The sequence below is a fragment of the Triticum urartu genome, chromosome 2A (assembly GCF_056163025.1).
Source record: "Triticum urartu cultivar PI428250 chromosome 2A, HENAU_Tu73, whole genome shotgun sequence".
NCBI lineage: Eukaryota > Viridiplantae > Streptophyta > Magnoliopsida > Poales > Poaceae > Triticum > Triticum urartu.
Window position 1 is genome coordinate 575,086,408 of NC_141874.1, and position 72,089 is coordinate 575,158,496.

The 72,089-nt window shown below is 44.1% G+C and overlaps 1 long non-coding RNA gene and 2 pseudogenes across 1 annotated transcript; 1 reads left to right on the forward strand and 2 right to left on the reverse strand.

Annotated features, from left to right (window-relative positions):
- Positions 1 to 3,571: 3,571 nt before the first annotated feature.
- On the reverse strand, positions 3,572 to 17,379 carry LOC147985990 (uncharacterized). The gene is made up of 2 exons (XR_015616970.1): positions 9,790 to 17,379; positions 3,572 to 8,979 (listed from the first exon to the last, which is right to left on the reverse strand). It is a non-coding gene; the product is annotated as an uncharacterized LOC147985990 (long non-coding RNA).
- Positions 17,380 to 23,469: 6,090 nt separating this feature from the next.
- LOC125537355 (protein BIIDXI pseudogene) lies at positions 23,470 to 39,643 on the reverse strand (annotated as a pseudogene).
- Positions 39,644 to 43,444: 3,801 nt separating this feature from the next.
- LOC147985991 (uncharacterized) lies at positions 43,445 to 44,292 on the forward strand (annotated as a pseudogene).
- Positions 44,293 to 72,089: the final 27,797 nt, after the last annotated feature.

The following is a 72,089-nucleotide window of genomic DNA, read 5'->3' on the forward strand; positions in this document are numbered from 1 at the left end:
TTGGAACACCACGCGCATCAGGTTGGAAGCCTCTGAGCTCTCTCGACAGTCTCCGTGTGCCCCCACCACCGCTGCCGCATCCCTCTGCTGCTCTTGCAAACCGCGTGGCTCCGCCCCGTCTGGGCCGGGGCTGGGATACCTCTGCTCAGCGCCCCCTGCTGCAGTCCAACGCAACGGCTGCCGTGATGCAGCGCATGGGCGACGCCGCGCTAAGGCCAGAGGAGGACTTCATCATTGTTCCGGCGACACCTGAGATGCAGGCGGAGGCAGTCGTCCTCACCTCCAACTGTGCTGTGGCCTGGCTGGAGGGGGCCAGGCAGGACATCCCCTGCCACCAGGTGGCTGCCGAGCTCGCGACGGCCCTGGGCGCGAGACCGGCCGACGTCGAGGTTGTCAAGCACTACCCCGAGCAATTTTTGGTGCGCTTCATGCATCAACACCACTGCGTCGACGCCGTGTCTCGTGGTGATCTTCGTGGCAATGGCCACCACATATTCATGCGTGAGTGGAGGCCCGAGGCTCATGCTGACAACGAAGACCAACTCCATCATGTCCGTCTTTGCTTGGAAGGCGTCCCCCTGCACGGCTGGAACCACTACATCGCCACCTTCCTCATCGGCCGAGGTTGCTCCCTCGACTACATTGAGCCTCGTTCGCTCCGCAAAGAGGACACAAGGGACATGGCGCTTTGGGCTTGGACGTCCAACCCCGGTGCCATCCCCAAGGTCAAATGGCTCACTCTCCCGGACCGTGGTCACTGCCGCCGCGGACGCTGAGGTCTCCGTCACCGCGTGCTCTTCCACCTCGACCTCCACGAGGACCACTCCAAGGCCGGGGACGACGACGACAACCCGCCGCCACCGGATGTCCACGAGTTCACTTGGTACAGGAAGAAGGTGGATGGCACGTACACGCCAAGGGAGCGCGGGCCTACCCAGGGATGTGCGGAACAACGCGGTGGCAGGCGTGAAGACGAGGGCGACCGTGACGGCAGGCGTGGTCGTGATGAGGGTCGCGCACGAGAGGGCTGGGGTGCCAGGGTCCGGCGCTCGCTCTCCCGAAACGCTCGGGACCGGCATCAAGGGGAGGTCCAGAACCGTTCAAGGGACCGCTCCGGTGGCCGCCGGCACGCTGGCAACAGCCAGGCTGCTTCGCCCGCGCCTATGGAGGGGCCTGGTGCTGCTCTGGTTCTCAGGGGCTCGGGCTCGACCAGTGATGCGCCTGCTCGCGCCCTCAAGCTGGTGGTTGTCCGTGGGCGCAGCCCGACGCGTCCGACATCACCCCGCTCCTCCAGGCGCCCCTCGCAAGATGAAAGGACCCCCCCCCCCCGGCGTCCCCTCCGCTCTCTCTGACAACCGTTCTGCCGCCAAGCCCGGTCTCCAAACGCACTGAGGCCGCGGCTTCCCGTCTTGCGAGCCCTGCGCCCAGCCAGGCCATGTTGGAGCTTTGCGCGCCCGCTTCGCTTGTGCTGCCTCTGCGGTCGCCCTCTAGGCCGCCGGGGTTTCAGTCATCCCCCACGCCGCCCCTGTCTAGCGCTGGCGCCCTACAGCGCACGCCTTCTCCTGCTCGAGGCCTTGCTGCAACCGACTCTTGTCATGCCATGGAGCCTATCTTTGTGCGGCGCCAGGGGGCATTCTTGCTATGCCCGACTCCCCCCTCCCAGGCCTCCTACGGCTCGTCGGAAGACTATTGCTGGAGTGAGGATTTCCAACAAGGGGGGGCTCTCTCTACAGAAAGTGAAGCGTGGGGGTCCCTGGGTTGCGGTTCCGGCAGCCAAGGCAGCGGAAAAGCTTGTCAGCCGGTCCCTGGGAATTACCAGGGATGGAGAGGACGTCACAGAGGCCACGCTTGCTGATTTCACAGCCAAGTTCAAAGAGCAGCTGGCACCGGAAGTGATCATTGCCATGAGAGATTTCTTCCACCTTGACGATGCTGCTGTCGATGGCGTGGAGGATGCGCTGATCGAGCACGGCGGCGAAGGAACACTGGAGTTGATCCAAGAGGAAGGTGTGGCCCATCAGAGCATGGGAACACAGTAGGAAGCGACTAGTTTGCCTAGTTCGTCGTCTTAGTGCAATTTTAGTTGTCATGTTAGCTCTCCACTTCCCTGTTGTGTGTGTTAGCCTGCTGGCTGTAGGAGGTTTTACTTTGGGTCTGTTTAGTGGCGCCTGGCTTGGCTTTGTGTTGTACCACTTCCAGTATGGGTGTGTCCCAGTGGGGCTTGTATCTCCCTTCATTTTAGTCGTATTGTTGCTGCTAGCTGTTTCGCATCGTCAACTCTGGATTGGCCAATGTGTTTACCCTTGTGCTCAATGACATCACAACCAATAAATACCCTAAGCTGGAACGTGCGTGGGCTGAACTGGCCGACTAGAAGAGCTACAATCAGTTCTACGATTGCTGACTCCTCTTGCCAAATTGTGTGTTTGCAAGAGACAAAGCTTGAGAACGTTGATACATATGTGGCAGCCTTCCTTGGTGGTAACCGGCTGAGAAGTTTTGCGCAGCGCCCGGCTACAGGTACGAGGGGTGGCATCCTCTTGCTATGGGACGACAATACTATTGAGGTGTCCAACATTTCTACTTTGGCCTTTTGCCTCTCCGCCAAGGTTCACATCCGGTCGACCAATGTGTGCTTCAAGTTAACATCTATCTATGGACCCACCAATCACACTGATGTCTACTACACAACCTTCTTCTTGTAGACGTTGTTGGGCCTCCAAGTGCAGAGGTTTGTAGGACAGTACAAATTTCCCTCAAGTGGATGACCTAAGGTTTATCAATCCGTAGGAGGCGTAGGATGAAGATGGTCTCTCTCAAGCAACCCTGCAACCAAATAACAAAGAGTCTCTTGTGTCCCCAACACACCCAATACAATGGTAAATTGTATAGGTGCACTAGTTCGGCGAAGAGATGGTGATACAAGTGGTATATGGATGGTAGATAATAGTATTTGTAATCTGAAAATACAAAAACAGCAAGGTAACTAATGATAAAAGTGGGTGTAAATGGTGTTGCAATGCGTGGAAATAAGGCCTAGGGTTCATACTTTCGCTAGTGTAAGTTCCCTCAACAATACTAACATAATTGGATCATAAAACTATCCCTCAACATGCAACAAAGAGTCACTCCAAAGTCATTAATAGCGGAGAACAAACGAAGAGATTATGGTAGGGTACGAAACCACCTCAAAGTTATTCTTTCCAATCAATCCGTTGGGCTATTCCTATAAGTGTCACAAACAACCCTAGAGTTCGTAGTAGAATAACACCTTAAGACACAAATCAACCAAAACCCTAATGTCACCTAGATACTCCAATGTCACCTCAAGTATCCGTGGGTATGATTATACGATATGCATCACACAATCTCAGATTCATCTATTCAACCAACACAAAGGATCTCAAAGAGTGCCCCAAAGTTCTACCGAAGAATCACGACGAAAACGTGTGCCAACCCCTATGCATAGGTTCATGGGCGAACCCGCAAGTTGATCACCAAAACATACATCAAGTGAATCACGTGATATCCCATTGTCACCACAGATATCCACGGCAAGACATACATCAAGTGTTCTCAAATCTTTAAAGACTCAAACCGATAAGATTACTTCAAAGGGGAAACTCAATTCATTACAAGAGAGAAGAGGGGGGAAGAAACATCATAGGATCCAAATATAATAGCGAAGCTCGCGATACATCAAGATCGTATCACCTCAAGAACACGAGAGAGAGATCAAACACATAGCTACTGATACATACCCTAAGCCCCGAGGGAGAACTACTCCCTCCTCGTCATGAAGAGCACCGGGATGATGAAGATGGACACCGGAGAAGGATTGCCCCCTCTGACAGGGTGCCGGAACGGGTCTAGATTGGTTTTCGGTGGCTACGGAGGCTTCTGGCGGCGGAACTCCCGATCTATTGTGCGTTCTGAAAGTTTTAGGGTATATGGAGTTATATAGGCAGAAGAAGCACGTCAGGGGAGCCACGGGGGCCCCACGAGGCAGGGGGGCGCGCCCCCCACCCTGTGGGCAGCTCCCGTATCTTCTGACATGGGGTCCAAGTCTATCAGGTGTGTTTCCTTCCAAAAATAACTTCTCCAGTTGATTTCGTTCCGTTTCGACTCCGTCTGATATTCCTTTTCTTCAAAACACTGAAATAGGCATAAAACAGCAAATCTGGGCTGGGCCTCCGGTTAATAGGTTAGTCCCAAAAATAATATAAAAGTGGATAATAAAGCCCAATATTGCCCAAAATAGTAGATAATATAGCATGGAGCAATCAAAAATTATAGATACGTTGGAGATGTATCAAGCATCCCCAAGCTTAATTCCTGCTCATCCTCGAGTAGGTAAATGATAAAAATAATTTTTGATGTGGAATGCTAGTTGGCATAATTTCATTGTGATTCTTCTTAATTGTGGTATGAATATTCAGATCTATGAGATTCAAGACAAAAGTTCATATTGACATAAAAATGATAATACTTCAAGCATACTAACTAAGCAATTATGTCTTCTCAAAATAACATGGCCAAAGAAAGCTATCCCTACAAAATCATATAGTCTGGCTATGCTCTATCTTCACCACACAAAATATTTAAATCATGCACAACCCCGATGAGAAGCCAGGCAATTGTTTCATACTTTTGACATTCTCAAAACTTTTTCAATCTTCACGCAATACATGAGCGTGAGCCATGGATATAGCACTATAGGTGGAATAGAGTGGTGGTTGTGAGAAGACAAAAAGGAGAAGATAGTCTCACATCAACTGGGCGTATCAACGGGCTATGGAGATGCCCATGAATAGATATCAATGTGAGTGAGTAGGGATTGCCATGCAACGGATGCACTAGAGCTATAAGTATATGAAAGCTTAAAAAGAAACTAAGTGGGTGTGCATCCAACTTGCTTGCTCATGAAGACCTAGGGCAATTTGAGGAAGCCCATCATTGGAATATACAAGCCAAGTTCTATAATGAAAAATTCCCACTAGTATATGAAAGTAATAACATGAGAGACTCTCTACTATGAAGATCATGGTGCTACTTTGAAGCACAAGTGTGGTAAAAGGATAGTAACATTGTCCCTTCTCTCTTTTTCTCTCATATTTTTTATTTTTTTATTTGGGCCTTTTCTCTTTTTTATGGCCTCTTTTATTTTTTATTTGGGCTTATTTGGCCTCTTTTCTTTCTTTCTTTTTTATTTGGGCTTCTTTGGCCTCTTTTATTTATTTTTCGTCCGGAGTCTCATCCCGACTTGTGGGGGAATCATAGTCTCCATCATCCTTTCCTCACTGGGACAATGCTCTAATAATGATGATCATCACACTTTTATTTACTTACAACTCAAGAGTTGCAACTCGATACTTAGAACAAGATATGACTCTATATGAATGCCTCCGGTGGTGTACCGGGATGTGCAATGACTCATGGGTGACATGTATGGAAGAATTATGAACGGTGGCTTTGCCACAAATACGATGTCAACTACATGATCATGCTAAGCAATATGACAATGATGAAGCGTGTCATAATAAACGGAACGGTGGAAAGTTGCATGGCAATATATCTCGGAATGGTTATGGAAATGCCATAATAGGTAGGTATGGTGGCTGTTTTGAGGAAGATATATGGTGGGTGTATGATACCGGGGAAAGGTGCGCGGTATTAGAGAGGCTAGTAATGGTGGTAGGGTGAGAGTGCGTATAATCCATGGACCCTACAATAGTCATAAAGAACTCACATACTTATTGCAAAAATCTATTAGTTATCGAAACAAAGTATTACGCGCATGCTCCTAGGGGAATATATTGGTAGGAAAAGACCATCGCTCGTTCCCGACCGCCACTCATAAGGAGGACAATCAATAAACACCTCATGCTCCGACTTCGTTACATAACGGTTCACAATACGTACATGCTACGGGAATCACAAACTTCAACACAAGTATCTCTCAAATTCACAACTACTCAACTAGCATGACTCTAATATCACCATCTTCATATCTCAAAACAATTATCAAGTATCAAATTTCTCATAGTATTCAACACACTCATAAGAGAATTTTATTATTCTTGAATACCTAACATATTAAGATTTTAAGCAAATTACCATGCTATTTAAGACTCTCAAAATAATCTAAGTGAAGCATGAGAGTTCATCTATTTCTTCAAAATAAAACTACCACCATGCTCTAAAAGATATAAGTGAAGCACTAGAGCAAATGACAAACTACTCCGAAGGATATAAGTGAAGATCAATGAGTAGTTGAATAATTATGCAACTATGTGAAGACTCTCTAACATTTAATAATTTCAGATCTTGGTAATTTATTCAAACAGCAAGCAAAGCAAAATAAAATGACATCTAAGAATAGCAAACATCATATGAAGAAGCAAAAACTTAGGATCAACCGATACTAACTGATAATTATTGAAGAAGAAAAGATGGGATGCCAACCGGGCATCCCCAAGCTTAGACGCTTGAGACTTCTTAAATATTATCTTGTGGTGCCTTGGGAATCCCCAAGCTTCAGCTTTTGTGTCTCCTTAATTCCTCTCATATCACGGTCTCCCTAAATCTCAAAAGTTTCATCCACACAAAACTCAACAAAGACTCGTGAGATAAGTTAGTATAAACCATTGCAAAAACCTTATCATACTCTACTGTAGCAAACCACTAAAATTATTATTTAATACTGAATACTAAATGCCTCTGCATATTTAATAGTCCTATCCTCAAATATAATCATTAAAGAAGCAAACATATGCAAACAATGCAAACATAACAGCAATCTGCCTAAACAGGATAGTCTGTAAAGAATGCTGCAACATCCATACTTCACTAGCTCCAAAAATTATGATATAAAATTCCCACTGTAGTAAATTTATCAGAGCTTAATATTCAAAAGGTTTCAACATTTTATCACATTCTGACTTTTCTAGGGAATTATTGCAACATCGGTAAATTTTCTGTTTTCAAACAGCAACATGTATACTTGTAACATAGGCATAGTAAAGGCTATCAATGCCACTTTTATTGAAATAAAAGATGCAAAACATTATTCTAAATAACATCAAGCAAATGCAAACAAAATAAATTGACGCTCCAAGCAAAACACATATCATGTGGTGAATAAAAATATAGCTCCAAGTAAAGTTACCGATGAACGAAGACGAAAGAGGGATGCCTTCCGGGGCATCCCCAAGCTTAGACTCTTGGCTATCCTTGAATATTACCTTGGGGTGCCTTGGGCATCCCCAAGATGAGGCTCTTGCCACTCCTTATTCCATAGTCCATCGAATCCTTACCCAAAACTTGAAAACTTCACAACACAAAACTTAACAGAAAACTCGTAAGCTCCGTTAGTATAAGAAAGTAAATCACCACTTCAAGGTACTGTAATGAACTTATTCTTTATTTATATTGGTGTTAAATCTACTGTATTCCAACTTCTCTATGGTTTATAAACTATTTTACTAGCCATAGATTCATCAAAATAAGCAAACAACACACGAAAAACAGAATCTGTCAAAAACAGAACAGTCTGTAGTAATCTGGATCAAACGTATACTTCTGGAACTCATAAAATTCTCAAATAAATTACTGGACCTGAGGAATTTATCTAGTAATCATCTTAAAAAAGAATTAACTAAATAGCACTCTCCAAATAAAAATTGCAGCAATTCTCGTGAGCGTTAAAGTTTCTGTTTTTTAGAGCATGATCAACAAGACTTTCCCTAAGTCTTCCCAAAGGTTCTACTTGGCACAGGAACTAATTAAAAGCATAAAACAACATCTAAACAGAGGCTAAATGAATTATTTATTACTAAATAGGAACAAAAGGCAAGAAACTAAAATAAAATTGGGTTGCCTCCCAACAAGCGCTATCGTTTAACGCCCCTAGCTAGGCATGATGATGTCAATGATGCTCACATAAAAGATAAGAATTGTAACATAAGAAGAGCACCATGAAGAATATGACTAGCACATTTAAATCTAACATACTTCCTATGCATAGGGATTTTGTGATTAAACAACTTATGAGAATAAGAATCAACTTGCATAGGAAGGTAAAACAAGCATAACTTCAAAACTTTAAGCACATAGAAAGGAAACTTGATATTATAGCAATTCCTACAAGCATATATTCCTCCCTCATAATAATTTTTAGTAGCATCATGAATGAATTCAACAATATAACCAACACCTAAAGCATTCTTTTCATGATCTACAAGCATAGAAATTTTATTACTCTCCACATAAGCAAAATTCTTCCCATTCGGAATAGTGGGAGTATCATAAGAGACTTGAATACAATAAATTGTTTTCACATTAAAAGAGTAATGTTCAGAAAATGGGTAACCACAATCATGACAAGTTTTATAAATATAATCATTACTACTTTTATAGCATATGTATTATCACAATAATTATCATAAGTAGGAAGCATGCTATCATCATAACAACTTTGCATATCAAAACTTGAGAGGCTAAAGGTGTCATCTTCATTAAACATAGCATCCCCAAGCTTGGGACAAACATTAATTGCAGCAAATATATTCTCAAATATGTCATCCTCATCAAACATAGCTTCCCCAAGCTTGAGCCTTTTCATATCATAAGCATAATCACTCTCATCATTAATAGTATGGATAGCACCAATAGTGTAGCAATTATTATATCCTTCCAAGCAAGTGCCAAAAAGATTTTCAAGATCATAAGAAGTATCATTATCTTCCCAATCATAATCATCACAACAAGCAATAGGCATAACGAGATCATCATCAAGTGTATCATCTTCATTTTCATGAGGCACAACAATAATAGAAGCAACTTTATTTGGGAGAGATACCTTTTTACCTCTCTTCCTTTTTCTTTTCTTCCTCTTTACCATATCATGTGGGGGTTCAATCCTCTTTTTGGAGCTCCTTATTAATGAGATTGGTTGAGTAGAAGGCTCCTCCTCGTTACCTGATTCATCATAAGAAATAATAGGAGAATATTGGGAAGTCTCTTCCCTTTCATTAGTATTCTCTTCATCCTCTATTTGTTTTCTTTTCTTTATGTAATTGGCAATATAAGCATTTTCAATACAATTCACCACACAATACATATAAATTTCTTCTAGATCAAAGTCAAGAAGTTTGTAACGGGCAAATTCTGGAAGATCGTTAGTTAAACGTTTCATTTCTTCATAACCCATAAGCAAACTAAGTTCATTACAATGTGCAAGGGAAATCAAGTCATCACAATTTTTGGACACGATTAGATCGTGAAACAATTTGCATCGGATAGCTAAATGACCACTTTCATTGCAAAGTCCACAAGTATGGCCAAGATAATTTAAATTTTCAGCATATTCATCTACCTCTTCTTGCAACAATTTGGTTTCTAAGTACTTATGCTTTTTGCAATATCTATCTTCCCTATTTGGTGTGTACTTACAAACCCAATGCACTCCACAAAAATTGACATGTTTATAGAAGACATTTTCATCATAACTAGTGCAATCATCATTATCATCATGGATATTCAAAGAATTCGTACTAACAACATTGCAATCATGCTCATCATTCAAAGATTTAGTGCCAAACATTTTATAGATTTCTTCTTCTAGCACTTGAGCACAATTTTCCTTTCCATCATACGCACGAAAGATATTAAAAAGATGAAGCGTATGAGACAAAATCAATTCCAATTTTTTTGTAGTTTTCTTTTATAAACTAAACTAGTGATAAAACAAAAAACTAAAAGACTCGATTACAAGATCTAAAGATATACCTTCAAGCGCTAACCTCCCCGGCAACGGCGCCAGAAAAGAGTTTGATGTCTACTACACAACCTTCTTCTTATAGACGTTGTTGGGCCTCCAAGTGCAGAGGTTTGTAGGATAGTATAAATTTCCCTCAAGTGGATGACCTAAGGTTTATCAATCCGTAGGAGGCGTAGGATGAAGATGGTCTCTCTCAAGCAACCCTGCAACCAAATAACAAAGAGTCTCTTGTGTCCCCAACATACCCAATACAATGGTAAATTGTATAGGTGCACTAGTTCGGCGAAGAGATGGTGATACAAGTGGTATATGGATGGTAGATAATAATATTTATAATCTGAAAATTAAAAAACAGCAAGGTAACTAATGATAAAAGTGAGCGTAAATTGTATTGCAATGCGTGAAAATAAGGCCTAGGGTTCATACTTTCCCTAGTGTAAGTCCTCTCAACAATGATAACATAATTGGATCATAAAACTATCCCTCAACATGCAACAAAGAGTCACTCCAAAGTCACTAATAGCGGAGAACGAACGAAGAGATTATGGTAGGGTACGAAACCACCTCAAAGTTATTCTTTCCAATCAATCCGTTGGGCTATTCCTATAAGTGTCACAAACAGCCCTAGAGTTCGTACTAGAATAACACCTTAAGATACAAATCAACCAAAACCCTAATGTCACCTAGATACTCCAATATCACCACAAGTATCTGTGGGTATGATTATACGATATGCATCACACAATCTCAGATTCATCTATTCAACCAACACAAAGGATCTCAAAGAGTGCCCCAAAGTTTCTACCAGAGAATCACAACGAAAACGTGCGCCGACCCCTATGCATAGGTTCATGGGCGGAACCCGCAAGTTGATCACCAAAACATACATCAAGTGAATCACGTGATATCCCATTGTCACCACAGATATCCACGGCAAGACATACATCAAGTGTTCTCAAATATTAAAGACTCAATCCGATAAGATTACTTCAAAGGGGAAACTCAATTCATTATAAGAAAGAAGAGGGGGGAAGAAACATCATAGGATCCAAATATAATAGCAAAGCTCGCGATACATCAAGATCGTATCATCTCAAGAACGAGAGAGAGAGAGAGAGAGATCAAACACATAGCTACTGGTACATACCCTCAGCCCCGAGGGAGAACTACTCCCTCCTCGTCTTGGAGAGCACCGGGATGATGAAGATGGCCACCGGAGAAGGATTGCCCCCTCCGGCAGGGTGCCGGAATGGGTCTAGATTGGTTTTCGGTGGCTACGAAGGCTTCTGGTGGCGGAACTCCCGATCTATTGTGCGTTCTGAAAGTTTTAGGGTATATGGAGTTATATAGGCAGAAGAAGCACGTCAGGGGAGCCATGGGGGCCCCACGAGGCAGGGGGCGCGCCCTAGGGGGGTGGGCGTGCCCCCCACCCTCGTGGGCAGCTCCCGTATCTTCTGGCATGGGGTCCAAGTCTATCAGGTGTGTTTCCTTCCAAAAATAACTTCTTCAGTTGATTTCGTTTCGTTTCGACTCCGTCTGATATTCCTTTTCTTCAAAACACTGAAATAGGCATAAAACAGCAAATTTGGGCTGGGCCTCCGGTTAATAGGTTAGTCCCAAAAATAATATAAAAGTGGATAATAAAGCCCAATATTGCCCAAAACAGTAGATAATATAGTATAGAGCAATCAAAAATTATAGATACGTTGGAGACGTATCACACACCAGCAAAGATTCCTTCTTCGTCGAGCTTGTCTCCCACAAACCTTTACCGGGTGATGCTTGGTTGGCCCTTGGGGATTTTAATCAAATATACCGCGCAAGAGATAAAAACAAGAGAAGGATAAACCAAAGTAGGATCAATCGTTTCCGTGCTGCACTGCAATCTTGCGAGCTCAAAGAGATTCGTCTCCAAAACAGGCGCTTCACTTGGAGCAACGAGAGGGGAAACCCCACCCTTTGCAAGCTCGACTCCTTTTTTGCAATGCGGAGTGGGACATGGCTTTCAACACACACGTGTTACATGCTTTATCATCTTCCCTCTCGGATCATTGCCCCCTTCTGCTCGCTGACGATAAGGGGCCTAGACGGCCACGTTCTTTCAAATTCAAAAATTTCTGGGTATCTTTGCCTGGTTTCGGCGACGTGGTTCAGAAGGCGTAGGATGAGCGTGTCAACCATATAGAGCCTTTCCAAATACTTCATCACAGGCTAAAGAAAACCGCGATTCGGCTTACTGAGTGGAGCAAGAAATTTTTCTCCAAGGCCAAGATCCAACTTCATGCGGCTCATCTTGTGATCCTCCATTTGGATATTGCACATGAGAGTAGGACCCTTTCCCCGGAGGAACGGGACCTACGTGCTAGACTCAAGCGAAGAGTGGTTAGCTTGGCGGTCCTTGAGCGGACTCGAAAACACCAGTGTGCTAGGTTGACAAATCTGAGGGAGGGCGATGCCAACACCAAATTCTTCCACCGTCGCATTCACCGGTTAAAGCATGCACAAGCTTGGGTGACCGAGCACAAGGAAAAGGAGAAGATCATCCACAACCACTTCTCCGAGGTCATGGGTCGGCCAAGCACGAGCAACAACGACTTCAACTGGGAGGAGCTGGGCATCGAGAGCCATGCTTTGCAAGACCTCAACTCTGCCATCACCGAGGAGGAGGTTTGGGAGGCTATAAAGGAGATGCCAAATGATAAGGCGCCGGGTCCGGATGGATTCACGGGGATGTTCTTCAAGAAGTGTTGGGGAATCATCAAGCATTCGATCATGAGGGTCATCCAATGCTTCGATTCATTGCACACCTCCAACCTTCAGTGGCTAAATTCTGCCAATGTGGTTCTACTGCCGAAAAAGGATGGCGCGGAAGACATCTCTGATTATAGACCCATTAGTCTCATCCACGCCGTCGCTAAAATCATTGCCAAGATTCTCTCACTTCGACTTGCCCCCCACATGGATGACCTTGTTTCCAACGCCCAGAGTGCATTCATCAAAAGGCGAAGTATCCACAACAACTTCATGTATGTTCAAAATTTCGCCCGACGTCTACACAAATGCAAAACGCCCGCTCTCCTCTTCAAGCTTGATATAAAGCAGGCATTCGACTTAGTCAAGTGGGGATACTACTTCGAGATTCTCCAACGGTTGGGATTCCCCCAAAAATTTCGGGCTTGGATTGCCGCGTTGTTATCATCTTCATCCTCCCGGATTATGTTAAATGGGTTGCCCGGCCCACCGGTCAAGCATGGTCGCGGATTCCGTCAGGGAGACCCCATTTCCCCCCTCCTCTTCATCCTTGCGACTGACCCCTTGCATAAGATCCTTGACTTGGCGACGAGGAAAGGTCTCCTCCACAAGATCCGTGGTCGTGGGTCCATGGTGCGTACCTCCCTCTATGCGGACGATGCAGCGGTGTTTGTGGCTCCCATCAAACAGGACATTGACAATCTCGCCTCTATCCTGAGAGGTTTTGGGGACGTGACGGGCCTTTGCTCCAATTTCCAAAAAAGCTCGGTTGTGCCTATTCGTTGCAACCACCTTGACCTTGAGCAAATCCTTTAGAGCATGCCGGCAACACGGGCCACTTTTCCGATCAAATACCTAGGCCTCCCACTTTCAGTTTGGCAACTTAAGAAGATGGATTTCCAATACCTTGAGGATAAGGCGGCCAGAAAATTGGTTTCCTGGGAGGGCCAAAACATCACTACCATCGGTTGTACGACTCTTGTTAGGTCGGTCATCTCCTCCCAAGCGGTGTTCTCCATCACGCGCCTCGTCGTGCCTCAGGGCTGCCTCGATAGCCTTAACAAAATCGAGAGGGCTTTCCTTTGGTCTGGTGCGGACAAGGCAACGGGAGCCAAATGCAAGGTCAACTGGAAGGTGGTTTATAGACCAAAAGAATGCGGTGGCCTGGGGGTGCTCAACACCGACAAATTTGCACGTGCTTTGCGGCTTCGATGGTTGTGGTATGAATGGAATGAGCCCCGCAAATTATGGGTTGGCCTGGGAAACCCCTGCACCGTCGAGGACTTCGAGTTTTTCTATGCTTCTACGACTATCTTGGTGGGAGATGGTGCCAAAACGCCTTTTTGGACTCCCCGTGGCTCCTTGGTCGCAAACCTAAGGATATTGCACCGCTCATCTTCGAGGCCTCGAAAAGAAAGAGTTGGAAGGTCCGTGAGGCCCTCAAGGGGAACGCTTGGATACTCAAGATCAACCAAGTCGTGGTTGTAACCGCAGCCCACATTCGGGAATTTTTCATTCTTTGGATGCTCCTGAATGATGTCCACCCTCATGAACAAACTGAAGATACCATCATATGGAAGCACGCAAACGACGGGATATACACGGCGGCCACTGCGTACAAGGCTCAATTCCTAGGCTTGACTCTTTCCCCCTTGAACCGTATGGTTTGGAAGGCATGGGCACCTCCAAAGGTTAAATTTTTTGCGTGGTTGGCAATACAAGATAGGATTTGGACAGCCGATCGTTTACAGCGACGAGGTTGGCCAAATTGTGGCCTCTGCAAACTTTGCAATAGGGAGCAAGAAACGGGTGCCCACATTTTCTTCAAGTGCCGTTTTACAATTCGGATATGGAAGTCTCTCATTGAGATGCTTGGTCTCGCGCACATAGATACATCCGAGTGGCACACGGATGAATCCATCTACGAATGGTGGGACAAGAGAACCGACAATCGCAACCCCAACCGGCAAGCTTTGGCCTCTCTCACCATGCTTGTCTCTTGAACCATTTGGAATGAAAGAAATGCATGGGTGTCTCGTCATAAGAGTGCGCCAACGACCATTCTTCTCACTGCCATTGTCCACGAGGCCAAGCTTTGGATGACCGCGGGCGCAAAGAAATTAGGAGATATTTTTATGGGCGAGTAATTGCCATGACGTATTTGTGGGTGTTGTAAAACTCTAAACTCTATTCTCTTCTTATTTAAGGACGTCGATAACTACCGAATGTTTGGTCTGGGACACTTCAAGGCCGAACGAGTCGTTCGGTACCGGGTGCTCTATCGATCGAACGATTCTGTTCGGATTGAGAGACTCCCAGCCCGAACCCTGTGAAACTACGGGCCTTTTAAATGGGCCCCCTTCAACCAAACGTCATCAGTAATCCAAAAAGATAAAAAAGACATAAAAAGACCAAAACTTTCTCCTAGCTACTATGAAGCCTTAAACTTAGAATTTGGAGCTGATTTTGAATACAAAAACGAAATTAAAAATTTATCATAATTTGTGATAAACTGCCATCATGTTCAAATGGATCAGAACTTGATGAAAAAAGATATTTGGCATCTGATGTTTATGTAAAATTGCCATGCTAAAAACAATTAACATGCTTTATTCAACAAATTTGCCGTGTTTCAATAATGATGTACAAAAGAAACAAAATTTATTAGGGCGGTATATATGAGATAAAAAGTTTGCTTGTTGTGTACAAAGTTAAATTTGCCATGGTCGAAATCATAAAATTTGCTATGATTCAGACAATAACTTTGACATGTTGAAAAAATATAGTTGTGATGCCGTGAAGAAAAATGTAGAATGCAAAGAAAGAAGTGTATCATGTGTATTTTAGTAGTATTACCATGTTTCATTAAAAAAATTGCCATGGCCCCACATGGAAAGCAGGAATTCCCACGAATGATGAATGTAAAAGTTGGCATGGATGTGAAGTAAATTTTGCCATGGCAAATAAGAAGGAAATTTGCCATGGTCCATCAACTAAATTTGCCATGGCGAAAAAAGTATAATTTGCGATGAGCAATCAAAGTAAAATTTGCCATGTATTTAAAAGTAAAATTGCCATGGCAACTAGGGGTCATTTTTTTGCCATGGCAAATAAAAAGGAAATTTGCCATGGTCCATAAAGTAAATTTGCCATAGTCCATAAACTAAATTTGCCATGGCAAAAAAATTACAATTTGCCATGAGTGATCAAAGTAAAATTTGCGTTGTATGTTAAAGTAAATTTGCCATGTATTTAAAAGTAAAATTGCCATGGCAATTAGTGGTCATTTTTTGCCATGGCAAAAAAAATAAAATAAAGGTAAATTTGACATGGAAAAGTTAATGTAAAAAAATTGAATGGCAATGTAAGTAAAATTGCCATTGGCAATAAAGTAAAATTTGCCAAGCTACAAAGAAAAAACTTCCATGATATTAAAAAGTAAACTTGTTATTAAGATCAAATTTCCATGGCAAGAAAGCTTATTAAATTTGCCATGTTATTTTTTAAATGGCCGTGGATTTTGTAATAAAAATTGCAATGTAAGTAAGAAAACTAGCCATGTTCCATGTCAACATATTAAGATTTATGTATCCATGGGTGTAGACTTTGTTTCATGTACATTTGCGAAAAATGTGAGATTTTTTTTACAAAATCAACTTTGAAGAAAGATTGGCAACTACTCCAGAAATATGCCACGTCAACTTCTCCAACATGTTGCCATGACAACTTCTCATAGCGATTCTATCAATTGCAATTACTTGTAACAGTTATGTCATGGCACCTAAATACAGAATTTTTCCGTGGCAACTACTCCAACATTTTGCCATGGAAACTACTCATATCGGTTCTACTCGGATATTACATGGTAATTTGAGAAAAATGAACAAATCAAAAAATGCCATGGAAATTATTTATGAAAACAAAAGATGGTAGCTATCCAAGATATGTAAAATTGCCATGTCAAATTGATGATAATTTGCCATAGAAAATGATGTTGCCATGGGTAGTTGGGAGAAAAATCGGTTTGTTGCCATGTAGCCCTCGGAAAAAGCATGCTGCCATCCTTAGAAATCTACTACAAAATTGCCATGAAGGTAAGAATCAGTATAGGTTTGTTGCCATGCGGGCATGAATAAAACCTGAAAAAGCATGCTCCCAAGGTCATGGGAGGTCGACATCGGGTCGGGGGCGTGGCGTTGGCCCCGTGTTTGCTGCCCAGATGAGAAGATGGCGTCGGGATCCACCGGAGGCCATCGGACGTCAGATCTGGCGCGCGTCCTCCCCTGCCGAGCAGCACCGCTCGCCCGCTCACGCCTCTGTCGGCCGCCGCCCTTCGCGGAGGCTGCACCCTGGTGCCCCCCATGGCCGCAGCCATCCCGCAAGGCCGCAACCTTCTTCAAATCCGGCGAGGCGCAGGGCCACAACCGCCGCTCCCACCGACGGAGTCCTTCGTCGATGTCCCCGCCTGCCCAACGCCGGTCGTCCCCTCCTTCAAATCCAAGCGACGCGCAAGGCCGCCGCCTGGTGCCCAGCCAACGCCGCATCCCTCCTGCATCTCTCGCCACCATCTGCGCACCCCTTATGAGCCGCCTTCGCCATCTCCGCCTCCGCCCAGACGTGGCCCCGCGTCCGACGGAAAGCAGCTGCCACCATCCCTCGCTCCGGCCGCCGGACGCCTTCGCCGCCGTCCCCGCCTGCCCAGCGCTGACATCCGGTGGTGTGTGGTGTGCTGTGTGGATAAGAGTGGGGGGAACGGGGGGAGGAGAGCGAGGGAGTGGTTCGGTGACTATTGGCTTCGCCCCGAACGCGCTCGCTGGTGATGACGTGGCAAGTGTAGACCGTCAAGATTCGTGCGACGATAAGGAGGGGGTTCGGGACGAGAGGCAAAAAGACCGGACGTTCGGGAGTTTTCGATTCCGTTATTTAATTGACGAGGCAAATCTTATGCCTCCGTTTCGAAAAAAAAAGAACTGCGTCTGGATGGTGGCGTCGTTTACCTAGACACAAGGCGTTGGCTCCCTCGGGCACCGCCATGAGCCCATGATCATGTCCTCCTGCTTGTGCCCCGACTCAATGTATTCAATGAACCCTGAAGTCTCCCAGTATGGCACCGAGTAGCTTCCCGTCACCACCGTGTCGTTCTTCAACTGTGACTTGTCTGGTCCTTTTTTGAAGTTTCAATTGGGTAGCAGGCCTACGCATTAAAGATGCATGGTTATTTTTGCCAAACATATTATGCAGTTAATAAATCTCTTAAACGACGTATACATACAGTTAAATAATTGGATTATCAGGGTGCAAATGAACAAGTTTGTAAAAAAAAGATGGGCACCAAAAGTTCAATCCAATAAATCAAACGGGATCTTGAGAAAAATCATATGGAATATAAATATATAATCCTCTAAGATTACTATGGATTTTCTTTGAATCAAATTTGCCTTGACAGCAGTTCTTAAGGATACTGCACATGAGCTCTTGATGTCCAGCTAACAATCAGCACTAGGTATTGAATCTTCAACGATTTCGATCATACATTGATACGTCGATACATTATCATGTAGACCGCCAACAATAACTTGTCACATGATATTTCGTCAAGAAAGATCACTGACATGGCTAGTCTGATGCACTCCAGTTAGCTCGAATGTGAACAGATAATATTCTGAAGAAACAAATCAGTTGGGCGCCCAGGAAAAATTGTCTCCGATGACATTTTGTGAAAAGCACCTCCCCTTTCTTCCGACAAACTACGCAGCCCTCTCTTGTTCACACACAAGTAGAAGAAGTGCAAAGTTCCTTTTCTCTTGTTCTCACTAGTACATACGCACACATATACTCATGCACAAACACTTAATTGATGTCGCAGTCAAAACCAGTCAACGTGACCCATTTCAATCAAAACAGGGTCCAAGTTACAGTAAACCCACCTTAAGCGTTATGAGGGATGAAAAGTATCTGGTTTGAATTGTTGAAGGACGAAAAGTATCCGGTTTAAATAGTTCAGGGACTGACTTTTGATGGTTTTGAAGTTGAGGGACCATTTCTCAACTTTGAAAGAATTCGAGGACGAAAAATATACTTATCCCATTGAAAAAAGTTAAAAATAGACAGCCCCCCTCCAGACATCAGTTTGTGCGCTCTTTGTGCAAAAGGTCACTGACAACAATAAAGGGCAAAAAAAAGTGGAAAAATTCCACCATGCATAAATGCAAGATAGGGGAAAAAGAACATCTACATCTACTAACCGAAAAATCAGGTTCGAGCACTTCCCGCCACAACATGTACTTATTGACAGATTGTGAGCCCACATCAATCTGATGAAACCTCCTTAAAGCAAGTGCAGCTACCTCGTGATCAAGTGGATGCGCCCCGAGCATCTGCTGGTGAACACATACAACATTCACCTTCAGAAACCTCGAATGTGCGTGAATAAACCATACACTGCACAAGACCAAAAAAGAAAAACAACCACAATTCAGATATTGGTGTCGCCAAAATAGAAAAATGTATCATGCACCCAATGCCAGCTGCCTTGCTGTAACATTAACATGTAAAATAATTGAGACACTCCCTCTTAATAAATATGTTTTTTCAAAGCAGCATCAAACATGTTTTCTCACAAACAAATATTGTGACCTCTATGATTAGCTTCACTAGTTTCAATACCTGTCCATGTCAAAATCATTGTCTCCAGATATCCATGTGTGGAACCTATTCACCAATGGGATTGGTGAGGGCTGCGGGAGGCAACCACTTAACCATGGGTTGCCAGCGAAACTTATTGACATGACATACTTTCTTTTAGGCAACTTAGCCTACAACATTTGGCTCTGGATCGCCATTGTCATACAGACAACAGACGGTGTCAAGCACTGCTTGGCCGTAAACTGTAATTCTGTCCAACATAATGTTGTTGTCCTCAATGGCCACGTTTTGGATTGTTAGACACAGGGGCCGCATCATCAGGATTTAATGTCTCCAAATTAGAATCTGCATGAAAAAAGATTTTGCAAAACCGCTAGGCTGCCCTTGATTCGGTTCTGTGCTCTCGTGCTAGACTGAACTTTTTTACATCATTCAGTCCCGTGTTTGAAAAAAAGGGAGGCCAACAAAAAGGACACAAAAACACACCTCTCATGCCAGATTGAACAACACGAGGCCTCTTCCCTGGATTCTGGTTGCTACAATCCTTCGTATAGCTACCACCTGCATCACACAAGGTTCGCATCATAAACTACAAAAAGAAAAACTGTACACTTTCAGCTCCCTATGATATCCACACATTTTACTATGAGCGATTTACATAGCAACAATACCTTGGTCATCAGACATAACAAGACGACGGGCCACCATGGGCATAGTCCTCTGTTGTGCACCTTGCCCCCTGCATCACACAAAAAACACACGAAAACATGACAAAAAAACACAAAATCAGAGCACAAAAAAAAGGGATGCATGACTGACAACCTACATGACTAAAAAGGGATGCATGACTGTCACCCAGCTGGCCACGCCTTAGACACCATCCCACCATTTAATTAGCCTAATTACCGATTACTTTTTGCCTGGCCATTAATTGGATTAACTAGAGAATATCCTGCGCGTTGCTGCGGGAATCGATTGCAATATATTCCAGTGATTGATTGTATGAAGCTTACATAGTTGAATTAATAATATATGAACTAAAGCTAAAAATAAATAGTATATATTGTACGCCCTCCGTCTCAAAATAAGTGCCTCAACTTTATACGAACTTTAGTACAAAGTTGTATTAAGATTGAGACACTTATTTTGGGACAAAGTTCGTATAAAGTTGAAGCACTTATTTTGAAATGGAGGGAGTATTTGATTATTGTGTAGTCAGAAAATATTTTGAATATAAGTGGCATAACATAATGGAAAATCTTTTTCATGCATTTTGAGTGGACCTTTGATGAGGTGGCATGTGTGGTGAGGTGAAAGGTGTGCATGAGATCAACTAATAATGAAAAACTTTTTCTCATGCATGTAGTGGTGGGCCTTTGATGAGGTGGCATGTGTGCATGTTGAGATAAATAGGATAATGGGGATCAACTTCTTATGTATATAGGATTTGACAAATACATCTTGCCTCCAAACACCTGACGATTCTGTTTTTTTAATATTTTTTTAAGATGGACATCAAATTTAACCTTTGCTTTTCATACATACTAAGCCAACAAACACACTTTCATACAAATATTAGTTGCGCAAACCAAGGGTACAACACACACTTAACTTGGTCGCTACAAAAGGTACGCCATTAGGCTAGTCATAGTGGGAGTAACTTAGGTAGTAACATAGCACACTTCAAGAATTTTTTGCTTATGTGACATATATTTAATGAGGAGAGAGATGTTTAGAGTAACATAATATGTTACTGTAACAAAGCGCTTCCCGAGAAAGAATGAGTCTATAAGCTAATAAATGAAGTCATCTATGACACTACTACTATGTTACTTTGCACTATGAAAATAGTAATTTAGACTAGTGTCATATGCATGACACTAGTATAAGTTACTCCCCACTATGACCAGCCTCAGCAAACACCCACTCCAGCTGCATGCACACGATTTCATACTTGACAGCTAACCTAGGATTCCCTTCATTGCAGCTAATGCGAAGCAAGCACACGCATGACCACATCGGCCGCCACCAACACAAGGATTGCAATGCCAATGACAAGGTTCGCCACAGAGACCACCAAACTGACGGATGCAGCGCCGACACCAGCGGTCCCCTGGCGCCCAGCAGGAGGGAGCGCGGCGGGAATGTATCCTGCAACTGCGCTGACTGAAGAAACGAACTGCATGCCCTTCGGCACACCATTCTGCTGGCCATGTGGTGCGTGCGGCAGTTGTATATCTTGAACTCCCGGTCCTTATCCGCCTGTGGCTGGATTAGCGTCAATGGTGGTGCGCCAGGGCCAAGCGAAGCGAGATGGTCGGCGTAGCCTTGGTGCCACCGGTAGAAATCACATCCCCCGCGTGACGGCTGAATTTGACCGGCGAAAAAACCTAAGAAATGAGATATTCAACGGGATCAGACGAGAACGATGCAGAAACTAGATGCTTACGTTGTGATTCCAGGCAAGGCGCGATTGGCAGGGGCGCGGGGTTACCACCTTGATTCGCATCTGCCATCTCCTCTCGCACTGCTGTACCTTGCTCCCGATTTGGGGATCTGTCGCATATGCGCTTAGGGTTTGCTCTTCGATTTGGGGATCGATTGGTCTAGGCTGACCCTCGTGGTAGATGGTAGCATTCTTAAATTGGGGGTGCCGGAGCGACCCCGAGCTGTTTTCAGTTCAACGCCTCGCGTATTACGAGCTCCGGCGTCCGTGCTGCGCCGGCGTGGTACCTGCAGTGACGCCGCAGATCCAAAGCTACCCCCGGTGTCCACCTTGGACCGCTTCAAGGCAATGCGGAGGGCTAGCTCCTCGTCGAAGTCGAGGTCGGAGCTGGAGTGGCTACCAGCGCTCGACATTGTGGATCGGAATGAGGGAGGGAAGATGATAGGACGGAGCAAGAGACACGAGCGGAGTGAGCTAGGGTTCGTAAATACTGTGCCAACTGCCATGGATAATGCCACCATCTCAAAAGAGGTGCCTAGAAGTTTCCTCAATGCACTCATGGCAAAACACATAATCATAACAGTCCAGGTGAAATAGTTTTCTTTTTAGCAAATTCCTCGTATTAACTCTATCATGGAGTAGAAGCTAGAAAAATAACATGCCTCAATCTGCAAGCACTCTTCCATAGCCATTTAAAAATTGGCGTTCCTCCTATTGTGAACAGAGATGGTGGTACATTATGATTGAAGAATACTTGCTCTTTGAACCCTTGCATGTCCATCTATCACGCACTTGAGAATTACTTTGATTCTGAAGAATACTCTGCACCCGAGTGAATTGATTGTAGGCTTGTGTTGAAAAGTTGGGTTGGGTCTTCAGTCTGATTCCAGATATCCACATATTGAATATCCGTCTTTGTATAGGAATGCATCTCTGGGTGCTTGTGTTTGAGTGGTTGATCTAACCAAAATCCATGCCAGAGGAGGATTGATTTGCCATTTCCTAACGCAATTGGAGTTCCCCTTATATTCTTGTAGCAGTTTTAGATGATTTCCCACCAACTTGACCCTTCCATCTTAAATCCAGGTAGAGAATCAGAATAGTATTTCTCCCAAATAAGAGACACCTAGGTCAATGGATCTTTGTTGAGAATTTTTTGAATATTCATCATCATCAATGCTTTGGTATGCGCAGGGACACATCTATAATCCCCAACCCTCCTGATCTTTGGGTTTACACACATTGTCTGAGGCAATTAGGGTAGGTCCAGCAATTTGTTGCCCAAACTTTCTTCATAAGAAATTCCCGAGATACCTATTTATCTTGCTGATAATGGAAGCATGTAGTGTTAGGGTGCTCATGAAGAATATTGCAAGGGCTGAAAAAACTGACTTAACTAGAAGAAACCTTCCATCATATGAAATCATAGTTGAGCACCCAGACAGTCTTCTAATTTGTTGCAAGTGAGGATAAAATCTATGTTGGCACTGAGAGCTAACCCTAAATATGTGAATGGGAAGTTCCCTCCTTTGCATCCGAGAGCATTGAGGAGCTGTGTGGAAATCACTTCTTGCACATAACAGGGATCATGACTGATTTGTCATAATTTATTTTCAATTCAGTTTGAGCTGCATAGTGTTCAATAAATTATTCATTTGTTCCACTTGGCTTTGAATGACAGGGATTAACATGGCACATTCAAGTCCTGATTTTCAAGTAATACAATACAAAGATGCGATTTTAGTTTATTTCATGTCATCCTTACTTATTCCAAAGATAGTCAATACATTCCGCAGATACAAAATAAACACACGCAAGCACACCAACAGTCTAAAGTGTGAGCTAGCTACAGAAGCAGCCGGCGAGCAGTGTGTGCATGCGCAGCGACGAGCGAGATGTCGTCAAACACAAGACCGCAGAGCGTGGCTTCAGACGTCATGTGGTGGTTCCAGCGTTGGAACACCACGCGCATCAGGTTGGAGATCGCCGTGAAGTGGAGCTCGGCGAGCTTGGACCCGCCCGTGCCCTGGGACTCGTACGACACCTTCAAGGTCTCCTGCCCTGCGTACTGTTGGGTTTCGTAGTAATTTAAAAAAAATCCTACGCTCACGCAAGATCATAGTGATGCATAGCAACGAAATGAGGAGAGTGTGATCTATGTACCCTTGTAGATCGACAACGGAAGCGTTTGGTTGATGTAGTCGTACGTCTCCACGACCCGACCGATCAAGCACCGAAACTACGGCACCTTCGAGTTCTAGCACACGTTCAGCTCGATGACGATCCCCGGACTCCGATCCAGCAAAGTGTCGGGGAAGAGTTCCGTCAGCACGACGGCGTGGTGACGATCTTGATGTACTACCATCGCAGGGCTTCTCCTAAGCACTGCTACAATATTATCGAGGACTATGGTGGAAGGGGGCACCGCACACGGCTAAGAATATGATCACGTGGATCAACTTGTGTCTCTAGGGGTGCCCCTGCCTCCGTATATAAAGGTTCAAGGGAGGGGGGCCGGCCGGCCAAGGTGTGGCGTGCCAGGAGGAGTCCTACTCCCAGAAGGAGTAGGACTCCCCCCCTTTCCTAGTTGGAATAGGATTCGTGGAGTGGGAAAAGAGAGAGAGAGAGAGAAGGAGGGGGGCGCCAGCCCCCTCTCTCCTTGTCCTGTTTGGACTAGGGGTGGAGGGGCGCGCGGCCCAGCCCTGGCTGCCTCTTCTCTTCTTCCACTAAGGCCCACTAAGGCCCATATACCTCCCGGGGGGTTCCGGTAACCTCCCGGTACTCCGGTAAAATCCCGATTTCACCCGAAACACTTCCGATATCCAAACATAGGCTTCCAATATATCAATCTTTATGTCTCGACCATTTCGAGACTCCTCGTCATGTCCGTGATCACATCCGGGACACCGAACAACCTTCGGTACATCAAAATGCATAAACTCATAATATAACTGTCATCGTAACCTTAAGCGTGCGGACCCTATGGGTTCGAGAACAATGTAGACATGACCGAGACACGTCTCCGGTCAATAACCAATAGCGGAACCTGGATGCTCATATTGGCTCCTACATATTCTACGAAGATCTTTTATCGATCAGACCGCATAACAACATACGTTGTTCCCTTTGTCATCGGTATGTTACTTGCCCGAGATTCGATCGTCGGTATCCCATACCTAGTTCAATCTCGTTACCGGCAAGTCTCTTTACTCGTTCCGTAATACATCATCCCGCAACTAACTCATTAGTTGCAATGCTTGCAAGGCTTAAGTGATGTGCATTACCGAGAGGGCCCAGAGATACCTCTCCGACAATCGGAGTGACAAATCCTAATCTCGAAATACGCCAACCCAACATGTACCTTTGGAGACACCTGTAGAGCTCCTTTATAATCACCCAGTTACGTTGTGACGTTTGGTAGCACACAAAGTGTTCCTCCGGCAAACGGGAGTTGCATAATCTCATAGTCATAGGAACATGTATAAGTCATGAAGAAAGCAATAGCAACATACTAAACGATCGGGTGCTAAGCTAATGGAATGGGTCATGTCAATCAGATCATTCAACTAATGATGTGATCCCGTTAATCAAATGACAACTCTTTGTCCATGGTTAGGAAACATAACTATCTTTGATTAACGAGCTAGTCAAGTAGAGGCATACTAGTGACACTCTGTTTGTCTATGTATTCACACATGTATTATGTTTCCGGTTAATACAATTCTAGCATGAATAATAAACTTTTATCATGATATAAGGAAATAAATAATAACTTTATTATTGCCTATAGGGCATATTTCTTTCAGTCTCCCACTTGCACTAGAGTCAATAATCTAGATTACATCACCATGTGATTAACATCGATAGTTCACATCATCATGTGTTTAAAACCCATAGTTCACATCGCCATGTGACCAACACCCAAAGGGTTTACTAGATTCAGTAATCTAGTTCACATCGCTATGTGATTAACACCCAAAGAGAACTAAGGTGTGATCATGTTTTGCTTGTGAGAGAATTTTAGTCAACGGGCCTGCCATATTCAGATCCGTATGTATTTTGCAAATATCTATGTCAACAATGCTCTGCACAGAGCTACTCTAGCTAATTGCTCCCACTTTCAATATGTATCCAGATTGAGACTTAAAGTTATCTAGATCAGTGTCAAAACTTGCATCGATGTAACTCTTTACGACGAACCTTTTTTCACCTCCATAATCGAGAAACATATCCTTATTCCACTAAGGATAATTTTGACCGCTGTCCAGTGATCTACTCCTAGATCACTATTGTACTCCCTTGCCAAAATCAGTGTAGGGTATACAATAGATCTGGTACACAGCATGGCATACTTTATAGAACCTATGGCTGAGGCATAGGGAATGACTTTCATTCTCTTTCTATCTTATGCCGTGGTCGGGCTTTGAGTCTTACTCAATTTCATACCTTGTAACACAGGTAAGAACCCTTTCTATGACTGTTCCATTTTGAACTACTTCAAAATCTTGTCAAGGTATGTACTCATTGAAAAAACTTATCAAGCGTCTTGATCTATCTCTATAGATCTTGATGCTCAATATGTAAGCAGCTTTACCGAGGTCTTTCTTTGAAAAACTCCTTTCAAATATTCCTTTATGCTTTCCAGAAAATTATACATTATTTCCGATCAACAATATGTTGTTCACATATACTTATCAGAAATGTTGTAGTGCTCCCACTCACTTTCTTGTAAATACATGCTTCACCGTAAGTCTGTATAAAACTATATGCTTTGATCAACTTATCAAAGCGTATATTCCAACTCCGAGATGCTTGCACCAGTCCATAGATGGATCGTTGGAGCTTGCATATTTTGTTAACACCTTTAGGATTGACAAAACCTTCTGGTTGCATCATATACAACTCTTTTTTAAGAAATCCATTAAGGAATGCAGTTTTGTTTATCCATTTGCCAAATTTCATAAAATGCGGCAATTGCTAACATGATTCGGACAGACTTAAGCATATATACGAGTGAGAAAATCTCATCGTAGTCAACACCTTGAACTTGTCGAAAACCTTTTGCGACAATTCTAGCTTTGTAGATAGTAACACTACTATCAGCGTCCGTCTTCCTCTTGAAGATCCATTTATTTTCTATGGCTTGCCGATCATCGGGCAAATCCATCAAAGTCCATACTTTGTTCTCATACTTGGATCATATCTCAGATTTTATGGCCGCAAGTTCGTCATGGTCTAGTAACATGACTTCTAGAACAGGATTGATGTACCACTCTGGTGCGGATCTCACTCTAGTTTACCTACGAGATTGGGTAGTAACTTGATCTGAAGTTACATGATCATCATCATTAGCTTCCTCACTAATTGGTGTAGTAGTCACAGGAACAGATTTCTGTGATGAACTACTTTCCAATAAGGAAGCAGGTACAGTTACCACATCAAGTTCTACTTTCCTCCCACTCACTTCTTTCGAGAGAAACTCCTTCTCTAGAAAAACTCCGAATTTAGCAACAAAAGTCTTGCCTTTGGATTTGTGATAGAAGGTGTACCCAACAGTCTCCTTTGGGTATCCTATGAAGACATATTTCTCCGATTTGGGTTTGAGCTTATCAGGATGAAACTTTTTCATATAAGCATCACAATCCCAAACTTTAAGAAACTACAACTTTGGTTTCTTACCAAACCATAGTTCAAATTGTGTCGTCTCAACGGACTTAGATGGTGCCCTTTTAAACGTGAATGCAGCTGTCTTTAATGCATAACCCCAAAACGATAGTGGTAGATCGATAAGAGACATCATAGATCGCACCATATCTAATAAAGTACCGTTATAATGTTCGGACACACCATTATGCTGTGGTGTTCCAGGTGGCGTGAGTAGTAAAACTATTTCACATTGTTTTAACTGAAGGCCAAACTCGTAACTCAAATATTTTACCTCTGCGATCATATTGTAGAAACTTTTTTTTGTTACGATGATTCTCCACTTCACTCTGAAATTCTTTGAACTTTTCAAATATTTCAGACTTGTGTTTCATTAAGTAGATATACCCATATCTGCTCAAATCATCTGTGAAGGTCAGAAAATAATGATACCCGCCGCGAGCCTTAACACTCATCGGATCTCATACATCAGTATGTATTATTTCCAATAAGTCAGTTGCTTGCTCCATAGTTCCGGAGAACGGCGTTTTAGTCATCTTGCCCATGAGGCATGGTTCACAAGCATCAACTGATTCATAATCAAGTGATTCCAAAAACCCATTAGCATGGAGTTTCTTCATGCGCTTTACACCAATATGACCTAAACAGCAGTGCCACAAATAAGTTGCACTATCATTATTAACTTTGCATCTTTTGGTTTCAATATTATGATTATGTGTATCACTACGATCGAGATCCAACGAACTATTTTCATTGGGTGTGTAACCATATAAGGTTTTATTCATGTAAACAGAACAATGATTTATTCTCTTACTTAAATGAATAACCGTATTACAATAAACATGATCAAATCATATTCATGCTCAACGCAAACACCAAATAACACTTATTCAGGTTCAACACTAATCCCGAAAGTATAGGGAGTGTGCGATGATGATCATATCAATCTTGGAACCACTTCCAACACACATCGTCACTTCACCCTTAACTAGTCTCTGTTTATTCTGCAACTCCCGTTTCGTGTTACTAATCTTAGCAACTGAACTAGTATCAAATACTGAGGGGTTGCTATAAACACTAGTAAAGTACACATCAACAACATGTATATCAAATATACTTATGTTTACTTTGCCATCCTTCTTATCTGCCAATCACTTGGGGTAGTTCCGCTTCCAGTGACCAGTCCCTTTGCAGTAGAAGCACTCAGTTTCAGGCTTAGGTCCAGGTTTGGGTTTCTTCTCTTGAGTAGCAACTTGCTTGCTGTTCTTTTTGAAGTTCCCCTTCTTCTTCCCTTTGCCCTTTTTCTTGAAACTAGTGGTCTTGTTGACCATCAACACTTGATGTTTTTCTCGATTTCTACCTTCGTCAATTTCCACATTACGAAGAGCTTGGGAATCGTTTCCGTTATCCCTTGCATATCATAGTTCATCACGAAGTTCTACTAACTTGGTGATGGTGACTAGAGAATTCTGTCAATCACTATCTTATCTGGAAGATTAACTCCCACTTGATTCAAGCGATTGTAGTACTCAGACAATCTGAGCACATGCTCACTAGTTGAGCAATTCTCCTCCATCTTTTAGCTATAGAACTTGTTGGAGACTTCATATCTCTCAACTCGGGTATTTGCTTGAAATATTAACTTCAACTCCTGGAACATCTCATATGCTCCATGACGTTCAAAACGTCTTTGAAGTCCCGATTCTAAGCCATTAAGCATGGTGCACTAAACTATCAAGTAGTCATCATATTGAGCTAGCCAAACGTTCATAACGTCTGCATCTGCTCCTGCAATAGGTCCGTCACCTAGCGGTGCACCAAGGACATAATTCTTCTGTGCAGCAATGAGGATAAACCTCAGATCATGGATCCAATCCGCATCATTGCTACTAACATCTTTCAACACAATTTTCTCTAGGAACATATCAAAATAAACACAGGGAAGCAACAACGCGAGCTATTGATCTACAACATAATTTGCAAAATACTACCAGGACTAAGTTCATGATAAATTTAAGTTCAATTAATCATATTACTTAAGAACTCCCACTTAGATAGACATCCCTCTAATCCTCTAAGTGATTACGTGATCCAAATCAACTAAACCATGTCCGATCATCACGTGAGATGGAGTAGTTTCGTTGGTGAACATCACTATGTTGATCATATCTACTATATGATTCACGCTCGACCTTTCGGTCTCCGTGTTCCGAGGCCATATCTATATATGCTTGGCTCGTCAAGTATAACCTGAGTATTCCGCGTGTGCAACTGTTTTGCACCCGTTGTATTTGAACGTAGAGCCTATCACACCCGATCATCACGTGGTGTCTCAGCACGAAGAACTTTCGCAACGGTGCATACTCAGGGAGAACACTTCTTGATAATTTAGTGAGAGATCATCTTATAATGCTACCGTCAATCAAAGCAAGATAAGATGCATAAAAGATAAACATCACATGCAATCAATATAAGTGATATGATATGGCCATCATCATCTTGTGCTTGTGATCTCCATCTTTGAAGCACCGTCATGATCACCATCGTCACCGGCGCGACACCTTGATCTCCATCGTAGCATCGTTGTCGTCTCGCCAATCTTATGCTTCCACGACTATCGCTACCGCTTAGTGATAAAGTAAAGCATTACAGCGCGATTGCATTGCATACAATAAAGCGACAACCCTATGGCTCTTGCCGGTTGCCGATAACTCGGTTCCAAAACATGATCATCTCATACAATAAAATTTAGCATCATGTCTTGACCATATCACATCACAACATGCCCTGCAAAAACAAGTTAGACGTCCTCTACTTTGTTGTTGCATGTTTTACGTGGCTGCTACGGGCTTAAGCAAGAACCAATCTTACCTACGCATCAAAACCACAACGATAGTTTGTCAAGTTGGTGCTATTTTAACCTTCGCAAGGACCGGGCGTAGCCACACTCGGTTCAACTAAAGTTGGAGAAACTGTCACCCGCAAGCCACCTATGTGCAAAGCACGTCGGGAGAACCGGTCTCGCGTAAGCGTACGCGTAATGTCGGTCTGGGCCGCTTCGTCCAACAATACCGCCGAACCAAAGTATGACATGCTGGTAAGCAGTATGACTTATATCGCCCACAACTCACTTGTGTTCTACTCGTGCATATAACATCAACATATAAAACCTAGGCTCGGATGCCACTGTTGGGTTTCGTAGTAATTTCAAAAAAATTCCTACGCTCAGGCAAGATCATAGTGATGCATAGCAAGGAGATGGGGAGAGTGTGATCTACGTACCCTTGTAGATCGACAACGGAAGCGTTTGGTTGATGTAGTCATACGTCTCCACTGCCCGACCGATCAAGCACCGAAACTACGGCACCTCCGAGTTCTAGCACACGTTCAGCTCGATGACGATCCCCGGACTCCGATCCAGCAAAGTGTCGGGGAAGAGTTCCGTCAGCACGACGGCGTGGTGACGATCTTGATGTACTACCGTCGCAGGGCTTCGCCTAAGCACTGCTACAATATTATCGAGGACTATGGTGGAAGGGGGCACCGCACACGGCTAGGAATATGATCATGTGGATCAACTTGTGTCTCTAGGGGTGCCCCTGCCTCCGTATATAAAGGTTCAAGGGAGGGGGGCCGGCCGGCCAAGGTGTGGCGCGCCAGGAGGAGTCCTACTCCTTCTGGGAGTAGGTCTCCCCCCTTTCCTAGTTGGAATAGGATTCGTGGAGTGGGAATAGAGAGAGAGAGAAGGAGGGGAGCGCCAGCCCCCTCTCTCCTTGTCCTGTTCGGACTAGGGGTGGAGGGGCGCGCGGCCCAGCCCTGGCTGCCTCTTCTCTTCTTCCACTAAGGCCCACTAAGGCCCATATACCTCCCGGGGGGTTCCGGTAACCTCCCGGTACTCCGGTAAAATCCCGATTTCACCCGGAACACTTCCGATATCCAAACATAGGCTTCCAATATATCAATCTTTATGTCTCGACCATTTCGAGACTCCTCGTCATGTCCGTGATCACATCCGGGACACCGAACAACCTTCGGTACATCAAAATGCATAAACTCATAATATAACTGTCATCGTAACCTTAAGCGTGCGGACCCTACGGGTTCGAGAACAATGTAGACATGACCGAGACACGTCTCCGGTCAATAACCAATAGTGGAACCTGGATGCTCATATTGGCTCCTACATATTCTACGAAGATCTTTTATCGATCAGACCGCATAACAACATACGTTGTTCCCTTTGTCATCGATATGTTACTTGCCCGAGATTCGATCGTCGGTATCCCATACCTAGTTCAATCTCATTACCGGCAAGTCTCTTTACTCGTTCCGTAATACATCATCCCGCAACTAACTCATTAGTTGCAATGCTTGCAAGGCTTAAGTGATGTGCATTACCGAGAGGGCCCAGAGATACCTCTCCGACAATCGGAGTGACAAATCCTAATCTCGAAATACGCCAACCCAACATGTACCTTTGGAGACACCTGTAGAGCTCCTTTATAATCACCTAGTTACGTTGTGATGTTTGGTAGCACACAAAGTGTTCCTCCGGCAAATGGGAGTTGCATAATCTCATAGTCATAGGAACATGTATAAGTCATGAAGAAAGCAATAGCAACATACTAAATGATCGGGTGCTAAGCTAATGGAATGGGTCATGTCAATCAGATCATTCAACTAATGATGTGATCCCGTTAATCAAATGACAACTCTTTGTCCATGGTTAGGAAACATAACCATCTTTGATTAACGAGCTAGTCAAGTAGAGGCATACTAGTGACACTCTGTTTGTCTATGTATTCACACATGTATTATGTTTCCGGTTAATACAATTCTAGCATGAATAATAAACTTTTATCATGATATAAGGAAATAAATAATAACTTTATTATTGCCTCTAGGGCATATTTCCTTCACGTACGCGCCCACGACCAGGGACCCGCTGCACCCGTTGCCCGTGTCACCGTCGGAGAATGAGAGCATGTATGACCGTCCAGGCACAATGCTCACCTCCTGCAGCAGCGTGCACTCCAGACCGGCCACCAGCTCCACGGCGCGCGTGCCGTGCGGAACAACATGGTGCGGCATGTCGACGTACTTGACAACCTTCGATCCCGACATGATCATCCACCCTAGAAGAGGAGAATGCTCGTCGTCGCGCTCGGGTTCTCCTCAATGCCGATGTTGTGGATGGACATGCATACATCACTATGCTTTGCCTTGAAGGCCCAGGAGTAGGAGTCCCAGCCGGTGTTGGTGTACACGGTCTGGATGGGAAGCATGCTGGAGTTGGGGGCGACCGACACGTTGAGCTTCTCTTCCTGGGCGCACAACCGAGCGGCGATCAAGGTGACGGAGTAGTACATGTGACGGGTGACATCGAACTGCGTCCGGATGATGGCGTCGTTTACCCAGACGCAAGGCGTTGGCTCCCTCGGGCACCGCCATGAGCCCATGATCATGTCCTCCTGCTTGTGCCCCGACTCAATGTACTCGATGAACCCTGAAGTCTCCCAGTATGGCACCGAGTAGCTTCCCGTCACCACCGTGTCGTTCTTCAACTATGACTTGTCCAGTCCTTTTTTGAAGTTTCAATTGGGTAGCAGGCCTACACATTAAAGATGCATGGTTATTTTTGCCAAACATATTATGCAGTTAATAAATCTCTTAAATGACGTATACATACAGTTAAATAATTGGATTATCAGGGTGCAAATGAACAAATTTGTAAAAAAAAAGATGGGCACCAAAAGTTCAATCCAATAAATCAAACGGGATCTTGAGAAAAATCATATGGAATATAAATATATAATCCTCTAAGATTACTATGGATTTTCTTTGAATCAAATATGCATTGACAGCAGTTCTTAAGGATACTGCACATGAGCTCCTGATGTCTAGCTAACAATCAGCACTAGGTATTGAATCTTCAACGATTTCGATCATACACTGATACGTCGATACATTATCATGTAGACCACCAACAATAACTTGTCACATGATATTTCGTCAAGAAAGATCACTGACATGGCTAGTCTGATGCACTCCAGTTAGCTCGAATATGAACAGATAATATTCTGAAGAAACAGATCAGTTGGCCATGTTCATGTACATGTGTTAAACTACTGGACATCCCTCCTTTCACCAACATTAGACGGTTGTACGTCAATGCGGGTTACTATACATGAACTGCCCGACCTGACATGGATCCGTTCCCCACTGGCCTGCTGAACACATTGTTCGCTACTGTTGGAGGCCTGCTGTCCCTTTTCCCGGTGCACGCCGAAAGGAGGGATGGAGAAGACTTGCTTGGCGGCGCAATGATCTGGAACGGTGGTGAGGAACCATATGAAGCGGCGGCAGCTAGGGTAGACGTCTGCCTGACTATATAGTGCGGGCCGGGTAGGTTGTGGGAGGAAACCCCATGTTCGAGTCGTCACGATCCAAAAGAATCGAAAACGGTTCATTAATTAACACGTCCGTTAATTATTAATTAATGACTCATTAATTTTTCCTGAGCAGCAAAAATATAGACAACACGCATAGCTATGTCCTCTGCTCGGCTCAATCCCGCAACCCGCAACTTCCGGGGTGGGACTAAAATTTAGCCTCACTCACTCCACTCACATGTGTGCATGAATGAGCCAAGAGAATTTCAGAATTTTAGTTGGGCTTTGGGCCAAAGGCCTAGTAGCAAAATTCCAACAATCCCCCACAAAGTCTCATTGGCACATCTCATCATTTAGTTCCAAAACATTGTTTATATACCGGAGCTTAGTGAAGACTGTGAAGTTGAACTTCCACTTAGAGATTTATGCTACACTAGATCACAACTTGAATAGTGGACTATGCCTTGAACTACAAGTTTTCTGCGAGACTAGTTTCACACAAATTCTTGACCGATACTGGGCTACCGCAAGGCTTCCCCGCGGGTGGAGCGTATACGTCATACTCCAGGGCCTTTTCATGAATTTATTAGAGAACACTCAATTCTCACAGACTGCGACATTAACAGTCAAATTCATATAGGTGTGTTCCTCAAAAGATGTTCTGCAGGACAACATCTCAGCTTACCCGAATAAGCCACTTGGAACACATTAAGATAAGTATCAACCTGCCATGCAGATCAGGAGAGTATTGCATCTTCATGGAGTGGGATAGGTAATATAGGGATACTCTCCTCCCAGCTGACCAACAACTTGTCTCCCACTTCTACTTCACGGGATCTCCGATCACATAGAGTGGGTTACCACTATGGACAACTCATGTGGTGGGTCTCAGACCCCTCTCCATCGATGCATTATCTATCACATTGCGTGATAGACCCTTTGTGAAGGGATCTGCCAAATTTTTCGATGTTTGGATATAATCCAACGTAATAACTCCGGAGTTTCTCAATTTTCTGACAGATTTCAGTCTCCTCTTCACATGCCTTGAGGACTTCATATTGTCCTTTGAACTGTTTATTTTGACGATCACAGTTTGATTATCACAGTTCATCAGGATAGGGGGTATTGGTTTTTCAACCATAGGTAAGTCCATCAAGAGTTCACGAAGCCACTCTGCTTCAATAGTGGCAGTGTCTAATGCTGTGAGTTCTGCTTCCATAGTTGACCTCGTTAAGATGGTCTGCTTGCAAGACTTCTAGGAAACAACGCCACCACCAAGTGTGAAAACATAACCACTTGTGGCCTTAATCTCATCAGCATCAGATATCCAGTTTGAGTCACTATAACCCTCCCGTACCCTTGGATACCCGGTGTAGTGAATCTCATAGCTCGCGGTGCCTTTCAAATAGCGCATAACTCTCTCAAGCGCATGCCAATGATCATCTCCCGGTTTTGACACAAACCGACTCAGCTTGCTCACAGCAAAAGAGATGTCAAGCCTCGTGGCACTCGCCAAATACATAAGCGAGCCAATAATCTGAGAATACCTCAGTTGATCTCTAGCAATCTGTCGATTCTTTCGAAGCAACACACTAGCATCATATGGAGTTGGAGAAGGCGTGCAGTCCAAAACGACTCAAGACCTTTTCCACATAGTGAGACTGAAGCAGTGTGATCCCACCATTCTCATCTCTCAACAGCTTGATGTTTAAGATAACATCAGCTACTCCTAGATCCTTCATCTCAAAACAACGAGATAAGAAATCCTTAACCTCCTTGATTAAATCAAGTTTGGTTCCAAAGATCAGTATGTCGTCGACATACAGACAAAGAATAACTCCTTCACCCCCACCATAGCGATAGTACACACACTTGTCACCATTGTTTACTACAAAGCCGACAGCAGTTAATGTTTCGAACTTCTCATGCCACTCCTTAGGAGCTTGTTTAAGGCCATATAAAGACTTTAGTAACTTGCACACCTTTTCTTCCTGACCAGGTACTACAAAACCATCTGGCTGATCCATGTAAATTTCCTCCTTCAACTCTCCATTGAGGAAAGCTGTCTTAACGTCCATTTGATGAACGAGAAGACCATGTGAGGCAGCCAGTGATAGTAGCACCCGAATTGTGGTCAGTCTAGCCACGGGTGAGTAAGTGTCAAAGAAGTCTTCACCTTCTTTCTGGGTATAACTCTTGGCCACAAGCCGTGCCTTGTACTTTTCAATCGTACCATCAAGTCTAAGCTTCTTCTTGAACACCCACTTACATCCTACAGGTTTGCACCCATAAGGACGGTCGGTGATCTCCCAGGTACCGTTAGCTAAGATGGAATCCATCTCGCTACGTACAGCTTCCTTCCAGTAGTCAGCATCAGGAGATGCATAGGCTTCTGAAATAGTCCTGGGTGTGTCATCCACTAGGTACACAATGAAATCATCACCAAAGGACTTTGCAGTCCTCTGTCTCTTACTCCTCACAGGAGTTCCATTGTCACCCTCAACAGGATTCTCAACGTGTTCCATCGCAATGGTGGGTTCAGGAATTACAGTGAATTCCTCACTAGATGGAGTAGGTATCTCCTGATTTGATGAACTCGACATATCCTTCATAGGAAATATGTCCTCAAAGAAAGTTGCATCATTCGACTCCATAATCGTAACAACATGCATGTCGGATACCTCAAATTTTATTATCAAAAATCTATAGCTGATGCTATGAAAAACATAGCCCAGAAGAACGCAATCCACGGTTTTTGGTCCAAGCTTGCGCTTCTTGGGAATTGGTATATTGACTTTCGCCAAACAACCCCAAGTACGTAGGTAAGAGAGTTTCGATCTTTTCCTTTCCCATTCCTCAAACGGAGTCATGGTCTTATGCTTTGTGGGAACTCAGTTTAGGACATGACACACAGTCATTAGCGCCTGCCCCCACCATTCCTTGGAAAGACCCGATGTGTCTAACATGGTGTTAACCATATCAGTTAGAGTTCGGTTCTTTATTTCGGCTACCCCATTTTACTGAGGTGAGTAGGGAGGCGTCATCTCATGGATTATACCATGTTCCGCACAAAACAGATCAAATTCATTGGAAAAATACTCTCCACCACGATCGGACCTAAGCCGTTTAATTTTTCGATCAAGTTGGTTCTCTGCCTCAGCTTTATAGTTTTTGAAGAAAGTTAAAGCCTCATCTTTTGGTTTCAGGAGATACACATAACAATATCTAGTGGAGTCATCAATCAACGTCATGAAGTATCTCTTTCCACCTTTTGTCAACATGCCATTCATCTCACAAAGATCAGAATGTATAAGCTCTAGTGGCGCCAAGTCTCTTGCCTCTACAGTCTTATGGGACTTGCGAGGTTGCTTTGCTTGCACACATACTTGGCACTTAGAGCCTTTGACAGTAGAGATTTTCAGAATTAAATTCATATTGGCTAGCCGCATCATGCAACCAAAGTTAATGTGACAAAGTGGTGAATGCCAAATATCAGACTCATTGTTGTGGCAAACATTATTAATAACTTTAGTGCAAATATCTGACAAAGACAGGCGGAACAAGCCTCCGCTCTCATAGACTTTTCCAACAAATTGTCCATACTTAGAATTACAACTTTATTGGATTCGAAAACTAACTTAAAACCATCTCGACATAAATGGGAACCGCTAACGAGATTTTTATTTATGGACGGCACATGATGAACGTTCTTCAGACGCACAGTCTTCCCCGAAGTAAACTTCAGATCGACCGTACCAACACCTCGAACGATGGCATGTGACCCGTTCCCCATCAGCACGGGTGAAGTCCCTGTTGCCTGGTAAGAAGAAAACATGGAGGCATCAGCACAAACATGTACATTGGCACCGGTGTCAATTAACCAACCAGGGGATTGAAATACTGAAAGTATGGTAGGAAAAATACCGTACCATGATTCCTTCATATCAATATCACCGATGACAACATTAGCGGACTTGCCGCTCTTCTCATGTTTGCGCTCCTCAAAGCGGTTAGGACACTTCGGAGCCCAGTGATTAGGATCACCGCAGACATGGCAAAGTCCCTTCCCCTTCTTATGAGAATTCTTCTTGAAGTTGGTAGAATGTGATGGCTTGTTCTTTGTATCAAACTTGCCTTTGCCCTGAGTTTTGTTCTTATTGTTTTTGAACTTGTTGGGCTGGGAGTTCTTCTTATGTACCATGTGGGCACTAGAACCTCCCTCAGCAACTCGAGCACGTGTGTCCTTTGCTCTCGCCTTCTCTTCAACATCAAGAGTACCAATGAGATCCGCAATGGAAAACTCCTGTCTCTTGTATTTCAGGGAAGTAGCAAAATTGTTCCACGAAGGTGGAAGCTTGACAATGATGCCTTGGCAACAAATTTGTCCGGCAACACACACTTGAAGTACTCAAATTCTTTTGCGAGCGACTGTATCTCATGAGCCTGCTGTACAACAGGACACTCATCAGTCATCTTGTAGTCATAGAATTGCTCCATGACGTACAACTCGCTGCCGGCGTCCGAGGCACCAAACTTGGCCTCGAGCGCAGCCCACATGTCCTTGCCGTTGTCAAACGACATATACGAATCCACAATGGACTCATCAAGAACACTCAGAAGAGCGCCTTTAAAGAGGGTATCGATCTTCTTGAAAGCTTCCAGCTGTGCTGGATTAAGATCACCCTCAGGCTTGCCCTTGGTGGCGTCATAGCAGCCCATGGTCTGAAACCAGTAGACTGCTCTCGTGCGCCACCTCTTATATTGCGCCCCCTTAAAGGCAGGCGGCTTCAGATGCACAGCAAAACCACTTGGAGTAAATTGCCTATAATCAGGTTTTTGGATTTTTGGAAATATGAGCAAGTTACTACGAGACTTAATCCGAATAATTAGAAGATAGATCATGACTACAGTAGCAGAGATTAAACTAATCATGTGAACTAGCATAGCAGATGAACAGATCACATCTAGGGCATGTACTAGAAACATGAATTCTACCACGATCTCGAACATGAAGGATAGAATCACATACGGTGCAGCGGGAGCAGCACCGCCGGCGTTGATGTTGTCGCCCATGTCGTCGAGGATGAGGTTGCCGAGGTCGGGGAAGAAGTCGTCGTTCGTGAAGTCGTGCTGCTAGCAGTCGCGCGAGTGCGCTCCCCAAAAACCTGATCGCCCCTCTCCCGTACAGGATCACGAGAGGCGGGGTTCCGGAGGCCTGCTGTCCCTTCTCCCGATGCACGCTGAAAGGAGGGACGGAGAAGACTTGCTTGGAGATGCAATGATCTGGAACGGTGGTGAGAAACCATATGAAGCGGCGGCGGCTAGGGTAGACGTCTGCCTGACTATATAGTGCGGGCCGGGTAGGTCGTGGGAGGAAACTCCACGTCCGAGTCGTCACGATCCAAAAGAATCGGAAACGGTTCAGTAATTAACGCGTTTATTAATTATTAATTAATGACTCATTAATTTTTCCCGAGCAGCAAAAATATAGACAACACGCATAGCTATGTCCTCTGCTCGGCTCAATCCCGCAACCCGCGGCGCGGCGCGTCGTGACGAGGCATGGCGTGGCGAGCGAGGAGGAGGAGCGCGCGTGTAGGTCTCCTCTTCTCATGTTCATACAAGTGGTAGAAGAGCTCACCTTATAAAGAGGTGCAACTCTCTCTCAACTTCCGGGGTGGGACTAAACTTTAGCCTCACTCACTCCACTCACATGTGTGCATGAATGAGCCAAGAGAATTTCAGAATTTTAGTTGGGCTTTGGGCCAAAGGCCTACTAGCAAAATTCCAACATACACTTGGTCATATAATCAAACATGGCGCCTTTGATTGTCAACCCTCGTGGGCACAGTAAGAGAACAACGGCGTGACATCATAGACGCACGTGCATAGCCGTGCGTCTATAATGCCACGCTAATAGATACCTTGAGTCATAGGACCATGCTAATAGATACCTTGAGCCATGGGCCTCCCCGCTGACGAGGCCAGCGATGATGATGATGAGGCATTGGCCCCGCAGTCGCCGTTAGCTGCCAATGGTTCGCCCATGGTGGACACTCAACTGGCTCACATGAGCATGGGTGCGAAGGAGAAGAGGCAAGCAGGAGATGGCAAGATGTGTTGCCTCGGCGTGGTCCACGCCATCCGTCGTTGCCAGCACTAACATTGCCTCCTCACCCAATCTGCGCTTGGCTCTTTGGTAGATGTTGCAGATGCCTCGCTCTTCGGCACCATGCGGCTGTTTTTAGAGATCCGCTTCGGTGTTCCTGATGTTTAAACAGTACAAGGATCCGGGTCTATTGCAACAAAATCGTTCGTCGCAATACATACTGATTTGTGGTGATAAGTACCTATTGCCACAAAACGACTTTCGTTGGCAGTCGTTGCGACTGGACACATGGTAATAGGTTGTTGCCACAAAAAAGAAAATGTGGCAATAAAGTGCGCTATTGCAACAACCATGTGGGAAAGTCGCCACATGGTTTTCCGCGGCAACACTCACCTGATGCCACAATTTGGTTTGTGGAGATAGCTTTAATGCAACATGTAACTAATCGTGGCGACTAATAGCTCGTGGCGATAGACATTTGTGGCAACAATCTATGCCAACGACGCTTGTTTCATAGCGCATACTCTTCCATGGCAATAGTTAATTGTGGCAACAATATATGGCAACAATCCTTGTTTTCGTGGTAGCAGGCATTTTGCCACGAACCGTTACACTTGTGGTGCTAAACTTATGGCAACAAATATTTCAGTCGTCGAAACAGGAAATTGGAACACAATCGTTTTGATGTGATAAATAGGTATCACAACAAGTAAACTATTCATGGCAAAAAACTATTGCGACAATTTAAACTTTTTGTGACGATACTCTGTTTCAACAAAACTTAGTTCGGTAGCACCAAATAGTTATCACAACGATCAAAATGCTTGTAGCGAGAAGCTACTGTAACAATGCCAACTTTTCATGGCGATACTCTATTTCAACCAAAAGTTGGTTGTGGTAATAGCCCATTGCAACCGTAAAAAAATACAGGCATTCAATTACAATATTCCAAACCATACATATAATATGTACATTCATAAATTCATAATTCTCATAGCAAATATCCATAAAATGAAACTCAGATGTAATTTAGCCATCCTAATTAAGTGCCAAACTAAACTGTCCATGATCTAGAGTCCAGTCCAGCTAGTTCTTTGGATCCTGCAATCAAGAAAACAAAAAAATAGTTCTAGTTAATGAGTCCAAATAACTTATGCCGTACAATTATTCCAACCCCATTGTTAAAAAAATGTCATCAGACTAACTGAAGTAACACTGTCTCAACAAGCATATGACTGAGCGATCAGAACAATTTTACAACTGTAAATGTCTAAAGCCTAAGTACTAAAAGCTTCCGATGTGACTTAAGTTGTGATTTGATGTATAGTTTCAGTTAAGTTCATGTCCCTAGCTAGCACATATTCATTTTTTGAAGTTGTGCCTTGATGCAGCAACAACACATGGTGAAAAAGAAGCAGCAACTAGCTAATTATGAAGGCCAATGACGTATAAAATGCAGGTGAACATGAAGAGAAAGCAAGGCTGTGACTTACCATTGCTTTAAACATTCGAGAATTCCTCGTTGCAACTTGTATGAGAGCATTTGAAGAAATAATAGTTGGCCTTGCAACTGGAGTCTTATTAGGAGTAGATCTATGTAAAAGAGTATTTTGCAAGTTTGGATACTATTTCCTTTGTTAATCCTCTTCGTTAGCACCTGAAAATAGAAGTGCACTTTTAGCAATGCAATTAAGCAACATAGATCTTACAAGGTCGCAAGCATATGAATGTAATCAGCTGTTGGGTTCCCATCTGTTGGCTCAATTCTGTAAACTTTGCCATCATGTTTTTTTTTTCAAATTCTAGTCTTGATCTTCGCTCCTCTTCTCTGGTTTCCAAGTCTCTCTGCAAATAGTATAACAATGAGATGCTTGACACATGGAAGTACAGTTAGCATCGAAGCATGCATATTTAGTTAGACTCGTACCTTCTCAAAAACTTATTTGTGAGTATGATTTACTCGAGTTCCTGTATAAGGATTAACGGTTTTGATGATTAAGCAATCAAGGATTTTATGCATAATAGCAAGTGTTAGAGATAGCTTAAATGTCATAATTTTTTTACCAGATCTGTGTTGTCCACGTTGGTTTTTGTAAGCTGTTATACTTTCCATCCTTGTTTTTTTTGGCAAATACTTCCCATCCTTGTTACGGGAAAAAATCCTTTCTTTACTGAACACAAAAACAATTAAGGGACTTAGCATTATCAATATGCACCATTCAGATAAGTCATTAAGAATTAAGGATGTTGTGTACCTTGCAGAAAGGAGTAATGTGCATCATCTCTTTCCTCTTAAGCGTGCACATTACCTGACGCATCCCTAGCTATTGAAGTGAACATAAATATTATTATCAAGTTGCCGTGTATTGTACTCAATCTGCTATTAGCAGGATATTGCGTTGAATTCATCACCGTGCCCTTCTGTAAGTAATATCATAATTTCAGTCAATTTCAGAAGAAATGTGGTACTTAAAGCAGGTATAAAAAGTGACCGGAAAAATATCTATTCAAGTCTATACAGAAGCTGTTGTAAGCAAAAATAAGCTAGGCTTTAGAGATTAAATGAAATCAAATGTAGCCTGAATGTGGTAAGCAAACTACCAAGGTCAAATACGCTGAATGTGGCAGTATGGTTCAGTATAGGACAGTGGTTCTGATATTAACTTGGTAATATTTTACATAGTCAAAAAGAAAACTTGAGACTATTTACACAAAACGTGGGGCACTCCAAAATACAAAAATACAGGAGTTGTGGTCGTGGTCGCAGTCGCCATGGCCAGGGACGAAGCTAGACAAAAACTACTATAGTGTCAGCCTTCATTGCAAAGGGGTCAGCATACGTATATGGACAGTAATTAACACAGATTTATGAAGAAATTACAAGATATGACTTGTGTCAGTTGACACCAGTCCCTGGCCATGGCATACACCCACATAGGCCAACTTGACACCCACATAGGCCAACTTGACAGGGAAACATCAATACATTCGTACGAAATAACACTATTTAGTGCAGCCGATGATGTTTGTCTACTTCTCTCAGTCATAGAAAGACACAAACTACTGCAGTATATGTACAGCCGAGGATCACTAGCCAGTGTACAGAAAGAAACAAGATTCAGTAAACGCAACGTTTCAGTTACAGAAAGACACAAGATTCAGTAAACTCAACGTTTTAGTTACAGAAAGAAACAAACTACCTGTGTATGTGCAGCACAAGCAAGACATCTTTAGTATCCTGGTCAGTTAATTTTATAAATAGCATTCTTTCATGTTCCATAAATGCTATTGAACATTACCCATGGAATATTACTATTGGACAATACCCATGGAAGAGTACAGCAACAAGCCAACAACACTAGTAGAAATTCAACTTCAAGCCAAGTATATCTATATATCTACAAGCGTAGCAGTAATTGTAAAGCATCAAGCAAGTATGTTGGTGAGGATCTTGGATCCTTTCACTTGTAGTTGCAGTGACATCTTCAGATCTTAGGTTCTTGCAGGAGAGGAAAGGGAGCTGTGAGGATGCAGACCATGCGGAAGTGGACGGCGACGAAACGATAACTTCGATGGCAAGGGAAGCGACGGAGGAACATCCTCTTCAATGCGTGAGGGAGTGGCTATGGTCGCCGTGGACGGCATTGACAGTGAGGAGTGCTGCACGGCGGTTGCATCCTGGGGGTTGTTGTAGTAGGAAGGCCAGGCAGGCAATTGCATCCCGGCGGCCATGCCAGAGGCGAGGGTAAGGAGTGTTGCACGGCGGCCGTCCGTGTGGTTGTTCTACGATAGAAAGGGGGCGCTGCTATGGCCATACCACCCACCGCCTCCTGCTGCCCCTCCTCCTCGTCTCCCCACGACCGCCCCCACCCCCACCGCCTCCGCCTCCGCCTCCGCCTCTGCCTCCTCCTGACCGTCGCCACCACCACCAATTTCTGCAGCCCCGCGCGCATCCGCTTCGTCTCTCGCCCCGCCCCTTCCCAACGGAACCCCCCTCCCGGCCTCCTCCTCGTCCTCCTCCGAGAGCGCCCCCGATGTCGCCGGCGAGGACACTGGACACCTACGAAGGGAAGGATCTAATGACCGCAGGGGGCAGGGAGGTGGAAGAGGGCCAGGACGAGCAGTACGCGTTCGAGATGGAGGTGCGGAAACTGTCGGGGAAGAACCGAAGAAGAACCGGCGGCTAGTGCGCGCGCGGGTGCGGGTCGGCGCTCCGCTCGACGTCGTCTGGGCCATGCTCACCAACCACGAGGGCCTCGCCGGCTTCATCCCCGGCCTCTCCTAGTGCCGCCGAGGACGCAGCCTTCGCTCGACTCTAGGCGCAGCGCTGCACGGAGGAGATTTGGGAGAAAGGAATAACTTGAGGCAGTGTATGTTCGATGGACTCCGGTGTGGTCTGCAGTGTCGACGCCGTCATGACGCCGTGAGGACGGAGGAACCAGGACGAGAGAGCTCAGATCTGATCTACGATTTGGTGAAGAGAAATAATCGGGAAAATCTGTGAGGGGTGTTTAACGGGGAGGTTAAGAAATTGTGGCGGTAGAGACGACCAAATTATTTGGTGGGAAATTAAAAAAAATGGAGGGAGACTGAAGGCTTTAGCGGGAAGGTTAAAAATTACTTCCCTAAAGCAGAGTACACGCTTAATTATTTGTTTGGAAAGCAGTGTTTTAAGGAAACATTTAGAATAATGAAATAAATTGAAAAAAAATCAAATCAATATGGAATATATCTGCTGCTGAAAATAATATTACTAAAATTTGTTTGTAATTTTTCTTTCGCTGACTGGCCGAGATAGATGTTCGCGTCGTTGCGAATCGTACATGATGGTGTGCTGGCGGGGAGAGTATGTAGTCGACACAGGAACAACAGCCGAGACGGCGAGGGTAATGGAGATGTTGTGTTCTGCACTCATTGGTAGAAATCGTATGTCACCCTCGCTTTACTCTTGCCTTGAACATGAGTAGATATGGGGTGATGAGACGGTCGATCTATGTCGGTCCTGATCTCACAGTTCGATCTTGTGATGGGGCGGTAGGACGGGAGATGGCAAAGAACACGAAGGACGTGATGGAAAACGCGCGCGCACACACATGCAATAAACCCCCAATGGATCGACCGCTTTCTTCTTACCGGTCGGTCCGCAAATCCAATAGAATCGAATCCAAAGAAGACCCAGCTACACATGGAAATACCTACACCAAGAACATATATAAATCATCTCCATCGAAGGTCTTGTGGTTTCCACACGTATTGGGGGGGATAGAGCCATAACTCATCTATCTCCTCATCATCGTCTCTGTCCCAGATCAACAAGTAGTTTATACACATATATAGGGAATCATCATGTTAATCATACAACCAAAAATCAAATGCCACCACATATATTCAGCATTTTCCAACTAGCAAACCCTAGCTAACCATAACAGGCGATCCCAGGCTACCAACTCACCGGGGCTTACAGTGCAAACTCGATCCAATATAATCCAATCCAAGGAAGATCCGACGACCACGCCGAACTAGAATCTCACATGGAAAGATTGATACTAGAATCACATGGGAGAAAGAGTAGTTGTCAGGGCATACTAGAACCTTGCATGGAAATTCCAATACCAAGAACATATATAGATCATCTCCATCGAAGGTCTTGTGGTTTCCACACATACCGGGGGAATAAAATCAAATGACACTACATATACTCGGTATTTTACAACTAGAAAACCCTAGCTAATTGTAACCGGAGCTCCCAAGGTACCAACTCATCGGGGCTTCTAGTGCGAGGACGATGCCGACCCAATATAATCCAATCGGAGATCCCTTTTTTGAGAAAGAGGGCATGTACGTCTAGTTTGTCTACATAAACCATGTCTGAATTGAAGTTGTGCACTCATCAGAAGGTCCTGATAGAGAATACACTTTCTGATATCCTTGTTTGTAGATTCAATGTTTGAACTCAGAAATTCCAATCTGTCAAGTTTGAACAAGTAAGTCTCTCGTAAAGTTGGAATTTCACTTTCAGTTCTGCAAAAAAATTGGAAAATGGTCAAAACTCTGTTGACCCGGAACTCTGTCACCTGGGTTCTGAATACTAGGTTGAATATAGTAGCGCTCTACATTAGCCCATCAGCAAAGATAGCCCTACTTCTCTTCACCTTCTTTCCAGTTCGACCACGCGTCTGCCGCCCTCCATTGCGATCTCGCCCAAATCGCTAGGTCTGCTCCTCTGCCTCTCGATCGGGGGATCCCATATGGTGCACAGGTCGCCCGCAAGCGACCTGGCATGCACACCCCCCCCCCTCGTGCGTTGGGCTGTCATATTGGCCGGCCCATTTTCCACGTAAAACAAAAGTTTAACGATTCAAGAAATCTTCATTGAATTCAATTTTTTGTTCACCTATTTCAAAAATGTTCTTCAAAATTCTAAATTTGGCCATTGAACTAAAAATATGTTCATAAAATACGAATTTTGTTCATAGTTTTCAAAAATTGTTCATTGAATTAAATTTGTTCATCCATTTGTTCAAAAAGGAAATATTGAACAAATTTTGTTCATCAAGTTCAAAAAAGGTTCCTCGAACTCAAACGTGTTCATCAAATACAAAAATTATTCACCATTATTAAAAATGCTCATAAAAATTTGTTCTTCAAAATAAAAATGTTCAATTAAATTGAAAAATGTTTATTCTTTTGAAATCATGAACAGTTTTTTAATTCAAGAACTTTTTTTGAAAATTCAATTTTTTTGAAAATTTAGAATCTTTTTGCAATCGCAAATTATTTTAACATAGAATAAAACAAAAACAGAAAATATAAAGGAAAAGTAAAAACGAACAAAAAACACAGGGCCGGTGCAACAGGGGGCGCGGGGTGGAGCTATAGGCTGGGTTATTTACTAGGAGGATGGCCCGAGAAAAAAAGCCCAGGAACAGCCTACTGCCTAGACTGCTCGTCCCGTGCCTGTCGACGCCGGCTGATTGCCCTGATCCCCTCTGCTCTACGCGTTCGATCCGCCGCCAGCACCTGCCTCAGTGCCTCGCCCAGTCATTTTCGCCGCCTCGCCGGCCCCTCCCGTCAGTCCCTGCCGGGCTGCCGACTACAACGCCTTCGGCAGTACGGCACCACCGCGAAGCAGCGCCGGCGTCGGCGTGCCCATCCGCCCCTGCCAGCGCAAGGAGACCGCGCTTGACCTGACCAAGTTCGTCGACAAGGGCGTCCACGTGAAGCTCACCAGCGGCCGTCAAGGTTACTTCGTAAAGACGAAAACCCTTTTCTTTCGTGCTAAGCTCTGCACCATCAGATCCCCCCGTAGTTGTTTGTGTTAGCCACTTAGCCTGCTAACTGCCTCTCTGTCATTGTCACAAGTGCGCTATTTGGTGTAGGGTAATCCTTACAGACTTGCTACAAATGTTACTGGCGCGAGTACGCGACTTGTTAGTTTGGTTTTTGTCTGATTTAGTTGCTTCGTCTTGTGTTTCTTTAGTATTGACGTGCTGTTGTCTTTTGAGAAGCAAGCAGATTAAAATTGCCACGTTAAATTGTAACTACTTGTTTGTCTTTTGAGATTGATCCTAAAACTTTATTAGAAAATGTTCAATGTATATATAAGAAAATTGTTCATATATTATACAATAGTCTTCAGTGTGTATTTATAAAAGAATTTTTGGTGTGTATTTTCAAAAAATGTGACATAATAAAAAGTTCAGTATAAATTAAAAATATGTGGACAGTATTGAAAAAACATATACCGTTTATTACAAAACTTATATAAAAAAGAAGTGTGCATAAAAAAAATGGAAACCCGAAGAATACCCAAGATCTGAAAAAAGATAAAAGAAATATAAGAATGATTTTACACAATAATTTTTTAATACACGTCTAACCTTATTTGGAATACACATTGTCAATTTTCTGAATGCATGATGAACATTTAAAAACAAATACACGTTCAACATTTTCCAAAAGCGTTCTCAACATTTTTAAAACTTTCCAGAAAATAAATATGCATCAAAATTTCCAATTTTTTAGTAGAAGCAGATAAATATATTACTTACTGTACATGGCAACAAAGATATCTGCAGGTAAATATACTACTTCCTACAGTTGGCCCAACACGCTTTAGGTCGCGGGTATGATAGCTCTGTGAATCACGTATTTTTTGTTCCAGAATGTAGATTAATCTTCAGTTTGAAGAAGAACCAAAATTACTGTCCTGGAGGGAGTACTTATATGAGATAGAAATATGTGTGCCTCAACTTTTATATATACAAATATGAGTTAGAAATATGCGCGAGCTCCTGTGTTCGAATCACTTAGGCGCCATTTTTTTGTGTCTAAAAAGATAAAAGAAACCCAAAAACATATTAAAAACGAAACAGTCGTCCATAAAAGAAACAGGGTATAAGTTAGAGTATAAAAACAAGAAAGCCTCAACTTTATCACATGCAATTGTGTGGAGTAGTGGTCAGCGAGCTTCTACCGCATTCTGTGCGTCCAAGTTTCGAATCCTGGCGGGCGAGCGTGTCTTTTAATTTTTGGTGCCGGATTTTTAGTTTTCCCTGCAAATGAGGCCATTTGTGTCATTAAATGTAAACCAAGCAAAAGAACATGCCACATCAGCCCTTGACAGGGGATCCCGCTGGTCAGTTTCCGTCAATACGTGTTTATATGTGGTACCAATCCGCTTGCACTACACCAATTGTGGTACTTATATGTAAATAAACCACACGGTTTAGATCATTTTGTAACAGCTTGACCTAAATATGGTACTGATATGCAAAATTTTGAATAGTGATACTAATTCGTACAACTGTCTCAAGTGTTGTTTCTGGATGAAATTAACTCGGGGAGGGGGATTGAGTGAGGATGGAGGCCAACCGAAAGTGACAGAGGACCTAGGCACCTAGTGATCTGCTACCGAAGCCGCATGGAGATGAGAAGAAGTTGTCCCGTTCATCTAGGTCGTTCTCTATTTTTTTACAGAGTAGGTCGTTATCTCTAGCTATGTATTGTGGTCATATGGCAACCAATCATGGACTCATGGGCTGCAGGCCATGATAGGATTAGGGCTACTAAAAAGAATGCAATTTTGCTAGTGGGCCACATGCCAGAAGGCCCCAATGAAGGTCCGTCGTTAACTATATGAATATCGTTGCCAATATCTTGTTCTTTTTCATAACAATAGGGGATTTTTGCAGTATGCTCTACATATTACCATGGATACGCAATTTGTCGCAATAAACAATAGTTATTGCAACGCAACGAAATTGAGGCCATAAATATATATACTATTGTGACCAATACATATTTTGTTGCAATATTTAGCCAATTTTCGCAACAATATTTATAACTAATGCAACATCATACTGGTGTTGCAATATCTTTCCAAATATTACCACGAATAGTTATTCTGTTGAAATACCTAGTCTCTATTGCAACCAACTAACTGGCTCACGCAACGAAATTTGTTTGTCGCAATATCGCTACCGTATTGCAATGACACTATAGTTTGTTGCAATACGGAGCCTCTATTGCAACAAAATGAGTATTTATCACGATAAAACTTAGTTGTGGCAGTACGTTGTTCCTATTACCACAACCCAGTAATTTGTGGTAATATTGTGTTCTATTGCAACGAAACATAATTGTGGCAATAAATTTTGTTGCAATAGACCGGAATCCTTGCAGTGAAAGAACGGTCACAGCGTATGCGAGTGCCACAATCCTTGGCGTCCGCTCAGCCCGCTGGCATGCCTTGTCACGCCGTCAGTGCACTGCCTCGGTGCTGAGCATCATCAAGCTCCAGATGCATGTGAGAGTCCAATGGGTTCCACGCTCCCCTCCAAGGTGCTTCACCGTGGGTCTTCGGTGTCGGTCGTTTCTGCTCTCGTTGGCCCGACAACCTCATCTCATGTGGTGCTTCAGTCTGCTCTGCAACAAGGCTATCTAGCGCGGATTGAGAGATTGTTGGAGCAGGCGGAGACTGTTTTTAGCAGGTTTTCCCTTGTGTCGGCCATGTTACATACTACTCATATGTCGTGTCTTCTTGGTGGGGTCGGTGTTGGCCCCTCAGGGGATAAGGGTGTGGAGCTCTATGCTCGTTTCTCCCTCGTGTTGGGGACACTTCGTCGGCTCTGCCCTCCTTGCCCATTGTTTCATCCTCCACCGAGGGCCCGTCCATTGTTGCGGTCGTGGCTCCAGCGTTGCAGATCATACCAAAGCTTCGTGAGCTTCTGTGTTATCCCTGCATTGCCCCTCGTAGTGGAGCATAATGATGGAGTGAATTCCCGTCAGATCCCTCGGTAGGGTTCATGACAAGACCAGAAGTATCAGAATGGAGTTTGCACACACTATTTACCCAGGCTCGGGCCTCCAAAGAGTAATACCCTACATCCCGCTTTGTCTTGGTATTCATGGTGAGGGATACCTCGTGTAGAGGATTACAATGGTGTTTGAGATGTCTACCAAGAATTGAGTTCCAGATAGGATCCCTAATGAGAACCCTAGGTCGTAGATAGGAGAGGACTAGGGTTTACACGCGCCCGGGCCTCCTCATATCCATCCCAGATTTGGCCTAGATATGAGGGGTGCCAATCAGCCTAGTTCTTTAGGGCCGGTATGAGGAGCCCGTCTGGGTCACATTTTTATGATCGGACCGTCCGTCTAGGTGTGTGACGTGGGTTTGATGCGCCCGACTGTAGATGCTCTTACTATACATTACACTACATATGGAGCATGAAATAAGTATTGTTTAGTAAACAAATGACAGCTCATCCTACCTACTACTTGCCCCGATCCAAAGTGTCATGGTTTTAGGTTTAAACTGAAACCACGACACTTATTTTGGATTGGATGGAGTAACAAATTGCAATACAAATCAACAATCATATGTCTTAACAGGGGAATGTTCAATGGTGTTGAACTAGGGGTAAATCCACCCTCGTCTTCTTCTTCTCCCGTTGTTGCTTCTTACTCTGCTTCTTCTTCTTCTTCTTCAGATCCTTGTGTTACCTCTGTTTACGCACATTACCTTAGCCACTTCAACCTTTTGCTCTTCGAAGCTTCATTCTCATGTGCCTCCACACCATGGCCGGAGTCATCAACATCATTAGCCGACACATCTTTCTCCTCTAGCACAAGATCATCACAACCCCATTCTTCTAGGGTCCAATTGTGAATAATGCAACATACAAGAAAAAGCTTAACTTGGGTGGGAAAAGGGAGGAATGTCTTCTGATCCAGAATCTTAAATCTATTCTTTAGAGCTCCAAATGCCCTCTCAACCGTAACTCTAAGGCTAGACTGTTTGATATTGAACAATTCTGCAACTGTCCTAGGATAGTTCCTAGAAGAGTGAAGGAAATATGCCCTAGAGGCAATAATAAAGTTGTTATTCATATTTCCTTATATCATGATAAATGTTTATTATTCATGCTAGAATTGTATTAATCGGAAACTTAGTACATGTGTGAATACATAGACAAACAGAGTGTCCCTAGTATGCCTCTACTAGACTAGCTCGTTAATCAAAGATGGTTAAGTTTCCTAGACATAGACATGTGTTTTCATGTGATGAATGGGATCACATCATTAGAGAATGATGTGATGGACAAGACCCATCCGTTAGCTTAGCACTATGATCGTTTAGTTTATTACTATTGCTTTTTTCATGACTTATGCATGTCCCTATGACTATGACATTATGCAACCCCGGAATACCGGAGGAACAATTAGTGTGCTATCAAACGTCACAACGTAACTGGGTGATTATAAAGATGCTCTACAGGTGTCTCCGATGGTGTTTGTTTAGTTGGCATAGATCAAGATTAGGATTTGTCACTCCGATTGTCGGAGAGGTATCTCTGGGCCCTCTCGGTAATGCACATCACTATAAGCCTTGCAAGCAATGTGACTAATGAGTTAGTTGTGGGATGATGCACTACAAAACGAGTAAAGAAACTTGTTGGTAACGAGATTGAACTAGGTATGATGATATCAACGATCGAATCTCGGGCAAGTAACTGTTGGGGAACGTAGTAATTTCAAAAAAATTCCTACGCACACGCAAGATCATGGTGATGCATAGCAATGAGAGGGGAGAGTGTTGTCTACGTACCCTCGTAGACCGACAGCGGAAGCGTTATGACAACGCGGTTGATGTAGTCGTACGTCTTCACGGCCCGACCGATCAAGCACCGAAACTACGGCACCTCCGAGTTTTAGCACACGTTCAGCTCGATGACGATCCCCAGACTCCGATCCAGCAAAGTGTCGGGGAAGAGTTCTGTCAGCATGACGGTGTGGTGACGATCTTGATGTTCTACCGTCGCAGGGCTTCGCCTAAGCACCGCTACAATATTATCGAGGAGTATGGTGGAAGGGGGCACCGCACACGGCTAAGAAAACGATCACGAGGATCAACTTGTGTGTTTAGAGGTGCCCCCCTGCCCCCGTATATAAAGGAGCAAGGGGGAGGCCGGCCGGCCCTTGGGCGCGCCAAGGAGGAGGAGTCCTACTCCTAGTCCTCCTCCTAGTAGGAGTAGGACTCCCCTCTTTCCTACTCCTACTAGGAGGGGGAAAGGAAGGGGGAGAGGGAGAAGGAAAGGGGGCGCCGCCCCCCTCTCCTAGTCCAATTCGGACCAGAGGGGGAGGGGGCGCGCGGCCCACCCTGGCCGCCCCTCTCTCTCTCCACTAGGGCCCATAAGGCCCATTACTTCTCCCGGGGGGTTCCGGTAACCCTCCGGCACTCCGGTTTTCTACGAAATCACACGGAACACTTCCGGTGTCCGAATATAGCCGTCTAATATATCAATATTTATGTCTCGACTATTTCGAGACTCCTCGTCGTGTCTGTGATCACATCTGGGACTCCGAACAAACTTCGTATATCAAAATATATAAACTCATAATGAAACTGTCATCATAACGTTAAGCGTGCGGACCCTACGGGTTCGAGAACAGTGTAGACATGACCGAGACATGTCTCCGGTTAATAACCAATAGCGTAACCTGGATGCTCATATTGGCTCCCACATATTCTTCGAAGATCTTTATCGGTCAGACCGCATAACAACATACTTTGTTCCCTTTGTCATCGGTATGTTACTTGCCTGAGATTCGATCGTCGGTATCTCAATACCTAGTTCAATATCGTTACCGACAAGTCTCTTTACTCGTTTCGTAATACACCATCTTGCAACTAACTCATTAGTTGCAATGCTTGCAAGGCTTATGTGATGTGCATTACCGAGAGGGCCCAGAGATACCTCTCCGACAATCGGAGTGACAAATCCTAATCTCGAAATACGGCAACCCAACATGTACCTTTGGAGACACCTGTAGAGCTCCTTTATAATCACCCAGTTACGTTGTGACGTTTGGTAGCACACAAAGTGTTCCTCTGGCAAACGGGAGTTGCATAATCTCATAGTCATAGGAACATGTATAAGTCATGAAGAAAGCAATAGCAACATACTAAACGATCGGGTGCTAAGCTAATGGAATGGGTCATGTCAATCACATCATTCTCCTAATGATGTGATCCCGTTAATCAAATGACAACACATGTCTATGGTTAGGAAACATAACCATCTTCGATTAACGAGCTAGTTAAGTAGAGGCACACTAGTGACGTTTAGTTTGTCTATGTATTCACACAAGTATTATGTTTCCGGATAAAACAATTCTAGCATGAATAATAAACTTTTATCATGATATAAGGAAATAAATAATAACTTTATTATTGCCTCTAGGGCATATTTCCTTCAGTCTCCCACTTGCACTAGAGTCAATAATCTAGATTACATAGTAATGATTCTAACACCCATGGAGCTTTGGTGTCGATCATGTTTTGCTCGTGGAAGAGGCTTAGTTAACGGGTCTGCTACATTCAGTTCCATATGTATCTTGCAAATCTCTATGTCTCCCACCTAGACTAGATCCCGGATGGAATTGAAGCGTCTCTTGATGTGCTTGGTTCTCTTGTGAAATCTGGATTCCTTTGCCAAGGCAATTGCACGTATTGTCACAAAAGATTTTCATTGGACCCGATGCACTAGGTATGACACCTAGATCGGATATGAACTCCTTCATCCAGACTCCTTCGTTTGCTGCTTCCGAAGCAGCTATGTACTCCGCTTCACATGTAGATCCCGCCACAACGCTTTGTTTAGAACTGCACCAACTGACAGCTCCACCTTTTAATGTAAACACGTATCCGGTTTGCGATTTAGAATCGTCCGGATCAGTGTCAAAGCTTGCATCAACGTAACCATTTACGATGAGCTCTTTGTCACCTCCATATATGAGAAACATATCCTTAGTCCTTTTCAGGTATTTCAGGATGTTCTTGACCGCTCTCCAGTGATCCACTCCTGGATTACTTTGGTACCTCCCTGCTAGACTTATAGCAAGACATACATCAGGTCTGGTACACAACATTGCATACATGATAGAGCCTATGGCTGAAGCATAGGGACCATCTTTCATTTTCTCTCTATCTTCTGCAGTGGTCGGGCATTGAGTCTTACTGAATTTCACACCTTGTAACACAGGCAGGAATCCTTTCTTTGCTTTATCCATTTTGAACTTCTTCAAAACTTTGTCAAGGTATGTGCTTTGTGAAAGTCCAATTAAGCGTCTTGATCTATCTCTATAGATCTTAATGCCCAATATGTAAGCAGCTTCATCGAGGTCTTTCATTGAAAAACTCTTATTCAAGTATCCCTTTATGCTATCCAGAAATTCTATATCATTTCCGATTAGTAATATGTCATCTACATATAATATCAGAAATGCTACAGAGCTCCCACTCACTTTCTTGTAAATACAGGCTTCTCCAAAAGTCTGTACAAAACCAAATGCTTTGATCACATTATCAAAGCATTTATTCCAACTCCGAGAGGCTTGCACCAGTCCATAAATGGATCACTGGAGCTTGCACACTTTGTTAGCTCCCTTTGGATCGACAAAACCTTCTGGCTGCATCATATACAACTCTTCTTCCAGAAATCCATTCAGGAATGCAGTTTTGACATCCATCTGCCAAATTTCATAATCATAAAATGCGGCAATTGCTAACATGATTCGGACAGACTTAAGCATCGCTACGGGTGAGAAGGTCTCCTCGTAGTCAATCCCTTGAACTTGTCGAAAACCTTTTGCGACAAGTGGAGCTTTGTAGACAGTAACATTACCGTCAGCGTCAGTCTTCTTCTTGAAGATCCATTTATTCTCAATTGCTTGCCGATCTTTGGGCAAGTCAACCAAAGTCCACACTTTGTTCTCATACATGGATCCCATCTCAGATTTCATGGCTTCAAGCCATTTTGCGGAATCTGGGCTCACCATCCCTTCTCCATAGTTCGTAGGTTCATCATGATCTAGTAGCATGACTTCCAGAACAGGATTACCGTACCACTCTGGTGCGGATCTTACTCTGGTTGATCTACGAGGTTCAGTAGTATCTTGTTCTGAAGTTTCATGATCATCATCATTAGCTTCCTCACTAATTGGTGTAGGTGTCACAGAAACCGGTTTCTGTGATGTACTACTTTCCAATAAGGGAGCAGGTACAGTTACCTCATCAAGTTCTACTTTCCTCCCACTCACTTCTTTCGAGAGAAACTCCTGCTCTAGAAAGTTTCCGAATTTAGCAACAAAAGTCTTGCCTTCGGATCTGTGATAGAAGGTGTATCCAATAGTTTCCTTTGGATATCCTATGAAGACGCATTTCTCCGATTTGGTTTCGAGCTTATCAGGTTGAAGCTTTTTCACATAAGCATCGCAGCCCCAAACTTTCAGAAACGACAACTTTGGTTTCTTGCCAAACCACAGTTCATAAGGCGTCGTCTCAACGGATTTTGATGGTGCCCTATTTAACGTGAATGCGGCCGTCTCTAAAGCATAACCCAAAAATGATAGCGGTAAATCAGTAAGAGACATTATAGATCGCACCATATCTAGTAAAATACTATTATGACGTTCGGACACACCATTACGCTGTGGTGTTCCGGGTGGCGTGAGTTGCGAAACTATTCCGCATTGTTTCAAATGTATACCAAACTCGTAACTCAAATATTCTGCTCCACGATCAGATCGTAGGAATTTTATTTTCTTGTTACGATGATTTTCAACTTCACTCTGAAATTCTTTGAACTTTTCAAATGTTTCAGACTTATGTTTCATTAAGTAGATATACCCATATCTGCTTAAGTCATCTTTGAAGGTGAGAAAATAACAATATCCGCCACGAGCCTCAACATTCATCGGACCACATACATCTGTATGTATGATTTCCAACAAATCTGTTGCTCTCTTCATAGTACCGAAGAATGGTGTTTTGGTCATCTTGCCCATAAGGCACGGTTCGCAAGTACCAAGTGATTCATAATCAAGTGGTTCCAAAAGTCCATCAGTATGGAGTTTCTTCATGCGCTTTACACCGATATGACCTAAACGGCAGTGCCACAAATAATTTGCACTATCATTATCAACTCTGCATCTTTTGGCTTCAACATTATGAATATGTGTGTCACTACTATCGAGATTTAATAAGAATAGACCACTCTTCAAGGGTGCATGACCATAAAAGATATTACTCATATAAATAGAACAACCATTATTCTCTGATTTAAATGAATAACCGTCTCGCATCAAACAAGATCTAGATATAATGTTCATTCTCAACGCTGGCACCAAATAACAATTATTTAGGTCTAATACTAATCCCGAAGGTAGATGTAGAGGTAGCGTGCCGACCGCGATCACATCGACTTTGGAACCATTTCCCATGCGCATTGTCACCTCGTCCTTAGCCAATCTTCGCTTAATCCGTAGTCCCTGTTTCGAGTTGCAAATATTAGCAACAGAACCAGTATCAAATACCCAGGTGCTACTGCGAGCATTAGTAAGGTACACATCAATAACATGTATATCATATATACCTTTGTTCACCTTGCCATCCTTTTTATCCGCCAAATACTTGGGGCAGTTCCGCTTCCAGTGACCAGTCTGCTTGCAGTAGAAGCACTCAGTTTCAGTCTTAGGTCCAGATTTGGGTTTCTTCTCCTGAGAAGCAACTTGCTTGCTGTTCTTTTTGAAGTTCCCCTTCTTCTTCCCTTTGCCCTTTTTCTTAAAACTAGTGGTCTTGTTGACCATCAACACTTGATGCTCCTTCTTGATTTCTACCTCCGCAGCTTTCAGCATTGCGAAGAGCTCGGGAATTGTCTTATTCATCCCTTGCATATTATAGTTCATCACGAAGCTCTTGTAGTTAGGTGGAAGTGATTGGAGAATTCTGTCAATGACGCAATCATGTGGAAGATTAACTCCCAATTGAATCAAGTGATTATTATACCCAGGCATTTTGAGTATATGCTCACTGACAGAACTGTTCTCCTCCATCTTGCAGCTATAGAACTTATTGGAGACTTCATATCTCTCAATCCGGGCATTTGCTTGAAATATTAACTTCAACTCCTGGAACATCTCATATGCTCCATGACGTTCAAAACGTCATTGAAGTCCCGATTCTAAGCCGTAAAGCATGGCACACTGAACTATCGAGTAGTCATCAGCTTTGCTCTGCCAGACGTTCATAACATCTGGTGTTGCTCCAGCAGCAGGCCTGGCACCCAGCGGTGCTTCCAGGACGTAATTCTTCTGTGCAGCAATGAGGATAATCCTCAAGTTACGGACCCAGTCCGTGTAATTGCTACCATCATCTTTCAACTTTGCTTTCTCAAGGAACGCATTAAAATTCAACGGAACAACAGCACGGGCCATCTATCTACAATCAAACATAAACAAGCAAGATACTATCAGGTACTAAGTTCATGACAAATTTAAGTTCAATTAATCATATTACTAAAGAACTCCCACTTAGATAGACATCCCTCTAATCCTCTAAGTGATCACGTGATCCAAATCAACTAAACCATGTCCGATCATCACGTGAGATGGAGTAGCTTCATTGGTGAACATCACTATGTTGATCATATCTACTATATGATTCACGCTCGACCTTTCGGTCTCCGTGTTCCGAGGCCATATCTGTATATGCTTGGCTCGTCAAGTATAACCTGAGTATTCTGCGTGTGCAACTGTTTTGCACCCGTTGTATTTGAACATAGAGCCTATCACACCCGATCATCACGTGGTGTCTCAGCACGAAGAACTTTCGCAACGGTGCATACTCAGGGAGAACACTTCTTGATATTTAGCGAGAGATCATCTTAAAATGCTACCATCAATCAAAGCAAGATAAGATGCATAAAAGATAAACATCACATGCATCAATATAAGTGATATGATATGGCCATCATCATCTTGTGCTTGCGATCTCCATCTTCGAAGCACCGTCATGATCACCATCGTCACCGGCCCGACACCTTGATCTCCATCGTAGCATCGTTGTCGTCTCGCCAATCTTATGCTTCTACGACTATCGCTACCGCTTAGTGATAAAGTAAAGCATTACAGGGCGATTGCATTGCATACAATAAAGCGACAACCATATGGCTCCTGCCAGTTGCCGATAACTCGGTTACAAAACATGATCATCTCATACAATAAAATTTAGCATCATGTCTTGACCATATCACATCACAACATGCCCTGCAAAAACAAGTTAGACGTCTTCTACTTTGTTGTTGCAAGTTTTACGTGGCTGCTACGGGCTTAAGCAAGAACCAATCTTACCTACGCATCAAAAACCACAACGATAGTTTGTCAAGTTGGTGCTGTTTTAACCTTCGCAAGGACCGGGCATAGCCACACTCGGTTCAACTAAAGTTGGAGAAACTGACACCCGCCAGCCACCTGTGTGCAAAGCACGTCGGTAGAACCAGTCTCGCGTAAGCGTACGCGTAATGTCGGTCCGGGCCGCTTCATCCAACAATACCGCCGAACCAAAGTATGACATGCTGGTAAGCAGTATGACTTATATCGCCCACAACTCACTTGTGTTCTACTCGTGCACAACATCAACGCATAAAACCTAGGCTCGGATGCCACTGTTGGGGAACGTAGTAATTTCAAAAAAATTCCTACGCACACGCAAGATCATGGTGATGCATAGCAACGAGAGGGGAGAGTGTTGTCTACGTACCCTCGTAGACCGACAACGGAAGCGTTATGACAACGCGGTTGATGTAGTCGTACGTCTTCACGGCCCGACCGATCAAGCACCCAAACTACGACACCTCCGAGTTTTAGCACACGTTCAGCTCGATGACGATCCCCGGACTCCGATTCAGCAAAGTGTCAGGGAAGAGTTCCGTCAGCACGACGGCGTGGTGACGATCTTGATGTTCTACCGTCGCAGGGCTTCGCCTAAGCACCGCTACAATATTATCGATGAGTATGGTGGAAGGGGGCACCGCACACGGCTAAGAAAACGATCACGAGGATCAACTTGTGTGTTTAGAGGTGCCCCCTGCCCCCGTATATAAAGGAGCAAGGGGGGAGGCCGGCCGGCCCTTGGGCACGCCAAGGAGGAGGAGTCCTCCTCCTAGTAGGAGTAGGACTAGTAGGAGTAGGACTCCCCTCTTTCCTACTCCTACTAGGAGGGGGAAAGGAAGGGGAAGAGGGAGAAGGAAAGGGGGGCGCCGCCCCCCTCTCCTAGTCCAATTCGGACCAGAGGGGGAGGGGGGGCGCGGCCCACCCTGGCCGCCCCTCTCTCTCTCTCTCCACTAGGGCCCATAAGGCCCATTACTTCTCCCGGGGGGGTTCCGGTAACCCTCCGGCACTCCGGTTTTCTCCGAAATCACACGGAACACTTCCGGTGTCCAAATATAGCCGTCCAATATATCAATATTTATGTCTCGACTATTTCGAGACTCCTTGTCATGTCTGTGATCACATCTGGGACTCCGAACAAACTTCGGTATATCAAAATATATAAACTCATAATGAAACTGTCATCGTAACGTTAAGCATGCGGACCCTACGGGTTCGAGAACAATGTAGACATGACCGAGACATGTCTCCGGTCAATAACCAATAGCATAACCTGGATGCTCATATTGGCTCCCACATATTCTTCGAAGATCTTTATCGGTCAGACCGCATAACAACATACTTTGTTCCCTTTGTCATCGGTATGTTACTTGCCTGAGATTCGATCGTCGGTATCTCAATACCTAGTTCAATATCGTTACCGGCAAGTCTCTTTACTCGTTTCGTAATACACCATCTTGCAACTAACTCATTAGTTGCAATGCTTGCAAGGCTTATGTGATGTGCATTACCGAGAGGGCCCAGAGATACCTCTCCGATAATCAGAGTGACAAATCCTAATCTCGAAATACGCCAACCCAACATGTACCTTTGGAGACACCTGTAGAGCTCCTTTATAATCACCCAGTTACGTTGTGACGTTTGGTAGCACACAAAGTTTTCCTCCGGCAAACGAGAGTTGCATAATCTCATAGTCATAGGAACATGTATAAGTCATGAAGAAAGCAATAGCAACATACTAAACGATCGGGTGCTAAGCTAATGGAATGGGTCATGTCAATCACATCATTCTCCTAATGATGTGATCCCGTTAATCAAATGACAACACATGTCTATGGTTAGGAAACATAACCATCTTCGATTAACGAGCTAGTTAAGTAGAGGCACACTAGTGACGTTTAGTTTGTCTATGTATTCACAAAACTATTATGTTTCCGGTTAATACGATTCTAGCATGAATAATAAACTTTTATCATGATATAAGGAAATAAATAATAACTTTATTATTGCCTCTAGGGCATATTTCCTTTAGTAACATACCATGACAAAGGGAACAACATATGTTGTTGTGCGGTTTGACCGATAAAGATCTTCGTAGAATATGTAGGAGCCAATATGAGCATCCAGGTTTTGCTACTGGTTATTGACCAGAGATGTGTCTCGGTCATGTCTGCATAGTTCTCGAACCCGTAGGGTCCGCACGCTTAACGTTCGATGACGATTTGTATTATCAGTTTATGTGATTTGATGTACCGAAGGTTGTTCGGAGTCCTGGATGAGCTCACAGACATGATGAGGAGTCTTGAAATGGTCAAGACATAAATATTCATATATTGAAAGGCTATATTCATACACTGAAATGGTTCGGGTCGTTTCGGATAAGTTTCAGAGTACCAGGGTTTACCGGAACCCCCCGGGGGATTAATGGGCCACAATGGGCCTTAGTGGAGAAGAGAGAGGGCCGGCCAGAGGTGGCGCCCCCCTTGCCCAGTCCTAATTGGACAAGGGGAGGGGGTGGCGTCCTCCTCCTTCCTTCTCTTCTCTCCTCTTGCCCTTCTTCTCCTACTTGGACTAGGAAAAGAGGGGACCGAATCCTACTTGGACTAGGAGTCCAAGTAGGACTTCCCCCATGGCGCGCCCCCTCCTAGGGCCAGCCTCCTCTCCTCCCACCTTTATATACTTGGGGAGGGGGCACCCCAAAGACACACAAGTTGATCTTTTAGTCATGTGCGGTGCCCCCCTCCACAGTTACACACCCCGGTCATATCGTTGTAGTGCTTAGGCGAAGCCTTGCGTCGGTAACTTCATCATCACCGTCACCACACCGTCGTGCCGACGGAACTCTTCCTCGGCCTCAACTGGATCAAGAATTCGAGGGACGTCATCTAGCTGAACGTGTGCTGATCACGGAGGTGCCGTGCGTTCGGTACTTGGATCGGTTGGATCAATAAGACGTTCGACTACATCAATCGCGTTACTAAACGCTTCCGCTTTCAGTCTACGAGGGTATGTACACATACTCTCCCCTCTAGTTGCTATGCATCTCCTAAATAGATCTTGCGTGATCGTAGGTAAATTTTTTAAAATACTGTGTTCCCCAACAAAGAGAACTCGTTCAGATGGTACCTAGTTTTCCTAAAGTTTGGAAGAACACTAGGCCGACATACATATCCATCATCTCCTAGGTAGAACTTTTCAATGGGATATTGATCCCATCAGGTCTAGCCATGCTATGAACGAGAATGTTTGCATCATTGGATGATCCTTCCCAACCAGCTAACATTTAGATATATTAAAACTGAGCACTTTTCCAGCCCTCTCAGAGCATCAGCGTTCACAGCCGTCCGATCGTCAATTTCAAGCATTTTCAGCCGTCAGATTAGGTGGGAATCGCACGTAATCTCGGTTCTTTTGCTAACTAGTAAGATTGCACGTACAACGCACGATAGCATAATAGAAAAAAAACTCATTAATCTAGTTAGACTTATGAACCAAGAAAACATCATATATAAACTTCCATATGCAAGATTTAACTTAATAGTTGCAGAGAAATTTTTTTGTAAGATTTTTGAAACTCTCTAGTTGCAAGTTGCAATGCATAGACAAACATGTATCTAATCATTGTAAAAATTGCATGGTCATCCAAAAATCTAATAGCACCAATGAGCCGTAATCATCTCAAGCATCAGTACACTCACATTCCATCACAAACAAGCATATTATTTTTGAAAACTTGACAGCAGCAATGTCGTATCTATTAGTAGGAGCAGACAGTTTTATAACCAGATCCATAGAGCTTGGCAAAGGCCCAAACAGCAGCCAAAATCATCCTCGACAGCTCTAACAAAAGCATGTCCCCTTATCCTCACTAACCCTGATCATTCCCTCCTGAAAAAACTAACTCTGATCTCGGATGTGGCATCGCCGATTCCCCTGTAACTTATGAGATATCATGCCAATGTACAAGCTCCAAGAATATGTACTAAAGCAACATCTTTTGGATGGCACGCATAAAAATCGAGAATTCCATTGTCTACACTGATTAAGTCTACTAAGTTTTCTATTTTTGCAATGAACTTCAGGAACTTGAGGCATCTGATTTCCGCTTGTCAATGTCAGCTTGCCACGATGTGTATGCTTTAGGACACTGAATATCTGTTGGATGACACGAGAGCAGCAAACTGAATATCCTTTTGCTCCTCCCTCACCTGAGCAAGTCCTTGGTAGACTGTGATGTGTGTGGATCGGACGGGAGAAGAAGAGAAGGACTGCAATGTGTGTGGATTGGAAGGAAGAAGAAGAGACCCCCCCTCGCCCGCCTCTTCTATGGCCCTCCCGCCTGGGTAGTGCATGGGCAGGGGCTGCTGGCCGGAGGAGGAATCGAAATCGGGGAGAGGGTTCTGGCCACAGGAGGCACAAGACACATCCACAACAATCTCGCAAGATCCAAGCCCAACCACAACACCAATCCAGCGCGCTGTGTGGCCTCGTCCGCTATCAGTGCTGCGGCAAGTTACCGACCCCGCGGTCGTCACACGGGATCGAGGAGCAGTTGCACGCCTGCACCACCATGCGGCAACCCTCGAGGTCCTCCTCGCTGATGTGATGAGCACCGTCATCGTTGGCGATGGATGCGATGAGGGCGCGAGAGGAGTTGACGATCCGTGTTAGGGGCGCGGCCGAGTATCTGGAGCACTGAGCGGACGGGGGATGGAGCGGGCGGCCGAGCATCTGGAGCACTGAGCTCGCGGCAGTCTTGCTCCTCATCGGTGAGCGCCCGGTCGAGCACCAAGAGCAGCCTACTCCCCGCGGTGGTGGGTGAGTCGGAGCGGGGCGAGGGAGAGGAGATGGTGGTCGCCCTTTCAGTCCTCCGGCGCACGCTTGTCGTGTGGGATGGGAGATCCCTGCCTGCGGCGCGTGGGGCGGCGGCGAAGAACCTACGGGCGACAGGGCCGTGGGAGAGGTAAACGGGCAAGGGGAGGGAGCAGTTTTTTTCAAGAAAGAGGTGGAGAGAAACAAGGAAGATTATCTTCGGTTGTTTCCGCAACTAAGGGGGTCATGGGAGGAAAATCAGACCAATTCGTTCCACAAATCAGGCAGGGTGGGCCGCGTGGATCGAAGGATGCGGAGCACGAACGATTGACAGACGTGTCTGCTTGACAGAACATTTGATCTGAGACATTGATCTGGTCGGCTGACCATTGGCGTAATATGGATAGTAGGATGTGTTTAACTTAATTTAATCGAAGGGTCCTGGTTATCTCGTGTACAATTTGTTGTGTGGCTTTAGGAGAGTTTATGTTTGCTTTTTTAATAGTAGTATAGATGATCATTGGCGTAATATGAACAGTAGGATGTGTTTAACTTAATTTAATCGAAAGGGTCCTGATTATCTGGTGTACAATTTATTGTGTGGCTTTAAGGGAGTTTATGTTTGCTCTTTTAATAATAGTATAAATACCGATCGCACACCGTGTGGCGGGCGGCCGAGCATCTGGAGCACTGAGCTCGCGGCAGTCTTGCTCCTCATCGGTGAGCGCCCGGTCGAGCACCAAGAGCAGCCTACTCCCCGCGGTGGTGGGTGAGTCGGAGCGGGGCGAGGGAGAGGAGATGGTGGTCGCCCTTTCAGTCCTCCGGCGCACGCTTGTCGTGTGGGATGGGAGATCCCTGCCTGCGGCGCGTGGGGCGGCGGCGAAGAACCTACGGGCGACAGGGCCGTGGGAGAGGTAAACGGGCAAGGGGAGGGAGCAGTTTTTTTCAAGAAAGAGGTGGAGAGAAACAAGGAAGATTATCTTCGGTTGTTTCCGCAACTAAGGGGGTCGTGGGAGGAAAATCAGACCAATTCGTTCCACAAATCAGGCAGGGTGGGCCGCGTGGATCGAAGGATGCGGAGCACGAACGATTGACAGACGTGTCTGCTTGACAGAACATTTGATCTGAGACATTGATCTGGTCGGCTGACCATTGGCGTAATATGGATAGTAGGATGTGTTTAACTTAATTTAATCGAAGGGTCCTGGTTATCTCGTGTACAATTTGTTGTGTGGCTTTAGGGGAGTTTATGTTTGCTTTTTTAATAGTAGTATAGATGATCATTGGCGTAATATGAACAGTAGGATGTGTTTAACTTAATTTAATCGAAGGGTCCTGATTATCTGGTGTACAATTTATTGTGTAGCTTTAAGGGAGTTTATGTTTGCTCTTTTAATAATAGTATAAATACCGATCGCACACCGTGTGGGCCGCTGATCCGTTAGCATTTTTGGACGTTCCACGTTAAATTGGGCCCAATGGGCCAAGTCTCCTCTCCCCACCCGAACCGGATCGAGACGTCGTCTCGCACAACCCCCTCCTCTCCCCGACCTCTGTGCTCTTTCTCCCAATCAAGGCGGCTGGACGTATCCTTCCCGGCAGCGCCGCCGACCACGACATCGACCTCGACCAGCGGCCCCCCTTGCTCTTTCTCGATCTCTAGCGCCAGCGCACATAGCGAAACGGCGTCACACTCTCTGTTGATTTGCCTACCACGACGATGTGCTCGGAGCCGTCCTTTTAAGGTGGAACGCAACCGCCGTTGTTGTCAACTCCCGATCCCGATCGAAGCTCGCCCAATCCCGATCGAGGTCCACCCGCCCAATCCAGCGACCGGAGGAGAGGAGCAGCCGGTGCGGTCGAGGCCTCGAGGGGATTTAGTGGACGCCAGCCGCGCGTGGGATCCAGGATCGAGGGAGCCGACGCAACGCACGCGAGGGAACCGGCGGTCCAGGGGAACCAGCGAAGGCGAGGCGCCCCGGCCGGTCGATGCGCTGCGGTTCGTCGCCTGGCTACGGGGCATGCTCCGCCACGCCGCCTTTTGGGAGAGAGAGAGGCTGCTGCCGGGCGCCGGCGCTGGCGTGCAGGACGGAGTCGCCGCTCCAAGCGCCAGTTGTTGTTCGCGCCGTCGGGAGCGCATTCGTAGCGGGCCGTGCCAGCCGTCTCTCGCCGATGTCGGGCCTGAGGGCTTTGCTGGTTGGGTCGCTGGTGGAGGACGAGGCCAAGCTTGCTCCGCTCTTTCAGATCCAGGAGTGTAACAGAGTGCTGCGGCGAGATATCAGCTTTCAGGCGCAAACACCCCAACCCGTGATCTGTTTTTACGACGGATCTAAAGTCCTCCGGCACGCTGCTGCCAGGTCCAGGAAGGTATGCGAACTTTGAGCAGGCAACGTTGGTTCGTTCTCGGTGGAGGTACAGTGGGTCACTGGATAGTGGATACTGGATACAAATAGCAGCAGGTGGATGTGTACGTAATTGTACTTATCCTGTGCTTTCTTGTGATTGTAAACCTAATCACATTCTAGATAAATTGATTCATATTGCCTTTTATAATTAGAATAACTGGTGTTGTTTATGATGGTATGTATTATCTTTCCTCCAGTTTTATTCTAGCTGCTCAACTTGCATATTTTACAACAAGCCCAAAAGACACACACACTATTTTATGGATATTTACATTAGCTTTTCATCCTTCGGTGGTGAAAACAGTTTCCCAAATTTTCTTTCCTTGTTCATTCTTATATTAATTTTGCTGTAATGATTTTCATGACAATCCACACACACACACACACACACACACACACACACAAGATGCAATATTTATTGAGTCTGATTTTTTGGTGGAAACAAACCGGAGGAAGTGATGTACAACTCAGCAAAAGGTAAGTGATGTGAAAATTCTAGGTGCATTGCTATTTACACTACCATGCAATGACATTCAAATACGTATTAAGCATGTCCTTAATAAAGTTTAACATGCCATTTTCTATTGGAGTACTCCGATCCAAACTGGATATGTAGCTAGCCTCTCCTAATCTTCCTGTAAAAGACACTCTCCTAATCTTGCCATGCTTTCAGTTTCTTCGGTATCGGAGTTCTCATCTATTCTTTGAGATTTCCAAAAATTTGTGGTATCCTTCCTGTTCAACATGACACATGCAGGGCCACCTTAAGTGCTCAACTGCCATGTCTAGCGGGATATGGAGAGGGACACGAAGATTATATGCGTAGCGATGGTTGCGGGTTGATGAAGACGGACCTGCTGGTGCAGTGGTAAGGACTATATACCCCATGTACTTTACCATGAACAATCCAAGGTTGAATAATAAAATATTGATAGGATCTACCATTTATTACTTTCTCTTTTTAAAATGTGAATATGTTTCTAGACATTGAATAAATCTTGATAGGATCTGCCATTTACGCCTTTTTCTTTTCAAAATGTGATTATGTTTATAGACTTTGAATAATAAAAACACCAATTTCTCAAGATTCTGAATAAAACTTTTTTATGTGGATTTCTACTTTATTTATCTGCTATGATCAGTGTTTTCTTCTTGCATGCGGCTTAGTAACACCAACCAATACATGTCTTTACGCATGTGATTTGTTTGTTCCTCTCATTCTATTATTAAACTTATTAATTTGATCTTTTTCGTTATAAAATCACTTCTGACATTGCCGGTTCCTGCACTCCTGGACTCCTCCATTACCAACGACCCACATGCAAAATAGCGTAAGCTGACAGGCTCCAACTTGATAATATAGATGACATGGTCACTATACTGAGAATTGTCTTCCTTCAAAAGTAGAAAAAAAATGTTGCTCAATCTGCTATTTACAGAACAATGAGTAGCTGGCACTTGCTTCTATTAAATAGACAGTCAATTTGTAGTATGCATCAGTACCACAAAAAGCCTTTTAGGTTGCCTGTCAGTTTAAATTATTTCTATAATGGTAAATAGACAGTCAATTTGTAGTATGCATCAGTACCACAAAAAGCCTTTTAGGTTGCCTGTCAGTTTAAATTAATTCTATAATGGTGATTGGATATTACGGCTCTGCCTGTCATTTTAGCATGCTACAGATTTCTGCGTGATTATCAGCTTGAATTTGAGCAGAAGGCTAAAGCTGTTCTTGGAACTTACAACAGGGTTGTCTTTTCAAATGAGAAAAGATGACAAGGCTCTGTTTTTTTAGAATGTTACCTTTTACTATGCCTGGTCAGAAACAAGCGAATCCTCTCGAGTTTGTCGAGTTGTTTGCAGTGATCACCTGCCATTTTTTATTTGTATAATGTTTGAAGTTTGTATGAGTGGATTCAATGAAATTATAGGTGTCATACTACTTTGGTCGTGATTATGCTTCCAGATATTTATAGAAATCACTATCATTCTATTGAAAATAGGACGGGCGCGGCAACGCGCGCCATTCATGATCTAGTATATGTGAACTTTAGATCAAAGTAGTTGCGTAGTGCTTTCTATCCCTCTGACCTCGACACTAACAGTCCCATGAGTATCATCTTAGCATCATATAATGCACCAATAAAATCCTGTGATGGCATGAAAACATATTATTATGGCCCTAGCACAACAATCCAAGCATGTCATGACATGAACTATGTGTAAATGACTAATGTGAATTTCAGGATGAAAATTGTAAATGGAGGCTCAAGAAGAAATAAGAAGAAAAATTTCATACCTCAATGTAATATTGACGGTGTAGAAAAACTTCACTTTGTTGGTCATGGTGGTCGAGCGAAATGTGTCACTAGATTGAATTAATGTCATCAATTAGTAGTAACTAAGTGTGTGATACCTCACAGAAATAGAAAGCTCACGAACGCGCCCTGACACATCCCCTGACCACTTTTATTTACCTAAACTCATACTCCCTCCGTCCCGAATTGCTTGTCGCAAGTATGGATGTATCTAAATGTATTTTAGTTCTAGATACATCCATTTCTGCGACGAGTAATTTGGAACGGAGGGAGTACTATTTAACATTATTCGAGCCAAATTAAACAAAATACAATATATTAGCCTCCCCAACTATATTTTAAACTTATTTCACCATCTCTCAAATCGTGTTGAAGCTTCGACACTACCAGTTTGGAATGGCACATTCACATAGCATGATATTTTCTCCCATGTAACTCAAATATTGTAACTCCTTTGATCCATCGTGTTTCTCTGTTTATTCCTACATGCACCCCCTCCCTGTAATAAAACGAATCATTGTACTTCATTTTGTGTTGGTCAAAGAAATGTTCTGGCTAGCTTTGCCCTGTAGTTACAGTAAAAAAATGGTGGATCATCAAGACATATAGGCTTTGTGGCTTGGCAGTGTATCCATTGCCTCGTTCCCTTCTCATGGACAATGAACAAAGGTAGCTTGGCGAATTCAGATGCTAGCCACATACAGTCAACCTAATATAAATTAATTGGGTCATTTCAGTACCGCCAATCGAACATAGTTTTAAAAAGTCGTATGCACCGTACACAAACAAGACCGTGCGTAGAAGATGGGTAGTCAATTGCACATGGTTAGAAAAAATGTATGCACTATATTTGTGAAAAGGTATTTTTAAGAAAAAAAGTGGTTTGCAATGGAGAAGGCAATCGTACATGGGCTGCAAGCCCCGGGACCAGGGTGGTCTCGGCATCATGTCCTCCAAACGCATGAACCTGGCCCTCCTCACTCGCTGGCTGTGGCGCATTGCAAACGGCGATGGTGGCTTGTGGCTGCAGATCATCCGCCGCAAGTACCTGCGCGACCAGCCCCTCGCTTTCTGCGTTAGGACGGGCGGTTCCCAGTTTTGGCAGTCTGTCGTTCAGCTCCTCCCGGTCCTTCGCATTGGGACCTCCATCGCGGTTGGCACTGGTTCGGCCACGCTTTTTTGGTTCGACTGCTAGGCCGGTGATCTCCCTTTCGCAACCCGGTTCCCTGACCTCTTTTCCATAGCGGTTGAACCTAGGATCTCCGTCGAGTCGGCCCTTATTGACTTAGGGCGTCTCGCGTTTCGGAGGCCATTTGGGCCGCCGGAGGTTGCCGCTTGGCATGAGCTCCTTGACTCGGTGGCCCTCCATGAGCCTGACTTGTTGCAGCACCGCGACGACCGCCTGTCTTGGCGTCTCGAGCCCTTTGGCCGCTTCTTCACAAAGTCTCTCTACCGCGCCATCGCGCACTCTCCCGGACCAAGCGTCCTCGACTCTATATGGTCTATCCGCGTGCCCCTCAAGATTAGAATCTTCATGTGGCAATGGATCCGTGGCCGGCTTCCCTCGGGCATGGAGGTCCTGAAACGCCAGGGTCCCGGTGATGGTATCTGCCCCCTATGTGAGACGGCGGAAACCTCGAATCACATCTTCTTCTCGTGCGTGTCCGCCCAGTTTCTTTGGGGCTGCCTCCGAGAGGTCATCAGTGGCAACTGGTGTCACACTAACTTCCCTGATCTCCTCTCTGAGGTTCAGTCCTCCCCCTTGTCCGGCCGCCACATTAGGTGGTTGCTCATTGGGGTGCTCGCCTGGACGCTGTGGACCGTACGAAATAAGCTTGTCATTCGACGGGTCCTCCTTCGACGTGCTACTGACGCTGTGTTCAAATTGTGTGGCTTCTTGCAGCTTTGGCGGCCGCTTAGCCGTCACCAGGATCGCAACGCCATCACCTCCATCATCGCCGACCTTCGCTCGATGGCTCTCCGCTTTGCTCCGCCGCTCCCTCCACCATCTCCCGAGCCGGATTAGATCCTTCATTGCCGTCTCGAACGCTGCGGTTGTCCCGCCCCCTTTGTTTATTTTCAGGGCTTGTTGAGTTGTGCCCTCATCAGAACCCCTTGTACTTCGTGTTGTGGTACTTTGTGTGTGTGTGTGGGTGAACCTTGTTGTACTGTATGGCTCCGGTGGTTTGCTTTATGTATAAAGCGGGGCGAAAGCCTTTTTCAATAAAAAATAAAAATTGCATGCGATGCTTCATATACAGCTTCATATAAAAAGGTGTCGCTAATGCACTCCAGAACAACATTATAGAAAATGAACCTACCAAAGTGTTCAGCTCGATGAGCTAAGATATTAATGTGGCAATAAGTCACCTATGCCACAGAGAATGAAAAGGCTTTGATTTGCTCCACAACGACACCAATCAGTGATTGGTCCCTAGTAAAGGAACTGATGCGCTGAACCACGGAGATACAATCAAAAACCAATATGATGTTGTTCATGCCTTCTCAATTGTCAATGCACACATCATGTACAGTAAATGCTTATGCAATTTGTGGCATCATAACCTCACGAAGTAATTTGCTACAAGCATCCAATCAATTGCCAATGTTGTCCTTGGTTCACCAAACCCCATCCGTGAAGAAGAGAATAATGTTGCATCAACATCAATATAGATTGTACCTTCTGGCGTTGAACTTGAGTATAATTAGGAAATATTCAAGTTTCTGGAATGAAACTTTCAAGATAAATCATGAAATGAAAAATTGAAGACAAATTATAAGAGAACATAAGACCGTTAACATAACTCCCACGAAATGACGAAATGCATAGCTACTAATTATTTGTGGCATTTTCCTAATGCATACTTCATAGACAACTTAAAAATGGCATCCGAATATATGGCTATGATTTTCGAAAATAAAAATACCTCAAACACTTGAGAGAAGGATTTTTAATTCAATGAACAATTGGAAACTTGAATGAGACAATACATCTAATATGAAAACAGTGGGTATCACAACCCATCATTAATATTCATATAGCTTATGCTCAAGATCATAGACATATCAGTCTTGATATGTTTCACCTGATGATCATCTGCCTAAACCACCTCTGCAATAATTTCTCCCCAAGAAAGATCATTGTTGTCCCAACATGCACACATGGACAAGGTGTTAGAAGTGCTTGGAAAAGTAGTTGGCAGGAAGAAAATAAGCTTTGGAGTTTCAGTTTCCAACAAAATAATATAAGAGCACTGATTTTTGTCATTAATTTGAAAAAAATTAATTACACTAGAGGGAAGCTTTAAAAATTTAAATCATTTTACGTATCAAATAGACTAGTTGGAGCCTAAATAATGTTACACCGAAATTTGGATATGGTTTCCATATTCTATTGCTTTAATTTGAGGCTAAATAATTTTACATTTTTCTTTCTTTTCATATGATCTGTTTTTCCTTTTTTTACTTATGGTGCAAACATCCTTGGTGGTAAAAGTACTTGATTTAATCTCCACGAAATGCTTCTTCCTAGCTCCTTAATTTCTCTTTCTCCTCCTCCATTATCCTCCATTGAGTTCCTCCTCTTTAGCACAATAAGACTGATTATCTTGAGAGGAAAATTCTCATTCAAATTTAAGTACAAGGGAAATTTAAGTAGGTTCAGAGAAATTTAAGTACAAGGGAATTTCAGCATTGTTGCATCATAAGCCAGTGAAGGTGAGTTGCTACCGGACATACAATTTCTATCCAAACTAACTCATTAGATATTTCATTTGAGTGCCACAAATCACCTTAACAAAACAAATCTCCTTCTTTAGAGGCTCCCAAGTCTCATACATCTACAAGTATACCTTGTTTATATCAGGGGCCAATTCTTGTAGGGCACTCATCCTTTGTGATATTCCCTCTCTTCTTAACTTCATTGGAACAAATACGGTCCAAATATTGCTGGATAAACAAACACCTAGAAGGACCGTAAGAAAAAGCAAGGAGAAAAATACCCAAGCCACTATATCTCGAAAAGTTTAAGC